This window comes from Phyllostomus discolor, chromosome 9 (assembly GCF_004126475.2).
Source record: "Phyllostomus discolor isolate MPI-MPIP mPhyDis1 chromosome 9, mPhyDis1.pri.v3, whole genome shotgun sequence".
Taxonomy (NCBI): domain Eukaryota; kingdom Metazoa; phylum Chordata; class Mammalia; order Chiroptera; family Phyllostomidae; genus Phyllostomus; species Phyllostomus discolor.
This window is the reverse complement of record NC_040911.2, coordinates 40,696,622-40,768,710: the sequence shown is the minus strand read 5'-3', so window position 1 is coordinate 40,768,710 and position 72,089 is coordinate 40,696,622. Positions and strand designations below refer to the sequence as shown.

Below are 72,089 nucleotides of genomic sequence, written 5' to 3'. Positions count from 1 at the left end.
AGACTATTACTGGTACCTCAGAATGTAATAGCTTTTTAAAGTAGAAACACATTGTTGGTCAAGATGGAAGAGTAGGAAATTGCAGTACTCACATCCTCCAACAACCACAACAAAATTTCAAATAAACTACAGAATAATCATTCAGAACCACAGGATATACAGAAGAAGACACATGGAGACTGATAGAAGGGGCAAAGAAGCAGAACTATCTGTCCCATTCCCATGTGTAGCAACGAAAAATTGAAGGTTCCCCTCTCAGAAGCAAGAGGTCTCAACCTCACACCAGGCCCCACAACTCAGGGTTCCAGTGCCAAAAAAAAAGACCCCATAACTTCTAGCTGTGAAAACCAGAAGAAATCATGGCTGAGTGAGATGGAGGACTTTTGGAATCACAGGCATTCCTCATAAAGGGTTTGCAAATGGACTTACTTGGACTCATTCATTCTAAGCTCCAGTGCTGGGGCAGCAGCTCAAAAAGCACCAGAAAAATAAGAAGAACTTAATTGTCTAGCTTCAGGGCAAGCACTTCAGGGGCAGCTTTCTCCCATACAGAACTGCTGGCAGAGGCCATTGTTCCTTTGCTGAACCCTAACCTCCACAGAGCCAGAGAGTTGGCACCATAGCTGTTTCCATAACCTGACTAACATGATACACCCTACCCTGGCAATTTCCTGATACATTGCTTCATCCAACTTTCAGACCCACTCAAACCAGTTCCAGTGGCTTTTCCATACAAAGGTCCTGTCTTGGCTCATGCTTTAGACTTCCCTAAAATCTCTCAAAGTTTCACAAGCTCAAGCAATCATCAGAACTACAGGACATACAGCAGAAGCCACATGGAGACAAGCACCTGGTCTTGGCATGCCCCATGACTCTCGTTAAATGGCCCCAGGCCTGGCACTAGCAGAAGTTAACCTTAGTTCAGAGTTTGGCCACTCCTGGGTACCTCAACCCAGCACAAGTGGAAGCTATATGTAGATCGCTTTACAGTTAATGCCAAGTACAATCAGGCAGGGCACAGGTAGAAAATTATCTTGATCTGGACCTCCCAGGAGGCCCCAAAGCCAGCACACCTGGTGTACAGCTTGAGACCATGCTAAAACACCACCCAACCACTTCCATAAGCAAGACACTCAAGGAGTGGGCTCATCTGGCCACAGAGCCCCATTGAAGCAAGTCCTGCTGTGTGCCATCAGCCACTCCACAGCATTTCCTCTGCTGTGGTCAAGGCCAGTCCTCACAGAAAATCAGCCTGGGAGTAAATCCTTCCCATTGACATGTCAATATCAATCAAAGCTCAAGGACAACAGGAGGGTATACATAGTGTACACACATGGTGAGGGGCTAGACCTGGATCACCTAGCTTGGGTGACCCAGGAAACTGCACCACAGGGCCCAATAGTACACCTACAATATAAGGCCACTTAGGCAGATATAGTAGATCTACTTAATACATAGAAACAAACACAGAAGCCTGCCAAAATGAGGAGAAAAAGAAACATGGCCCAAATAAAAGAATAAAACAATGCTCAAAAAAAGAACTAAACAAAATGGAGACAAGCAATCTACTAGATACAGAGTTAAAAACACTGGTTGTAAGGATGCTCAATGAAATTAGTGAAAATCTCAACAACATAAAAAGAACCAGTCAGCAATAAAGAATATACTAATTGAAATAAGAATAATTTACAGGGAATCAACAGTAAAATGGATGAAGCCAAGAATCAAATCAGCAATTTGGAATATAAGGAAGCAAAAACCACCCAATTAAAACTGGAAAACAAAATACGAATCTTAAAAAATGAGGATAGTATAAGAAGCCTCTGGGATAATTTCAAGTGAACCAACATTCACATCATGGAGGTGCTGGAAGGAAAAGAGAGAGGGCAAGAAATTGAAAACCTATTTGAAAAAGTAATTACAAGGGGGATCTAAGATGGCGTCGGAGTAGGAAGGAGCAGATTTGGCTTTCCTCTGCTCAGGGGAGAGAGTCCTGACCGATCTTTGGAGTGGAAAGGCAAGCAACCAACATATTTCAGCATTTTTGAGAACGGAGGACCAAGGATTGTGGCAGAACCGAAAGAACAAAGAACAGATCGCTGCATCAAGGTAGGCTCCAGGGACAGGCGTGTGGTCCCGGGGCTGCAGCCCCAGGCCCGGGGGCCGCGGCTGGGTTTGCCGTAGGGTTAGTGGGAGAGAGCCAGGTCGGCTGCTCCCTCCCCAGCCGAGCAAGGTCTGGGCGGCTCTGGGAGGAGTCCAGGTGCTGGCGGGCACACCGGGTGGCGAGCAGCTTTGGAGGCGGTGAACGCCAGAGCCGAGTCGCGCTGCGGAACGGGACTCCCAGGGTCACCGTTCTGGCTGGAGCTTTGGCGGTGAGAGAAACCGGGCCATTGGAGAGCGGCGGGCTCATTCGGGAGGAATTTCCCAAGAGGAAGGAGTGAATGGACACAGACACTGTTTGGGGAATTCTCCTGAAGTGATCAGTGGCTCTGGCCTGTTTGCTCCCCAGCTGTGAGCGCGCAGGCAGCAGACGGGCCGCGCCCACTCACCGGAGCGCGGGGAGCGAGGGTCGCGCGGGGAGCGAGGGTCGCGCCGGTCGCACCGGTCGCGCCGGGCGGAGGCCACGGAGCCAGTGCGAACCCCACGGGCCTAGGAAGAAAAGCCAAACAAGTCATCCTTCAGACTGCCTCAGCCAGCAAGAGCAGAAAAACCGGTTTGGCCACTTTGAAATCAAGAGACTTTTTAATTTGATTCTATTTTTTTAACAATTTTTAATTTTTTAAGTTTTATTGTTTTTATTCTCTTTTGATTTCTTTTTCCTCTCTTACCTGATTTCTTGTTTTATTCCTTCCTCCTTCCTGTCCTCCAATTTTATCTCTTCTTCCTGCCTACGTCTGCCTTTTCTATTTTTTTTCTTTTTTAAATTTTTTCCTAAATACCTACAAGTGAGACAAAATCCTGGAACGGTGAAAAGACCAAAGTTGAACCCAAAGAAGGGGCATCACAACAGCTGGGACAGTGAGATAAATGTCACTCTGCTATTACAGAGAACCTGCAAGTTATTGCAAATTTGTATTATTATTATTTTTCCAGTGTTCCTACATCTTTTTTTTTTTAACAATATTTTTATATCCCTCTTATTTTTGTATAGCCTGCTTTGCTAGGCTGGTTTTATTGTATGACCTGACAGCTTTCCCCTGATATCTCTTTCTATACCGTATTACTAATCTACTGTCCATTAACTCACCTGTGTCCTATAAGCATACTACTCAATGTTCGGTACTCCATATCCTTATTACCTAGATTTCATAGACTCTGCCATATGAATGTTGCCATAATATTATTGTAAATAACTGCTGTTCCATGCAAGTGTAATTACTTCACAACACCCCCCCCCCCCAGATCGTAGCCCATTTCAAAGTTTCCTGAACTCTATTACTGTAGTGGTTAACTCTATTCTCTCACACACTACACCTATTTACTACCCTTTACTCTCACCTTACCCCAGAATCTGACCGCCCACAACCTCTCTGCTTTATAGATCCAACTCACAATCCTTCCTCCCCCAACAAGAGTCTTATCTTCTTTCCATCCTTTCTAAAAATCAGCTAGCTGGGTGGAAGACCACGGTTAACACTATACATAGTGAAAGGATCTCCTATATCTTCCCTACTTGCTACTACTGTAAATAGCATAGAATTCTCGGTTGCTGTCTTAAACCATTTTGCCCTCCCCTCCATCTGATGACAAAAAAGAATAGGTGGAGGAGGTGAACACCAGGATACCCACTGGAAGAGGAAACCCAACAACTAAGGAACCACTAACAGATAACAGCAGAAGAAGGTGAAGGAGGGAGTAGTAACCACACAAACCTCAATCCAGGGCTTATCTGGAAATACAACTAAACAGTAGAGACAGTACCCAATACAAACAACTGAACAAGATTTCTTTAAACCTTGTACACACAGAAGAACCAGCCTCAACACAACCTGCCCTCACCAGCACAACAAAATATAGAAGGTGGTGGACAGAGTGACCCACATTTAACCAGCTGGCAGGAAGGAACGACCAAAGAAAGACTCAACAACAATCAGAACCCAAAGGCAAACACAAAGCCAACTTAAACAACAGCCCAAGACCAGCGAGCTTGGGGGGTCAAGGAAATAGTACCACTGAAACTCACTGCTACTCTACTAAAGAAGTTCACACCATAAACCGAGGGAGCCAGAACAGATCAATATAAGAAGCTGAGGTGAACAAGAAGAGTCTCACAAACAATGGGAAGACAAAGAAATACTCCCCAAATGAAAGGAAAGGAGGAAGCCTCAAAAAGAATGCTAAATGAAACAGAGGCAATTCAACTATCAGATATTGAATTCAAAGCAGTGATTGTCAGGAAGCTCAATGAGCTCACAATGAGCTACGAGAAACTACAGGGAAGCTACAATGAACTCAATGAAAACTACATCAGCATAAAAAAGGAAATAGAAACTCTCAACAAGGGCCAAGAGGAAATGAAGAATACAATCTCTGAAATGAAGAACACAGTAGAAGGAATGAAAAGCAGGATCGATGAAGCAGAAGATCGGATCAGCGAGCTAGAGGACAAAATAGAAGAAAACACCCAGAAAGAGCAAGAAAGGGAAAAGAGGCTCAGAAAGAATGAAGAGGGATTAAGAGAAATGCAAGACAATATGAAACGTAATAATATCCGTATAATAGGGATACCAGAAGGAGAAGAAGAAGAAGGGATAGAAAACCTAGTTGAACAAGTGATGATGGAAAACTTCCCTAATTTGATGAGACAAAAAGTCACACAAATACAGGAAACACAGAGAGTCCCAATCAAGAGGAACCCAAGGAGGCCCACCTCAAGACACATCATAATTAAAATGGCAAAATTTCAAGACAAAGAGAGAATCTTAAAGGCAGCAAGGGAGAAGAAGGAAGTAACATACAAGGGGGCCCCAATAAGGCTAACAGCTGACTTCTCAATGGAAACACTCCAAGCCAGAAGAGAATGGCAAGAAATAATCCAAGTAATGAGAACCAGAGGCCTGCAACCACGACTACTTTACCCAGCAAGGCTCTCAATTAAGATAGAAGGCCAAATAAGAAGCTTCTCAGACAAAAGAAGTCTAAAAGAATACACCTCCACTAAACCAACTCTGCAAGAGATGCTGAAGGGACTGCTTTAAGGAAAGAAAGGAAAAGAGAGAGTGAGAGAGGATCACACGTACATAAAAGGCAATGAATAAGTACCTATCAATAATAACCTTAAACGTAAATGGACTAAACGCTCCAATCAAAAGACATAGAATAGCTGATTGGATAAGAAAACATGACCCACACATATGCTATCTACAAGAGACCCACCTCAGGATAAAAGATCTGCACAGGTTGAAAGTGAAGGGCTGGAAACAAATTTTCCAAGCAAATGGACAGGAGAAAAAAGCCGGGGTAGCAATACTCATATCTGACAAAATAGACTTCCAAAGAAGATCCATAAAGAGAGACCCACAAGGTCATTTCATAATACTCAAGGGAAGAATTCACCAAGAAGACATAAACATAGTAAATATATATGCACCCAACATAGGAGCACCTAAATACATAAAGAAAATCTTAGAGGACTTCAAGAAAGATATGGACAGCAACACAATTATTGTGGGGGATTTTAACACCCCTCTATCAAAAATGGACAGATCTTCCAAACAAAACATCAACAAAGATATTGTGGCATTGAACAATACCCTAGACGAGCTGGGCTTTACTGATATTTACAGAACCCTCCATCCCAAAGAAGCTAAACACACATTTTTTTCAAATGTACATGGAACATTTTCAAAGATTGACCACATGATAGGACACAAAACAAGCCTCAACAATTTCAAAAAAATTGAAATCATACCAAGCAATTTCTCGGATCACAAGGGACTGAAACTAGAAACCAACCACAAGGAAAAAAACCCAAAACACTCAAATTCATGGAGATTAAACAGCATGCTATTAAACAATGAATGGGTCAAGAATGATATTAGGGAAGAAATCAAACGGTTTTTGGAAACAAATGAAAACGAACTCACAACAACCCAAAACTTATGGGACACAGCCAAGGCAGTCCTGAGAGGGAAGATCATAGCGATACAGGCCCACCTAAAAAAGTTAGAAACATTCCAAACAAACAACCTAACCCTACGTCTACAAGAACTCGAGGAACAACAACAAAGACAGCCCAGAGCAAGCAGAAGGAAGGAAATAACCAAGATCAGAGCAGAATTAAATGACACAGAGACTAAAAGCACAATTCTAAAGATCAATGAATCCAAGAGTTGGTTCTTTCAAAAGATAAACAAAATCGACAAGCCTTTAAGCAGACTCATCAAGAAAAAAAGAGAGAAAACCCAAATAAACACAATCAGAAATGAAAGAGGAGAGATTACAACAGATACCACAGAAATACAAAGGATTGTAACAAATTACTACAAAGAGCTGTATGCCAAGAAATTTGAAAACCTAGATGAAATGGACAAATTTCTAGAAAAATATAACCTTCCAAAACTCAATAAAATGGAAGCAGAAAGCCTCAACAAACCAATAACAGCAAAAGAAATCGAAGCAGTAATCCAAAAACTCCCAACACACAAAAGCCCTGGACCAGATGGTTTCACAGGAGAATTCTACAAAGCATTTAAGGAAGAACTAACACCTATCCTTCACAGACTATTTCAAAAAATCCAAAAAGATGGAAGACTACCAAACTCTTTTTATGAGGCCAACATCATCTTAATCCCAAAACCAGATAAAGACACAACAAAGAAAGAAAACTACAGGCCAATATCGCTGATGAACATTGACGCTAAAATCCTCAACAAGATACTGGCAAACCGCATCCAACAGTACATTAAGAAGATCATACACCATGACCAAGTTGGATTCATCCCAGGTATGCAAGGATGGTACAATATACGCAAATCAGTAAATGTAATACATCACATAAACAAAAGCAAAGACAAAAACCACATGATCATATCGATAGATGCAGAAAAAGCATTTGATAAGGTACAGCACCCATTTATGATAAAACACTCAGTAAAGTGGGAATAGAGGGAGCATTCCTCAACATAATAAAGGCCATATATGAGAAACCTACAGCCAACATTATACTCAATGGGCAAAAATTAAAATCTTTTCCACTAAGAACAGGAACAAGACAAGGATGTCCACTTTCACCACTTCTATTCAATATAGTACTGGAGGTTCTAGCCACAGCAATCAGACAAGAAAAAGAAATAAAAGGAATCCAAATCGGAAAGGAGGAAACAAAACTGTCACTGTTTGCAGATGACATGATAGTGTACATAGAAAATCCTATAGACTCCACCAAAAAACTGCTTGACCTAATAAATGAATTTGGTAAAACAGCGGGATACAAAGTCAATATCCAGAAATCAAAGGCATTTCTGTACACCAACAATGAAACAGCAGAAGCAGAAATCAAGAAAAAAATCCCATTTGAAATAGCAAAAAGGAAAATAAAATACCTAGGAATAAACCTAACCAAAGAGGTAAAAGACCTGTATTCAGAAAACTACATAACACTGAGGAGAGAAATCAAGGAGGACACAAACAAATGGAAACATATACCGTGTTCATGGATTGGAAGAATTAATATCATTAAAATGTCCATACTACCAAAAGCAATCTACACATTCAATGCAATACCGATTAAAGTACCAATGGCATATTTCACAGACATAGAACAAACACTTCAACAATTTATATGGAACCATAAACGACCCCGAATAGCTGCTGCAATTTTGAGAAAGAAGAGTAAAGTAGGAGGAATCACAATACCTGACATTAAACTATACTACAAGGCCACTGTAATCAAAACAGCCTGGTACTGGCATAAAAACAGGCACATGGACCAATGGAACAGAACAGAGAGCCCAGAAATAAACCCAAGCCTCTACGGTCAATTAATATTCGACAAAGGAAGCAGCAACATAAAATGGAATAAAAATAGCCTCTTCAACAAATGGTGTTAGGAGAACTGGACAGCTACGTGCAAAAAAATGAAACTCGAGCACCAACTTACACCTTATACAAAAATAGATTCAAGGTGGATAAAAGACTTAAATATAAAGCGTGACACCATTAAAGTCCTAGAAGAGAACGTAGGTAGGAAAATCTCAGATATTTCATGCAGAAACTTTTTTACTGACTTGTCTCCTAGAGCAAGGGACATAAAGGAAAGAATAAACAAATGGGACCTCATCAAAATTAAAAGCTTTTGCACAGCTAAGGAAAACAGTATCAAAATAAAAAGAGAACCAACTGTATGGGAAAACATATTTGCTAATGATACCTCAGACAAGGGTTTAATCTCCAAAATATATAAAGAACTTACGTGACTCCACTCTAAGAAGACAAGTAACCCAATTAAAAAATGGGCAAAGGACTTGAACAGACAATTCTCCAAGGAGGACATACAGAAAATCCAAAGACACATGAAGCGATGTTCAATATCGCTAGCCATCAGAGAGATGCAGATTAAAACCACAATGAGATACCACTTCACACCAGTCAGAATGGCCATCATAAACAAAGCAACAAACAACAAGTGTTGGAGAGGTTGTGGAGAAACGGGGTCCCTAGTGCACTGTTGGTGGGACTGCAGACTGGTACAACCATTATGGAAAGCAGTTTGGAACTTCCTCAGAAAACTAAAAATGGATCTGCCTTTTGACCCAGCAATTCCATTGCTGGGACTCTATCCTAAGAATACTAAAACACCAATCCAAAAGAACCTTTGCACCCCGATGTTCATAGCAGCACAATTTACAATAGCTAGGTGCTGGAAGCAACCTAGATGCCCATCAGTAAATGAATGGATCAAAAAACTATGGTACATTTACACAATGGAATTCTATACAGCAGAAAGAAAGAAGGAGCTCATACCCTTTGCAACAGCATGGATGGAGCTGGAAAGCATTATGCTAAGTGAAACAAGCCAGGCAGTGAAAGACAAATACCACATGATATCACCTTTAACAGGAATCTAAACAACAAAACAAAACAAAACAAAAAACTAGCAAAATATAACCAAAGACACTGAAATAGGGGATAGTCTGACAGTGGCCAGAGGGGAGAGAAGAGGGAATTTCAGGGGGGAATGGGTAGGGATTACAGGAACAAATTTGGAGGACACATGGACAAAAACTAAGGGTGGGGGGTAATGGGGGGAAGGGGGGAGGGTTGGGTGGAGGGGCTGGAACGGGAGTAGGGAGGAGAAAACTGTACTTGAACAATGATTGAAATAAAAAAAAAAGAAACAATATATATATATATACATACACACACACACACACACAAAAAGAAAAAGTAATTACAGCAAACATCCCTAAATTAGTTAAGGAAATACTCACACAAGTCCCGGAAGCAGAGAGAGTGCCAGTGACATGAACCCAAAAACGCACACACCAAGAAACACCATAATTAAAATGCCAAAGTTTAAAGACAAAGAGAGAATCTTAAAAGAAGCAAGAGAAAAGTAGTTAGTTACACACAAGAGAGCTCCCATAAGACTGTGGGCTGATTACTCAAAAGAAACATTAGAAGCCAGAGGGGATTGGTAGGAAATATTCAAAGATATGACAAGTATAGAACTACAACCAAGATTGCTCTTCCCAGCAAAGTTATCATTTAGAATCAGAGGACAAATAAAGAACTTCCCAGAGGACCTAAAATTCATCACTAAACCAGTATAATAAGAAATATTAAAGCATCTTCTTGAAGAAAAAGGAGAAAAAATACCAAAACTATGAACAATAAAATGACAATAAATACATATCTATAAATAATTGAATCTAAAAATGAAAACAAATGAACAAGCAGAATAGAAACAAAATCATAAAAAGAATGTTTTGACAGTTTCCAGATGGGCATAGGATTGAGAAGATGGGCAAAAAAAAGGTGAAGGGATGTGAAGTACAGCATAGGAAATATAGTCAATAACAGTTGTAACTATGTCTGGTATCAGATGGGTGCAATATTTATTGGGGTGATCAGTTATTAAGTTATGTAATGTCAAATCACTGAAGTGTACACCTGAAACTAATATAATAATGTATGTCAACTGTAAAATTGATGTAAAAAAGATAAAATAAATACATAGAAGCTAAAAATTGCTCAATAAACTTAGGGGAGGAGTAGAGGAACTTAGAATTTTAAAAAGAGATAGGAAACATAAATATGGAAACAGAAAAAAAAAGACTAATCAGAAACAAAGAACACAATAACTGAGATGCAGAATATATTATGAGAAATCAATAGTGCAGTAGATAAATCAGAGGATCAAATCCATTATTTGAAAAATAAGAAAGCAGAAAACCCCCGATCAGAGCAGCAAAAACTAAAAAGAATCCAAAAAAATAAGGATACTTTAAGGAGCCTCTGGAACAACTTCAAGTTTACCAACATTTGCATCATGAGGGTGCTGGATGAAGAGAAAACAAAGTATTGAAAATCTATTTTAAAAAATAATAGAAAACTCTTCCAGCCAAGATGGAGGCATAAGTAGACACATTGTGCCTCCTCACACAACCAAAAGAAAGACAACAACAAATTTTAAAACAAAAAACAACCAGAACTGACAGAAAATCTACATGTATAGAAATCTAACAACCAAGAAGTCAAAGAAGAAACATTCATCCAGACGTGTAAGATGGGTGGAGGCAGGCAGCTATGCAGAGAGGACTCGAGGCAAGGCAGTGGCTGGAGGACAGGGTGCCCAAGCCTGCAGCTGGCAGAGTGGAGAAACAACTGGGGAGCGACATAAACCACACAACCCAGGGTTCCAACGCAGGGAAATAAAGCCTCAAAGCCTCTGACTGAAAACACCTGTGGGGGTTGCAGCAGGGAGAGAAACTCTCAGCCTCACAGGAGAGTTTGTTGGAGAGACCCACAGGTTCCTAGAACATGCACAAACCCACCCAAGCAGGAATCAGCACTTGAAAGGCCCAATTTGATTGCGGGTAGCCAGGGAAGTGACTAAAACCCAGCAGGGAGTGGAGCAGGCAGCATTGTTCCCTCTCTGACCTCCCCCCCACCATTGCAGTGCAGTGATGTGGGATGCCCTGCCCTAGTGAACACCTAAGGCTCCACCCTTTACTACATAACAGGCATGCCGAGAAAAAAAAAAAGGTCCAAATGAAAGAACAGATGAAAGCTCCAGAAAAACTATAACTAAGTGATGAAGAGATAGCCAACCTATCAGATGCACAGTTCAAACCACTGGTAATCAGGATGCCCACAGAATTGGCTGAGTATGGTCTCAAATTAGAGGAAAAAAATGAAGGCTATGAAAAGTGAAATAAAGGAAAATGTAAAGGGAACCAACAGTGATGGGAAGGAAACTGGGACTCAAATCAATGGAGTGGACCAGAAGGAAGAAAGAAACGTTCAACCAGAACAGAATGAAGAAGCAAGAATCCAAACAAATGAGGAGAAGCTTAGGAACCTCCAGGACATCTTAAAATGTTCCAATACTCGAATTATAGGGATACCAGAAGAAGAAGGGGAAGAGCAACAAGTGGAAAACTTATTTGAACAAATAATAAAGGAGAACTTCCCCAATCTGGCAAAGGAAATAGACTTCCAGGAAGTCCAGGAAGCTCAGAGTCCCAAAGAAGTTGGACCCAAGGAGGAACACACCAAGACACATCATAATTACATTTCCCAAGATTAAAATGAAAGAGAGAATCCTAGAAGCAGCAAGAGATAAGGAGACAGTAACCTACAAAGGAGTTCCCATCAGACTGTCAGCTGATTTTTCAAAAGAGACCTTACAGGCAAGAAGGGGCTGGAAAGAAGTATTCTAAGTCATGAAAGGCAAGAACCTACCTCCAAGATTACTCCATCCAGCAAAGCTTTTATTTAGAATGGAAGAACAGAGAAAGTGCTTCTCAGATAAGGTCAAGTTAAAGGAGTTCATCATCACCAACCCTTATTATAGGAAATGTTAAAGGGACTTATCTAAGAAAAAGAAGATAAAAAACATGTACAGTAAAACTCACAATTATTAACATCCACACCCAAAACAAAAACAAGAACAAACTAAGCAAACAACTAAAACAGGAACAGAACCACAGAAATGAAGATCGCATGGAGGGTTAGCAACAGGGAAGTGGGAGGAGGAGAGAGGGAGAAAAGGCACTGAGTGTAAGTAGCATAGATGGTAGGTAGAAAATAGATGGGGGAGGGTAAGAATAGTATGGGAAATGTAGAATCTAAAGAACTTATAAGTATGACACATGGACATAAACTAAAGAGGGGAATGTGGGCTGGAGGCGGTGTACAGTGTGGTGGGGAGTGAAGAGGGAAAATGGGACAGCTGTAATAGCATAATCAATAAAAATACAGGTTTTTTTTTAAAAAAAAAGAAGATTCTTTTACAAATAAGACATCTTGATTAACCTAAACAAAATTGACTTGGTTTCTACAGCACCACTGGTGTTCCCATAAAAGGTGGGGCAAGGGCGCTCCTGGTTCAATCCCATGACTCTATTGGATCTTTACAGTAATTACTGTGGTGTATCTTGAAACTGACGGAAACAATATAAGGTAAATGAAAAGAGAATTATTAAGGTTTGTTGCAGTGTTAATTAGTAATGATTATGAACACTGTAGCCACTTTAGGGGGAAAAAATGGTTGGCTTTATTTAAAAGCGCTTCATTGCTTAATTCAACCAGTCTTACAAGTCATCTTAGGTAAACCCACTATGTCCATTATTCCCATAAAGCTGCTCAGAAAAGTCAAGTAGTTGGTGTTAATACAAGTTCATAATTTCCAGTCTAACCTTATGCATTACCTATTGTTATTTTTCTCATTTCTACTCAAATTACCATCAAAAATCTTACCATTCCACAAACTTCCCAGGCCTTCAGCCATGCCCACCTTAACGTTAAAGCATACCACCACATTCTGTTTGCATCATGTCTCCTAGTACATTAGGCTTCTCTTTCCCAGTATGAATTTGAATGTGTACAAAAGAAGAATTGGCCCCAATTTTCAATTCTGGATTTGCTGACTTAGTAGGTAGTTTAATTCCCAAATAAAATTGCTAGTGTCCTTGAATCATTTTTATCTTATTTTCTACAGAGGTCTTAAAAGGCTCAGTTAAAGGATTTCCAGAAAATGTGTAGCAGACTCATAACATATAAATTCCTTTCCACTCAAAAATCTTAAGCCATCTATTTTATGTATAGAGGTTGTTAAACTAAAAGAAGGAAGGAAGGAAGGAAGGAAGGAAGGAAGGAAGGAAGGAAGGAAGGAAGGAAGGAAGGAAGGAAGGAAGGAAGGGAGGGAAAAAAAGAGAAAAAAGAAGAAAAAATAAAGGAAAAGGAGGAAGTTCACCATGCTGACAAAAATGGAGTCCACCATTTTAAATCATTCAGTGAACATTAACATCAAACCATATCATAGTCAAAGACTTTAAGGAGAAAACCAAGCTTAACCAATTGACATAACCAGCTTTTACCACCTTGTTTATGAATAAGCATAGCTAAAATAAGCATGACTCTGAGCTACAGATCAAGAACAAATAGAACGATTTGAGAGGAAAGAGCAAAGAAGCTTCCAAATAAATGGAAAATGTATCAACATCATTCCAGCAAACAAACCAAATACTCACAGTAGGGCTCATAAAGCTAGGATGAGTAGATCTTTCTTGCTTACTGGTCCAGGCTCCAGGGGAAAACAAGAGAACTGGGTAATTATACTAGTACAGAGTGTACAGGTTTCAGGGGAACCACCCAAGGGAGAAGGCGGGCTCTGGACAAAAGAGATCTCCCCAAGCCTTCCATACACAGGACAAAGGTCAAACTGAAGTTATTGCAGTTGGGGTCTTCTCAGACTGGTAAAGAGAAAACTAGTCTGTACCTCTTTCTTAATCTGCATAGATATATTCTTTCTTTCAACAAATAGTTATTGAGCCCCTACTAAGTGCCAGGCACTGTGCTATCCCAAGGGTGTCAATGACAAGCATTAACACAGCCTCTGCCCTAAAGAGGCCATCACCTAAACTGTGATAGAGTGGTACATTTACCAGTGGGCTGAGGAAGCTGAAGTTTCAGACTGCGTTCCAAAGTCTGCCCCCTAATGTTTTTTGTATTCTTCCCTTTAAATGGGTCCCCCTAAAGAGGTACAAGCTCTGAGTTCCACAAAACCTGGCCCCACCTTTGTTGATGAGTTCTGTGAAGACCAGATTTCTATGGTGGTACCTCTCACACTTCATTACACACACATTTATTTTCACATCTGTCTTTCCCTAAAACCCTGAGACCCTTCACATTACAGGCATTTCTAATTTGCCTTTGTGTCTCTAATATTCTCAGCAAATGTGTTAAGTGAGTAAGTAAATGGACTTTAGTTAACTTTTAGTTATTGGTATCCTAAACAATCAATGGCTTTTATGCTTTAGAATATTATTTGTTCCTATTTTCGCTTTCCCCTTGTAAATGTCATTTTGAAATTTGCAGTCCAACCAGCATGGAACAAGTGGGGAATTATCCAGACCAGGAGAAAGAAGAGACTTTTCATGGCCAGGTAAGATAATGGTAGCAGCAGTCCCAGTTAGAAAACCAATGAAGTTTGGAATTACTGAGTCAATTAGGAAAGTGAAAATCCTGGAACAAATGGTCTCCTCAGACCAATGATTCTCAAATTTTATCATGCTCACCTAACAGATTGTGAAAACCCAGATGGTGGGTCTTCCTATCCAGAAGCTGTGATTCAGTAGGTCCTAGGTGGGAACCAGGAATTTGCATTTCTAACAAGTTGCAGATGATACAAATAGTGCTGGTCCAGGGACAACAATTAGCACTAGATGGTTGATACCCAGTCTTGGCTTACCTTGTAATCACCTGGAGAGCTTTAAAAATGCTGACGTCTGGGTTCTCCCCAACACTGGTATTTTGATCGATGGGCCTAGATCACAGTGTAGGCATTATGATTTATGAAAACTCAGTCAAGATTGCAACTCAATTGCCCTACACCATGGTGCATGAGGCATGTGTAAAGGCATGCAGGCGTCCCAGCTCTTTAACTTCTCAGTCCCTCCTACCAGTTCTTCACAGTAATGTTTTTAACTACATTTCTCCAGTTTTGTCTCTCTCCATGCATCACAGTTACTTGTTTGCATTTCCATCTTCCTCCCATAATAATGGAGCTCTTTGAAGATCATTTATCTCCCTTACCACCCTAGTACTTAGCTGTTATTAAATGAAAGGTTTTTGAATGAATGTTGAACAATGTATTATTCAGATCATTGACTCCTCCCTCTCAGGCAAAAGGACTTCTTACTCCTCCTGATTGTCTCTCCATTTCCACCTAATTGCTGAAGGCCTTTACCTTTACTATAATTTAAAGGTAAAAATCAACTTGGTAAAATCTCATATCATAAATTGCAAAACAACCAAACTATGACCAAACTATTTGAATGGCTTCCCAAAAGAGAACCTAAAACAGAGAGCTATATTAAGTGAATTGATTAAGTAAGAAAAAATGAGAATTTTGCTATTATATTACAAGCTCCTGGTTTTATCTAAATGAATGATGAATGATTTTTAAAAAACCTGTAGAAGAGCAAAATGACTTCATGGTAAAACCCTAAGCCCCAGAAGATCCTAGCATCCTTTCTATTCTAAACTTAGCTCAGCCACTGGCCCACCATGTGAATGAGTCACTGCTCTTCCTTGACTTAAATCATCCCTCTTATAAAACTTGTTAAAGAAAGACGTCACTGAAAATTAGATGTTGTAGCTAAGTTTAGCCATCCTTAGGACATAAATATTGTAACTTATGTGTTCAATCATTTTTGTTTCATGACTTATATTTGGGCAGGTGCTTGAATGTGTGCTTTTATATATACTGTAGCTAAAGATATATACATTCAGCATATATATGTATGTGTGTATATATGTATATACATATACATATGGTAATATCCACAGAAAGCACTTTGTACAGAAACATCCTTGAGCTATTTTAAGAGGCAGCATTATTTTACTGACAAATGTTCAGAATTTAGCTCTTCTACTTGCCCCAGCCTAATCTCTACGAATTGACTGTTCTCCTCAGAGAGGCTGCCTATGCGTATATAAGTGTGCATGCTGCAGGATAGACAAAAAGACCTGCCCTCCTCCATCCCTATCTTCTCCTCAGACAGTGACATTCACACTAAGCCACACAGGCAGATGCCACATGGGCTTCCATTTATCACCAGCACTACCTTTATTTATAAGGGCCTTCTTAAGGAGATCGTGCATTTTACCTGGATCAGGACTCTGTGTTATCTGCAAAGTTTGTCAATTTAAAATCTGCATGACAAGAAATCAGTTTATCTGATCAACCCACTACCACCCAATTATTGTCACTTCTTTGGGATTAAGATCCTGAGAGAATGAGCAAAAGGAAGGTTACATATAGAGAGACTTGAGAAGCCCTGAATCTTGCTTGGGAAGAGGAAATTAGAAACATGGACAGTCCAGCAGCCCCATAAGGGTCTAGGTACAAAGGAGCAAGTAGCAGAAGAGAGTACCAGGGACACTGGAAAAAATAAGGTAATTATGAGCAAAAGACTAACTCTGGCCAGTGACCAAGACTGACTTCTGCATGGAAATTTACAGTTTACAGAGAACTTTGTCAACTCATTTGAATCTCATAAAATCCCAGTGAATTAGGTAATATTTTCATCCTCATTTTATAAAGGAACAATGTGAGATTCAGAAAAACTGAGTGTTTCACCCAAGGTCACTCAGCTAGTAAATACAGAACTGGGCTGCAAACCATAACAATCAAAATCCAGCAAATCTTCTCATTATACCTTGCTGCCTAAAGTATCAGGCCAAGCAGTGGCTATGCCAAATTATCCTGTCCCTTCCAATACACCCAGATGTGGTTATACTCCACTACTGGGTTTCCATTTACTGTGGCCAGAACTGACCCATGCTCCCAACAATACTCAACAGGCTGCTCATATCAGGGAAACTAGTACATACACCCTAAAACATGGGGAAAACAACTAAAGAGGAAACTTAAGAGGGAGGTAAATATTAAGATACATAAGGAAGATATCCTGACCCCCCTCACCCAGGAGAGTATGTTGCTGACATCACCTTGTGGGTGAAAGGAAGATCTGAGACAACAGAATGAAGGTTTTGGGAGAGGCCTCAAGGGTGTAGACCCATACCTCAACTACCAAACCCATTTGGTCTTCAAGTCTGTCCATTAATAGTGAAAAAGAAACATTTTTCATTTCCTTCAGAGACCCATTCCCATGTCCAGTCATCTTTCCTATGAAAAAGGTTCACTTTTGTATCTAATTTAAATGTTTTCCATTCATTAGTTTTCTTAGGTCTGTTTAAGAAGAGATAATCAGTGCCACTTAAATAATATAAATATTTTAAAGCCTTCTAAGCATGCCTTCAGTATTTCTACCATAGTAAAACAGCCACATCTCCTTTGAGGTCACCTCATAAGTCCTATTTTTCATGCCTTTAATCAATTCCATTGCTCATCTGTGGTCTCTTTCCAATTTTACCACATGCTCCTTAAGATGTGAAGACCAAAACACAGTACCCTGGAGGCAATACTCTAAGGAACAGACCAATAAAAGGCTTGATACCTAGCTCCCAAAAAAAGATCACACAATAAAACTCAGGTCCATCCATGTTCATGCCAAATATCACTAATAAATCACAGCACCACCTTGCTGATTCATTGGACATGTGCTCCTTTCACTGCCACTCTCCTGGTGCCCTGCCCTCCCTCCTCAGCTGTATCCCTGTGGTCCATGTTGAATGCTCCTGCATATAACCCCATCCTGACCCTTCATGAGCAGCATCTCCAAAGAGGAAAGATCCACAGCAGCTCACACATTTAAAGTTTGACAAGAGGAGCCAGTTCTCATTATCACAGATTACCGGATAGTCACAAAATTTTAGAACAAAAGGAAAGTTTAATCTAGCACCACAATGGGAAAAAAAGGAATTCACAATATGTATAGGTGCTCAATGAAGCCTCTATAGGTACAAATAGCCTAAGAATATTTCTGGGTGATTTATACACTTATGTTTGTCTATATCAAGAGAATCATTATCCTTCCTTATTCACCAGTTCACATGTTTGATTAGTGAAACAAGCGAAACTGAGAAAACTGGAAATAGCTAGAGCTTGTTAGAAAACGTATTTTGGCAGGGCCAGCAATCACTTAACTGTTTTCTCTCATTTTCCCTTTCCACCTGCATATTAAACCAAGCTATTTGCTCCTCACAAAGGGAAACTGCTGCAACCTGAACTTTCCCATTCTTCTCCCTGAAGCAAAACAAGATTGTATAAGTAAAAGCCCCAGAAATGTTCTATTCAAAAATGGAAACTAAACTCCCAACAACTAAGACTTAGGCAAACAAGATAACAGCTTCCAGAATCAGCAGGGCCTGCTGATGTTGCTAACAGCATCACTAGCACATGTAACTCAATCATTAACTCTTAATAGAGATGTCCTCACAGCTGACTGCCTCAAGCCTCTGTGCCTGAAGGAGCAGAAGCCCCACTGGCAAATATTTACTCAGTCTCAGAGCAACCTTTCCAGAGTGGTATTTTTCTTTACTCTGCTGATATAATGCAGCCCTATGGAGACAGTGAAGTAGCAAGCAGTATGTACCACTAACCCTCCCATAGCATTCAACATGAAGCCTGAGCCACCTCACATTCTCCCAGAATTAGTTTAGTTCTCTGGAATATTAGCTTGTTGCCTTCATTGCCAGCTGGGTAACCTAAGGTGGTCATTTCAATAGAGAAAAGCCTATAAAATCATTTAAATTATTCTATTATATTCATTTAACAATTGAACCATGTCAATTTCCAAAAGAATATAGTTATTTATTAGTGATATTTAAACTAAAACACAACGAAGAGGCCCTAGCTGGTGTGGCTCAGTGGATTGAGTGCTGGCCTGTGAACCTAAGGATCGCCAGTTCGATTCCCAGTCAGGGCACATGCCTGGGTTGTGGGCCAGGTCACCAATTGGAGGCTCACAAGAGGCAACCACACGTTGATGTTTCTCTCCCTCTTTCTCCCTCGCTTCCCTTCTCTCTAAAAATGAATAAATAAAATCTTAAAAAAATAACAGAATGAAGAGATATTTGTGCTCCCATGTTCAATGCAGCATTTTTCAAAATAGCCAAGAGGTAGAAACAACCTAAAGGTACACTGACAGATAAACACATAAAGAAACTGTGTTATATACATGTAATGGACTGTCATTCAGTCATAAAAAAGGAAATCCTGTCATATGCTACAATGTTGATGAACCTGGAGGACACTGTACTAAGTTAATAATAGTCACAAAAGGACAAATATACTGTATGATTCCACTTATATGGGGTATCTGAAGTAGTCAAATTCATGAAAGCAGAGAGCAGAATGGTGGTTGCCAGGGGCTGGTAGAAGAAGGGCAAATGAAGAATCTCTATTCAGTGAGAATAAAGTCTCAGTCATATAACATGAAAAAGTTCTAGATATCTGCTATACAACCTTGTGTTTATAGTAACCTATCCTCTACTGTACACTTCAAAATCTGAGGGTAGCCCTGGCTGGTGTAGCTCAGTGAATTGAGTGCCAGCCGGTAAACCAAAAGGTTGCCAGTTCAATTCCCACTCAGGGCACATGCCTGGGTTGCAGGCCTAGTCCCCAGTAGGGGAGCACTGAAGAAGCCACCACACATTGATGTTTCTCTCCCTCTCTTTCTCCCTTCCCTCCCTTCTCTCTAAAAATAAATAAATAATTTTTTCAAAAAATTTGAGTGTAGGTCTTATATGATATCTTTTTCAACACAATAAAAAAATCTATTCTCCTATACTTGACTGTAAATGGCAAGCTGAATTGACAATAAAATTATGTTCATGTCAAAACTCATACAGTAAGAATAGAGCATTGAAGAATAAATAAAGATAGTGTCTAGGATAGGCTCTGGTCAACCCTGCTATATTCAGCATTCTTACATCTAGAATTAGGGCCAGCTTCATAACCATACAAGCTGTATAGTCACATTGAGCCCCAAACTCAAAAAAGGCCTGCATTTAATTTAATACTTTGTTGTTGTTGTCTAGAAATTCTTAATAATTTTTAATGGTCTTGCATTTTAATTTTGCATTGGGCTGCACAAATTATGTATCTAATTCTGTTTGTGTCTGTTCACATACTGGTCATCCTTACATAGTTCATTCTATGTGACTATAAATTGGTGGTGTCCAATCATTATTATATAATCTGTGCACAATGAGGCAAAGGTTATAAAATAAGAAAATAAATCAGCACACTGGACACAGACAGCCTGCTAAAGACAGTTATTTTAACTACATAAAGCAGTTAAATGGGGGGTTGGAACATTTTATATAAAAGAGATTTGGAAATCTCTTACTTTGGACTACCTCTCTCTACCTGATTGGACCTACCCCTGGGCAGAGAGATTAGCTTTGCTACTCTCCCAAGTATATCTTTGCCCAGGAACTGGTGAGACCTGGGAAGTCATGCTCATCAAACCTCCTTAAGCTTGATATCTTCTGATATCCTTTGCTGAAAAAAAGAAAGATCATTTGTGCTTATGACAATAAAGAAAATTTCCACAATATGTAGGTGTCCAAGTGTTCATTTTCACCAATCCTCCAGCTGGATTCTCTAAAGTATTTCTTTGGGGTCATCTAAAGGAACAAAAAAATAGCCCTGGCTAGTGTGGCTCAGTGGATTGAGTGCCAGCCTGTGAAACAAAGGGTCACTGGTTCAATTCCCAGTCAGGGCACATGCCTGGGTTGCAGGCCAGGTCCCCAGTAGGGGGAATGTGAGAGGCAACCACACACTGATGCTTCTCTCCCTCCCTTCCTCCCTCCCATTCCCTCTCTCTAAAAAAATAAATAAATAAAGGCTTTCAAAAAAATAAGGAACCCTGGCTGGCGTAGCTCAGTGGATGGAGCGCGGGCTGGGAACCAAAGTGTCCCAGGTTCGATTCCCAGCCAGGGTACATTCCTGGGTTGCAGGCCATAACCTCCAGCAACCGCACATTGATCTCTCTCTCTCTCTCTCTCTCCCTCCCTTCCCTCTCTAAAAATAAATAAATAAAATATTAAAAAAAAAAAAAATAAGGAACTAAAAAAGAAAAAGGGTACTTGCAGAGACTTGATTGTCCTTGCAGCAATCAAGTGATTAAGTTGCCTATAGTTTTTAGATAACAGGAATGAAAAAAATGAAACTAAGCCTAAAGTCTAAATTATTTTAGTCTACACAGGGATAATGTGTTAAAAATAACTAAAAATTAGTTATTTTAAAATCTAATCAGACAAACCCTTACTCCATAAATTTGTTGACATTTTTCCCTCCTCTGGGAGGATACTTTTCATAGTACTGTCAGGAATATAACTAATAATTAAAATACACTAATTGTTAACTTTAAACTGATAAAAAAAAAATAAACAAACAGGAGTTTCCTCTTACTACATCTCTAATAAATATACCAGTAAGAACAGAGGATCCTCTCTCCATTACCGATGATAATAGAGGAAAGCATGAACTGATTTTATTTATGGGAAATCTAGAGGCCTTGCTTTGGTAGTTTCAATATCCTTTTTCACCAGCCTCTCCACAAGAATGCCTAGCAATCAACAAATTAAACTAGCTCATATTTTTGTTTCTTCTTTCTACTCTCTAATTGAAGCACAATAAATAATCAGAAGACAGAGTCGGCAAATGGGATCATCAGCTCCTTACATAATTATGAAAGTTATGTGAGCAAGATGCGCCCCCCTGCAAAATCGCAATCCCAAGATAGCTTCCATCTAATTAATGCTAAGAGCATCATTTATTTCCCCAGTTCACTGAAGTACTGAGCATATGGTTTCCACAGGCAAGAGTATATAACAGTGAAGAAGTCAGACTTCCTTTCTCTGATCATCCCTATTTACACTCGAAATAGCCAGGAGAGATATTAGCTGAGGCTCATCTAAGAATATCTGCATCTACAAGTGGCATGGAAAGTTCCCAACCATTCAAGAGTTACATGTCAATTGTTCAAATAACTTTTTTTATCCATTCCTCATCAAAGTTTAAATTTTAAAAACACACATTGGAGATCCAATAGGGCGGAGGAGTAGGTAGAAGCTACACTAATCTCCTCCCAGGAACAAACTGGAATTACAACTAAATTATAGAAAAACCATCCTGAATAACCACTGAACACGAGCTGAAGAGAGGCCTTATAACCAAAGATTTATGGGAGAAATCACATCACCACAACAAGCCTGGTAGGTAGAGAGGAGGTGCAAAAGGGCTGGCTGGGCTCCCACAGGTGGCAGCTAAAGTTCCAGAGGGATATTTCAGTGGTCAGGGAGGTTCCCTCTGAGAAGTGTGGGGTCTAAACCCCAAGCTGGGCTCTCAGCCTAGGGCACCAGAACTGAAAAAAAAGAACACAAATAACATCCATGAGTGAAAAGCACAGGGTTTCTATCTACCAGGGATAGGCAGCTCAAAATGCAGAAAGCCTCTTAAAGAGCAAACACAGAACATTTTGTTTGCAGCCACTCACCCTGGACTTCAGCAAAGGGAGGGCAGAGCGGACTAGAGCCACTAGAGGAGACTTAGGGCTTGGTGGCTCTGGCGAGAGACCTGAAGGGCCAGCTGCCAGGATACCTGTGCTCAGTCATTCCTCATATTGCAGAAGCCATCTAAGACAAAGCATCCCTCTCCAAGCAGCATCCACCTGGGGGGAAATAATAGCCCCACCCACAGGAATTCCTTTTACCCCTATTGTGGAGCTTAAGCCAGGCTGCAGAGGAGTATAGCTGGAAGCAATTCAGCATTTAAGCTTAAAAAAAAAGACTGCCGGTGAATGTGGATCTCTGGGAGCTCTGAGACTTTAGCTGACTTGCCCTAAGGCCCAGTGCAGGTAAATGACAGCCTTGCTGTGCAGCCTGGTGCTTTCTGCACACACCCAGGTCCAGCAGAGGGAGCCACAAGTTGTGGATTGCTGATAGCTCCTAACAGGTTCCCCAGGGCGAGTCACAGGCAGTGTATAACATAGGTTTCAACCAGTCTTTGCAGATCTACCTAATACACAGAAACAAACACAAAGAGGCAGCCAAAATGGGAAGACAAAGAAACAGGCCCCAGATGAAAGAACAAGAGAATTCTCCAGAACTAAATAAAATGGAGGCAAGCAATTTACCAAAAATAGAGTTAATGACTAAAAGGATACTCAACAGCATGAAAAAAGACAACAATTTAAAAAGGACCAGTTGGAAATAAAGAATGTAACATCTGAAATAAATAATATACTGGAAAAAATAAATAGCAGGCTAGATGATGCAGAGAATCTAATCAGTGGTTTGGAAGACAAGGTAGAAAAAAAAAACAAGCAAAGCATTAAAAAGGAAAAAAGAATTTTAAAAAGTGAGGAGAGTTTAAGAAACCTTTCAGACAACGTGAAGCTTAACAACATCCACATCATGAGATACTAGAAGGAGGAGTGAACAAGGGATCAAGAACCTATTTGAAGAAATAGACTGACAGACTGGTGCAGCCACTGTGGAACACAGTATGGAATTTCCTCAGAAAACTAAAAATGAATCTGCCTTTTGACCCAGCAATTCCACTGCTGAAATTATACCCTAAGAACCCCAAAACACCAATCCAAAAGAACCTATGCACCCCAATGTTCATTGCAGCACAATTCACCATAGCCAAGGTTGGAAACAGCCTAAAGGCCCCATCAGTAAATGAGCGGATCAAAAAACAGTGGTACATTTACACAATAGAATACTATGCAGCAGAAAGAAAGAAGGAGCTCCTACCTTTTGTGACAGCATGGATGGAACTGGAAAGCATTATGCTAAATGAAATAAGCCAGATAGTGAGGGACAAATACCATATGATCTCACCTTTAACTGGAACATAATCAACAAAAGACAAGAGCAAACAAAATATAACCAGAGACATTGAAATTAAGAACAATCTAACAATAGCCAGAGGGGAGGGGGAGGGTACAGTGTGGGGAAGTGTTTTCAGGAACTACTATAAAGGACACATGGACAAAACCAAGGGGGAGAGTGGAAGCAAGGGAGGGAGGTGGTTTTGGCTGGGGTGTGGGGAAGCAGTGGGGAATAATGCAGACAACTGTAATTGAACAACAATAAAATAAATGAATAAATAAATAAATAAATAAATAAAGATCATTCTAGACAAGAAAAAGCTAAAGGAGCTTTTTAACACAAAACCAGTACTGTAACAATGTTAAAGGGCTTGCTTTAAGAAGAAGAAGGGAAAAAAAACAGAGGAAAATAGTTTAAAAATAAAATGGCAATAAATACATATCAATAATCACTTTAAATGTAAATGGCTTAAATACTCTAATTGAAAGACATAGGGTAGCTGAATGGATAAGCAAACAAAACCCATATGCTGTCTCCAAGAGATCCACCTCAGATCTAAAGTTACACACTGTCTAAAAGTAAAGGAGTAGAAAAAGATATTTCATGCAAATAGAAAGGGAAAATGAGCTGGGATGGCAGTGCTTATATTTGATCAAACAGACTTTAAAATCAAGGCTATAGTAAGTGACAAAGGACACTACATAATAATAAAAGGACAAATCCAATAAGAGGATATAACTCATACACATTTATGTACCCAACATGGGAGCACCTAATTATGTAAAGCAAACTTTGGTGGACATAAAGGGAAAGTTCAACAGAAATACAGTCATAGTAGGGGATTTTAACACCCCATTGACTTTAATGGATCAATCTGTCAGAGAGAAAATCAACAAGGAGACAGTAACCTTAAATGACACACTAGATCAAATGGATTTAATAGATGTCTACAGAGCATTTCATCCCAAAGCAGCAGAATATACATACTTTTCAAGTGAACGTGCAACATGTTCTAGGATAGACCACATGTTAGGAAACAAAACAAGTCTCAACAAATTTAAGAAGATTGAAATCATATCAAGCATCTTCACTGACCACAATGCTATGAAATAGAAATCAGTTACAAGAAGAAAACTAAAACATACACAAAGACATGGAAGATACCTTGAAAAGAGTGAAAATGAGAACACAACAATTCAAAATCTGTGGGATACAAGGAAAGCAATTATAAGAGGGAAATTCACATCAATACAGGCCTATCTCAAGAAATAAGAAAAAGCTCAAATAAACAATCTAATTTTACACTTAAAGGAAGTTGAAAAAGAACAACAAACAAAGCCCAAAGTGAGTAGAAGAAAGGAAATAATAAACATCAGAGTAGAAATTAATGAAATAGAGGCTAAAATAAAATACAACAGAGCAATGAATCCAAGAGCTACATCTTTGTAATGATAAACAAAATAGACAAACCTTTAACAGACGTATCAAGAAAAAAGCAAGATGACCCCCTCAAAAAAATCAGCAATAAAATAGCAGAAGTTACAACTGACACCAACAAAATACAAAGGATTGTAAGAAAATATTAAAAACAACAATATGCCAACAAATGAGACAACCGGGAAGAAATGGATATTTAGAAACATACCACCTTTCATAATTAAATTAGAAAGAATCAGATAATCTGAATATACAAATTACACCTACTGAAATTGAAGCAGTAATCAAAAAACTCCCAACAGATTTTCAGTAAACATGGCAGCCTAGGTAAACATGGCTTACCCCATCTCACAGCCACATAAAATTACAACTAAAATATAGAACAACCATCACTCAGAACCATCAGAAATTGAGTTGAATGGAAGTCTGACAACTATGGAATTACAGAAACCACATCCATCCAGTCTGGTAGGAGGGACTGATAGGAATGGGCTGGTCCCACATCCACGTGTGGTAGATAAAAATTCAGGAGGGATAATTCATGAGCAAAAAGTCCAAGCCCCACACCAGTCCCTCCAGTTCAGGATCCCCGTGACAGGAAGATTACTCCCCATAACTCCTGCATGCAAAAACCACAGGGGATTGAGTGAATGGAAGAAACTTTTGGAGTCCCAAGCAAGTCCTCTGAAATAACCCACAACAAATTTACTCAGACTCAATCACTCTGAGCTCCAGCACCAGAGTAGCAGCTTGAACACCACCAGTGGCATACAGGGAGAAACTAAAGTGTCTGGAATCAAGGAGAGAGCTGGCGTACAAAGGGGAAGGCAGAGGCCATTGCCCCTGTTCTGAGCCTTCCCCTGACAGAGCCACAGAACCAACAGGCTGGTGTCATATCTGAGATTCCATCAACCCGACAAACACTGCCCCACCCTGGAGATACCCAGTTACTCCATCCCACCAAACTTATAGGCCCAACCAAGCTGCCTTTCTATATGAATGGCTGGTCTTGGCTCATACTTCACAACTTCCTAAATCTTCTCAAACAAGCAACAGCTGGCCCCAGTGAGCCCCCATCCCCTAATACTGTGGCCCAGCACTAGCCACAGCCAGTGTAGATTCACACCTTGGCTTCACCTGGGAATCTCCAAGGCCAGCACAAGTACCAGCCATCTCAGATTGCTTTATAGCTCAGACAGGGTGGCCCTGGCAAAGCCCTGGTGGGGGCTGACCTTGGCCTTCATCACCTGGGAAACCCCAGAGCCTGTATACCCAGTGGACAGCTACAGACCATGTCAGAGAAACACTACCCTGCCCCCTACACAGTGTCCTCCATGGACGGTGGAAGTGGGTGGTCAGTGGGCACAGCCAGTCCTTGCAGCTGACTGGACTGGGTAAATACCTCCCATTGACATGTCAACAGCAATTACATCCACATGGCTCAATTACAAGAGGAGGGTATATTCAGCCCACACAAAGGGCCCACATCAAGTACCCAGCTTGGGAAATAGGGAAGGCTGTGCCACTAGACCCTACAGGACACATACTACATTAGGCCATGCTACCAAGACAGAGAGCCATAGCAGCTCTACGTAATAAATAGAAACAAACACAGGGAGGCTTCCAAAATGAGCAAAGAAATATGACCCAAATGAAAGAACTGATCAAAACTCCAAAAAAAGAACCAAACAAAATAGAGACCTATCAGATGCAAAGTTCAAAACGCTAGTTTTAAGTATGCTCAAGGAATTCAGTGAGAACCTAAATGGCATAAAAAAGATCCAGTCAGAAATGAAAGATACACTAATTGAAATAAGAATAATTTACAGGGAAACAACAGTAGAGCAGATGAAGCTGAAAATCAAATCAATAATTTGAAACATTAGGAAGCAAAAGCCACCAATCAGAAAAACAAGAAAAAAAAAGAATCAAAAACAATGAGGATAGTGTAAGCAGTCTGTGGGACAACTTCAAGCATTCCAACATTCACATTATAATGGTGCCAGAAGGAGTACAGAAAGAGCAAGAAATTGGAAATCTATTTGAAAAAAATTGTGAAATAAAATTCCCCTGACTTGGTGAAGGAAATAGATATGCAAGTCTGGGAAGCACAGAGAGTCTCAAACAAGATGGTTGCAAAGAGGCCCATTCCAAGACACATCATAATTAAAATGCCGAAGGTTAAAAGTTAAAGGGAGAATCTTAAAGGCAGCAAGACAAAAGAAGTTAGTTCCCTACAGAGGCATTCCCATAAGACTTTCAGCTGATTTTTCAAAAGAAACTTTGCAAGCTAGAAGGGATTGGCAAATATATATATAATCAAAGTCATGAAAAGCAGACACCTACAACCAAGATTGCTCTACCCTGTAAAGCTATCATTTAGAATCAAAGGGCAGATTAACAGCTTCCCAGACAAGAAAAAAACTAAAGGAGTTCATCATCACCAAACCATTATTATATGAAATGTTAAAGGGACTTATTTAAGAAAAAGAAGATCAAAACCATGAATAATAAAATGGCAATAAATACATATCTCTCAGCAATTGAATCTAAAAAAAAGAAACTAAGCAAACAATACAGACAGAGACAGAAACATGAATACAAAGAGGATTTTGATGGTTGCCTGATGGGAGGGCGTGTGGGGAAATGAGTGAAGAGATGAGGGAAAGAAGTACAAATAGGTAGTTACAGAATAGCTGTGTGAATATAAAGTGCAGTATAGGAAATGGAGTAGCCAAAAAACCTACTCATGACCCAAAGATATGAACAATGGCATGAGGGAGTGGGGTTGCTGGGTAGAGGGAGGCCAAGGGAGAATAACTGGACAACAGTAATAGCATAATCAATAGAATATAATAATAAAAAATAAAAATCTTTCCAAAACTGATTAAAAAAAAAAAACTCCCAACAAACAAAAGCCCAGAACTGGATGGCTTCATACATAAATTTTACAAAAATTCTGAGAACTAACACCTCTCCTTCTCAAAGTATTTCAAAAATTCCATCAAGGAACATGTATGAAGGATATATGGACAAAGCCAGAAAGGATAGGTTGAAGGGTGGGAAGCAGGGATGGGTGGGGTTGGGGCACATGGTGGGGTGAAAATAGAGAGAACTGTACTTGAACAACAATTTAAAAAATTTTATCACCAAAAAAATGTTTCTAACATCTTTAAAAAAATCAAGAAGCAAGAAAACACCAAAGTTTATTTAAAAAGGCCAGCATTATCCTAATTCTAAAACCAGAGAAAGATACTACAAAGAAATAAAATTATAGGCCAATATCCCTGGTGAACACAGATGCTAAAATCCTCAACAAAATATTAGCAAACCAATACTGCAAAACACAGAAAATATCATACACCATGACCAAGGGAGAATTATTCGAGAAATGCAACATTGGTACAATGTTCACAAATCAATAAACGTGATACACCATATAAACAAAATGAAGGATAAAAACCACATAATCATATTAAAAAATACAAAAAAGTATTTGATAAAATCCAATATTTATTTATGATAAAAACTCTCAGCAAAGTGAGAATAGAGAGAACATACGTAAACATTAAAAGCCATATAAGACAATCCCACTGCCAGGATCATAGTAAACAGGCACAAGTGTTCCCCTTAAAGTCAGGAACAAGTAGAACGTCCTCTTTCACCTCTATTATTCAACATAGTACTGGAAGCCCAGGCCACAGCAACCAGACAAGAAGAAATAAAAGGCATCCAAATTAGAAAGGAAGAAGTAAAACTGTCTTTATTTGCAGATGACATGATATTGTACATAAAAACTCTAGAGATTCCATCCTTGCTGCTCAGTGCATTGAGTGCCAGCCTGCAAACTAAAGGGTCACTGGTTCAATTCCTAGTCAGAACACATGCTTGTGTTGCAGGCCAGGTTCCCAGTAGGGGACATGCGAGACGTATTGATGTTCCCAGTAGGGGGTGAAACACATTGATGTTTCTTTCCCTCTTTTTCTCCCTCCCTTCCCCTCCCTCTAAAAATAAATAAATAAAATCTTTTTTAAAAAAAGAAGCCCTAAAGATTCCCCCAAGAAACTACCAGAACAGATCAATGAACTCAGTAAAGTAGCAGTATACAAAATTAATATCCAGAAATCAGTTGTATTTTTATATGCCAATAATGGACTATCAGAAAGGGAAGTGAAGAAAACAATCCCATTCACAATTGCTTCAAAAAGCATAAAATACCTAGGAATCACTCTAACCATGGATGTAAAAGACTTCTACTTAGAATATTATAAAATACTAAAGAAAGAAATTGAAGAAGACACAAATAAGTGAAAGCACATGCCATGTTGAAGAATAGGAAGAATTAACATCATTAAAATGTCCATGCTACCCAAAGCAATCTATAGACTCAGTGCAATTCTTATCAAGATTCCAATGATGCATTTTACAGAACTAGAAGAAATATGTCCAAAATTTATGTGGAGCCACAACAGGCCTGCATACCAACAGCAATCCTGAGAAAGAAGAAGAAAGTTAGAGGAATCCTACTATGTAGTATTAAACTATACTATTAGGTCATAGTGATCAAAACGGTATGGTACTGACATAAAAACAGACACAGAAATCAATGGAATGGAATAAAGAGTCCAGAAATAAACCCACCCCTTTATAGTCAATTAATACTTGATAGAGGAAGCAAGCACATACAATGGGATAAAAGTAATTTATTCAATAAATGGTGTTGGGAAAATTGGACTGATATGTGCAGAAAAATGAAACAAGACCACCTTCTTAAGACACAAACAAGAATAAATTCAAAATGAATTAAAGACTTAAATGATAGACCAAAACCATTAAAAATCCTAGAAGAAAACATAGGCAGCAAAATCTCAGACATTGCTTGTAGCAATATTTTATCTGATATATCTCCTCAGGGAAGGAAAATAAAAGAAGAAATAATTAAATGGGACTACCTCAAACTAAAAAGTGTTTGCATAGCAAAGAAAAACATCCACAAAATAAAAAGACAACCCACACAATGGGAGAATATATTGTCAATACATGTGATAAGAGGTTAATATCCAAAATTTATGAAGAACTTATAAGACTCAACACCAAAAAACAAACAATCCAATTTAAAAATGGACAAAGGACCTGAATAGACATTTCTCCAAAGAGGACATACAGATGGCCAATAGACATATGAAAAGATACTCAACAGCACTAATCATCATTGAAATGCAAATTAAAATCACAATGAGATATCACTTCACACTGGTCAGAATGGCATCATCAATAAATTAACAAACAAGTACTGGCAAGGATGTGGAGAAAGTGGAACCCTTTTGTATTGTTGGTGGGAATGTGGATTGGCGCAGCCACTGTGGAAAGTAGTATGGAGAATCCTCAAAAAATTAAAAAATGGAACTGCCTTTTGACCCAACATTGTCACTTCTGGGAATATATCTAAAGGAACTCAAAACACTAATTTGAAAGAACATAAGCACCCCTATGTTTCTTGCAGTGTTATTTACAATCACCAATATATGGAAGAAGTCCAAGTATCCATCAGTAGATGGGTGGATAAACCAATTGCAGGACATTTACACAGTGGAATACCAGTCAGCCATAAAAAAGAAGAAAATTGTACCCTTTGTGACATCATGGGTGGACCTGAAAAACATTATGCTAAGTGAAATAAGAGAGTCAGAGAAAGCCAAATACCATATGATTTCATTCATATGTGGAATCTAATGAACAAACTGAACTGACAAGCAAAATAAAAGCAGACTCAGATAGAGAGCAGGTTGATAGCTATGCAGGGTTGGGTGGGTGCAGTTAGAGGGTAGAGGGATGAAGTAAAAGGAAAAAGGACTCATGAACATGGACAACAATGTGGTAATTACAGGGGGTGCAGGATATAAGGGGGATAAATGGTAAAGGAAAAAAAACACAGTAAACCAAAAAAATAAAAAATAAAAAGCATTCCATTTTAGCTGAGAGCCATATCTTCATAGGGAGTATTAATTTCGGAAAGGGAATGCTTGTCAACATTTTCAGCTGTTGTATCATAAGCTTTTGAGAAATTAGATTGTTAAGCTGTAGCTCTTCAAATCACTGAAGACTGTAGGATTTGGAGAGCAGACACTTGTGAAGAATGGAGGTAGGATATTATTTTTTTTATTATACTCTTTGTTCTTTGAATTATGTCAGCCAAGCCAGACCTTTGGAACCTGTAATGGATAATGGAATGCTCTTTTTTCTATTGATAAACAGTTATTTCTTGGTGAATATGTGTATGTACAGTAGTCCTCCCTTAACTGCAGTTTTGCTTTCCATGGTTTATTTAAGTGTAGTCAATTGTGCTCCACAGATATTAAATGGAAAATTCCAGAAATAAACAATTAACAAGTTTAAATGTCTGAAACAAAAAAAAAAATGCAAGTCAATGTACCAGGTCAAATATATTTCAGCAACTCCAAGGAATTTGGGCTCCAAATTGGTGGGCTATGTTTTCTTAGAAATTTGTGCTTAGAAACTTAGAAACTTAGAAATTCTCAGAAAACATATTCATTTAGTTGATCTACAAGTTTTAGGGAATACCCACTATATGCAAGTTCTATGTTACTGTTCAGATCTCTTACCTGCATAAGATTTATCACCTGCTTAGGTCAGAAGAGAATAAGAAAACCAAGAGGCAAATAGTCCAGCAGCACTCACACAACCTCAGCACACAGACACTTTAGGTACTCAAAGCAGTAAGTTTGATTCAGTCATTCAAAAGATACTTTTTGCTGCCCAGATCCTGCCTACTATCTAAACAAAATCCTTCATGTAGTACCTTAAATTACTTTTTCTAATATATATGTGGAGAATGATTATTCACCAACTTGTATGGAATTAATTTCAATTCAACAAATGGTGATTTGACTGCCCAATATATACTAGAAACTACAAGCCCTAAGGATTGGAAGCTGAATAATTATGGTCCTTATGTTCTCAATCTATTAGCAAAAAAACATATATGTAACTAAGTACTATACTAATAGCGTGAAGAAATGCATCAGGAAAACAAAGAAAGGAGCTGATTCTTCCTTGAAAGATTAGTGGCAATTTTTGAAAGGATAGAAGAGCATTCTAGAAAAAGGGAGCCAAAAATAGAAGGTGATAGATGAAGAGAGAAAGGTAGATTGAAGGAAAACTAGTAAAGGCACGCTAAAGACTTGAGACTCCACCCAATGGGCTACAGGAAATCATAAAAATTTTTCAAGCCACCACAAGGAGATAATATGACCACAGTGTTATTTTAGATCAATCATTCTGGAGGCAGAGGACAATGAGTAGCAGGGAATAGCTAGAGCCCAAGTTTTAGGAAGCTATTGTGAAAACATCACAAGATTTCATAAATGTAGAGTTCTGAGGAAAATAGGATTGAAAACACCTTAAGACTTAGTAGCCAATTAAATAATAAAGAAAAAAAAGGGAAGACTACTCTAAAGCATTTAGATTGGGTAGCATGGTGGATAGCAACACCAAAAACAGAAAGAAGGAATAAATATAAATAATGATTTCACTTGGCAACATATTGAGCTTAGGTGCTCAAGAGTCTTGGACATCCAAATAAATATGTCAGTTGGACACTTGAACTCTGTCACAAGGACTGTAGATTGGGAGCCATCAGACCTTCATAGACGTAATCATCCAAGATAAAAGTATAGCCTTAGGAGCAAGTCAGAAGGACAAAACTTGAGGCCATTCACATTTGTAAAGGAAAAGGGGGCAATGTAAAAGATTGGGGGAAAAGCAGACAAATATGAGGAAAAAAGGAAAACAGCAGAGTTGAGTCCCTAGAACCAAGTGAAAGAAAGTTTTAGGAATGAAGGAGATGCCTTAAAGAAATACCATAGGCTGGAGACTATTAAAGATACTCGTTTTAGAAAATATGAAACAGTTGAATATGAAGAAGTTTCAATCAAGTTTTAGGGGAAATACAGATAGCAAGGAATTTATAGGAATTTGAAGTGAAAAAAGAACATGTAAAGGTAGAAAGAAAGAAACTGGGGAAGTTTTATTCTGGTTTTTTGTTTGTTTTCATTTTTGGTTTTTGTGGTTTTTTATTGTTGATTTTGGGGTTTTTTGTTTTGTTTGTTTTTTGTTTGTTGTTGTTGTTGTTTGAGAAAATGGAAAGCCAGGCCAACAATGAAGTAAAAAGGCCAGGTGGGCTGAGGATCTTGAAGAGTGAAGGGAACAAGAAATGGAAAAGAGAACTAATTAGAAGTGCATTATTAAAAGTTAATGCATTATAAACCAGACATAAGTAATCACAAATTTATACTCTAGCTGGATCAAAACAAATCCAAGATTTTTCCAATGGCTCTCAGCAACCAGGAAAAAACACGTGGTTGGCTTGATTCAAGTTTAAGAAGTGTCAAAAACAGCCATGAACTGAAAGTATTCAGGGGCCTAGGGAGCATCATTAAAATGACCCAGAGAAATAATAAAGGGATAAAAAGGTGGGTAGCCTGGGAAAATTGAGGATAGAACATCATAAGACTGCAGTGAGTCTCCATTGAATTTTGTCTTTTTAAAGATTTTGTTTGAACAGTTCTAGGTTTACAACACTATTGAGAGGAAGGTACCAAGATTTCCCATAATCTCCTACCATCTTCCATGCATAGCCTCCCTCATTATCAACATCACTTATCAGAATAGTTTACCTTAGGGTTCACTCTTGGTGTTGTACAAGTTGGCCTTTGAAAAAATGCAGTTGTCGGATTGTTAGTGGTATCAACACTATATAGACAAAAGTCCCATATAACTTTTGACTCTACAGTCAGCCCTTCACATTCACAGATTCAACCAACCACAAATCAAAAACAGTATTTTCATTCCTCAGTTGGCAATTCATGGTTGTGGTTGGGAATGCAAAAATACCATTTTTGATAAGAGGTTAGTTGACTCATGAATGTGATTCCCAACTATACAAATTGCTGACTATATTTATTGAAAAAAAAAAGTGTCACAGGTTCGATTCCTGGTCAGGGTACATGCCTGGGTTGCAGGCCATGACCCCCAGCAACCGCACATTGATGTTTCTCTCTCTCTCTTTCTCCCTCCCTTCCCTCTCTAAAAATAAATAAATAAAATCTTTAAAAATAATTATTATTTTTTAAAAAGAAAAAAGAAAAAAAAAGTACATACACAGTTCAGACCTGTGTTATTCAAGAGTCAACTGTACATGTGTTTGGACAAAAGTGTAATAATATATCCATTATTATAATATGCAGAGTATTTTCATTGCCCTAAAAATCCCCTCCACTCTGCCTGTTAACTATCCCTTTTTCCCTCCCCACCTGATAACCACTGATCCCCTTACTATCTCCACAGTTTTGCCTTTTCCAAAATATTATATAATTGGTATCATACCATATATATATAATTGGTAATGTGGTATGATACCAATTATATAATATTTTGGCTCCTTTCACTTAGTAATATGCATTTAAGTGTCCTCTATGGCTTTTCATAGTTTGATAGTTTATTTCTTTTTAATTTTGCATAATTTCCATTGTTTGGATGTATCAGTTTATTTATCTATTTGTGCACTGAAGGATGTCTTGGCTGCTCTCAAGTTTTCAAATTATGAGTAAAACATCGGCGTGCAGGATTTGCATGAACATAAGTTTTCAACTCCTTTGGATAAATTCCAAAGAGCCTGATTGCTTGATCTTGTGGTAAGAGTATGTTTACTTTTGCAAGAAATAACTAAACTGTCTTCCAGAGTGGATCTTTATTGAGTTTTATTACAAGTTTCTTCAGTGTAGAAAATAGCAAAAAAAAAAATTTAAATGAGAGCAGAGCAGTTTTAAGCCACTAGTGGTTCAAAGAAGTAGTATAGTTGATTGCAAAGACAGTCAAGGCTCCTCAAAAGATATTTCTTATATAGTAAAAGCAGTTAGTAGGGTTCACTTATAAATGTTTTATAATATTTAAATATTAAAATGTTAAGTAAAGGATATGTTTTAGTCAAGGATATGAAGTCTTTGGAACACTGACTGGGGCAATGGAAATTTTAACACTTCCTGTTCCTTGTAATCTCTACAAACTAGTGTTAACACTCTCTTCCGTTTCTTAAGAAAAGATACTAGACCAGTTTGAGTTTGGTTTTCTATTACTTGAAACACAGGTCCTGACTGATATTACAAACAACAAACACAAAAATTGGCTCAAGCAATGAAGGGGATTTATTGGCTTATTTAATGGGGAAAGTTCAGCTGTACTTCAAGCTTCAGGGCTGGTTTGATTCAAGGGCTCAGTAATATTGTCAAGGACATGTTTCTTCCTGTGCATCCTGTCTGTCTCTTGTGTTATCAGTTCCACTACAAGGCTGGCATCTTATGCAGTGTGTTGCATTAAACATTCAGAAGGAAAGAAGAACTTATTTTCCAGAAGCTTCCAGAAAAAAATTTTCTTTCTCTAATCCTTCTATACTAAAAGGGACCACATGCCAACTCCTGAACTATGGTTAGGGAGTACAATTATCCTGATTAGTTATAGCTAGTAATTGAGTTAGTGTCTCATAAAAGCCATGTCCTGCATGAGGGACATGTGGTCAAGAGAGCAAAAATCAGGATAGTTCATAAAAGAAGGGGAAATGTGCACAGATACACATCATACTATTTCCTTTTAGGGTTATAGGTAATATTCCTCCCTGAATTAGAATTCTGTAATATTTATCAAAGATATATAGCAAAAAAAAAAAATAGACCAGATGACATCACCTATATATAATGTTCCACTGTTGTTAAAAATATTGCTCATTATGCCCTTTTTCCTGTCTATGAACTCATGTTTCAAATTACATTTCTGTTGATGGAAGAAGTTTCTTTGGCAGCTGCAGATAGATAACTGTTCTGTAAATTATCACTTTGAGGGCAGTTCATTCCCAGTCTGCACCTCAAGAAAACCCTTTTCCTTTATTCTAGAAAAAGGTATTACTGTCTCAAGGCATAAGGTGAATTCTCTTTAGTTTGAAAATACAAGCCTTCCTTACCAGATTGAAAAAATAAAGGCCAAGTGGCTTGAGTCTATTGCAGCATTTTGCCTACATGTGAATTTAAAGTTCATTTTCTCTTATGATAGAAACACACCTAAATAATTTGGTATTCTTTTCTGTGTAGCTTTTCTTGGAGGGAGAGCTAGTTTGATTCATGATGAACATCTAATTAATATGTTAATTTCACTTCCTGTGTATGCTTTGTAGCTGTCCTATTAGAATAAGGGGAAAATGTCATAGTGAATTCTGCAGGTCCTCTGGTTATTTCAATCACTCAAAACGTTCTTAGAAGTGTGTTGGGCATTAAAGTGCAATGTATCATCTATGCCTTTCAGGAGGTCATCTAGCTAGGGAAATGAGCCATGCACTTTCAAAATAGTTAAGGAAAAGGACAGAGCACTGCGGAACTAAAGATCACAAGTAATGCTACAGGAAAAGAGTGTGAGGATGGTGGCTGGGAATGAAGATATGGTCACTCTGGGAGGCTGAGGAGGATCTCTGGAAAAGGAGGACTTGAGTTGTACCTTACAGAATGTTTAGGTGGATAGAGAAAGGACATTCTGAGCATGCTCAGAATTGTTGACAGACCAAAGATGAAAAGAAGCATTTGAGCTTCAAAGACTAATAAGAACCTCTCCTGAAGAAGTGGGATCCATGTTGGGGAACAGTGGAAGGTAAGACAGGCTACAAAGTGGGGCCAGAGTATGAAGAAATTTGAACTCTGTGACAATGGAAGTTCCCCTGGAACATCTGATGAGAGAGAGATGATAAGGAGGAGCTAACACAGCCTGGTTGAAGGGAGAATAACCCTGGGCAGGCTGACCAGTTACAAACCAATGTTGGGAGCCAGTGGTGAGACCATGAGCAGCAGCAAGAGGAACAAGCATTTCCCTTCTTCAAAAAAGGGTGATAATAAAAGAGAAGAACTCAAACTTGATCTTGGTTCCCAATCTTGTAAAAGTGTGAGCAGGGCTGAGTTTGAGGTCACAGTTGGGCACCAAGTGAAATCATCTTGTTAACAGCTGGGGGGATACACTCAAGCCAAGTTTGGATGTAATGTAATTGGAAGTGGACTTCTGGTTCTGCAGAATTACTGCCAGCTAGCTACACGATTTTTCTCTATTATTTTTGTAGTCTCTCAGTCATGTGACTAAATTTTCTAGATGCTCCTTATAGGATCACTCTCATTCCAGAAGCTTCTTTGACATTTCCAACCAGAACATGTAAGGAAAATGGTGCTAACTATGGCCTTAGTGACCTAAAGGAAATATTGCAATTTTCAAGAAAACCTAATATCCATTCCAGAAAAACATGGCTCATTGGTGTGTTTATTACTGTGTATAGGTAGCATGACCTGTGGCTTATTCAACATGGGAGAAAAAACACCCAGTGCCAGCACACCTCTGTGTGCCTACATAGATCCCCAAATTCTAAATCTATGCAGTCTCAGACTTCATTACCTGTTAATCTAGGGTTTGTATTTAAAATGAAGATTCACTGGTTCTATTAGAGCCCTAAAATATGCATTATTAACAAGCCCCCTAGGTGATTCTGTTGCAGAAAAATATTCTTTGGAAAAGTACTACTTTAAATCCCAGGTGTTAGTTAAATTCTCTCAACCAGCATTCCTCACCCATTTTAGGTGTCCAATAAATTGTGTCATATTGATCAATGTATTCCCAGCCCTTACAGCCTTAAGACACATATTATAACCTCTTGGATACCTAAATATTTCAAATCTTCCAAGGAAAAACCATCATTTTAGTTATCCCAGATAAAAGAACAGTTAGTTGCTGCAGACATGAACTTGACTTGAAGTCAGCCAAGCCTGGGACTTATCTCTGCTTTCTGGACAAGTCATTAGCCCCAACCAAAGAAAAACATCTTTCTTCATTTTTTCCATTTAACCGCATGAGCACACTACATGCAGAGGTGGGCAAAAGGAGGTTTACAGTTGTGAATATGCAAAAACAGTTTATTTTTGTATTATTACTTAATTATTGTATTATTTTCCATATGAACAACTATAAACCTACTTTTGCTCCACATTGTACGTATCCTTGGGAGGGGGAATTAAAGATGAAGAAAAACTCCTTATCTCATAAAACACCAATGTAAATATGAATTGTACTGTATCCATTTAATTTAATTTCTACAAATGGGATCATAAGCTCCTCCCTATATGATTCTGGGCCTTAAATATTGAGCTAAGTTCTGAAGATAGTTTTTGAATCCTGCTGATCTTTTGATCCTTGCTGGTCCTTTAATACTATTGTGACATATTTATTCATTTATTAATTGACTGCATTAATTTTAAGATGAAAATCTGGCCATTTAAATTAAATGATACATGACTTATTATAAATGACATTCAATACAAAAATTTTTAATACAGAAATCATCAAAGACTTCAAAAATAAATATCACTGAGAAATTTATAAAAATTTCACATGAAGGCTTTGCCTTAAAGTTTGTTAATATGAATAAAACAATTCTTCCTGGAGTGGAGTCATGTGAGTTCTTTATATATTTTGGAGATCAAACCTTATGATTTCACCTATAAGTGGAACCTAATCAACACAACAAATAATCAAGCAAAATATAACCAGAGACATTGAAATTAAGAACAAACTGACAGTAACCAGAGGGGAGGTGGGAGGGGACAATGAGGATAAAGGGGAGGGGGAGTTCAGGAACACATATAAAGGACACATGGACAAAACCAAAGCGGGGTAGGATCAAGGGTGGGAAGTGGGGATGGCTGGGATGGGAGAGGAGTGGTGGGGGGAAAATGGAGACAACTGTACTTGAACAACAATAAAAATATGAAAAATAAATAAATAAATAAATAAATTCACAAATGACTTTTCACATTTTGTCCTAGGCTTCAAAGAATACTTTCTTTTAAATGTATTTAATTAACTCTTTGCTTGCTCATGTTCTTTTTCCCTTTTCTCTACCCAAAGCATTTTAAATAGAAATAGTTCTCTGTAGGTCTCTAAACATATTTTAAACCTCCAAAACTGATTGTTTAAATCATTTTATACAGGATTTTATTGAGTCCAATTTAGTCTGAAGAGTAACTAACAAAAAAACAATGTTAGATTGGTCTTTTAGAAATGTAACTAATACCCAGGTACTCTCTTACACCACTGGATAGTAACTTTTTAAAATACCGAACAATGTATATAAATACTAGGGGACAGAAATTCATCTAAATTGTGCATCCTATAAATGTCCCAACATTCATGCCCATTCATAAGCTTAATATCTTCTTAGGCATCTTCTCTGAGTAGCTGCTTTATCTTTTTAGTTGAATCCAATAACCCATCAAGCAGATATTAAAGCACATTTATGAAAATACATGGATGCTTAGATAGATATAAACTCCAGACATGAAAATCCTTATGGTTGATAAAGAAAATATAATACTTTAAGAGATTTAAAGTAGTTATTTCCTGATCTCTTTTTTCTCCAAACATTAGACGAAGTTGCATTGTTTACAAAAATTTATTCATACAAATTTTACACACTTTATATAACAGTTATCAAAGTCCTAGTTATAGATATCATGTGTGTAATAATACTTGGTTAAGATGTTTTTTATAATCATTTGCACACAAAATAAGAGCTTCAAGACTAACATCTACCTAAATTATCACTATATATCATAAATCTGCTCCAGGTTAGTAAGGCTCTTGGCATTTCTAAAAAGTATACAAAAGATTAAACTGGATGATCACTGTGAATGCTTGCAACTAGCCACAAAAACACTAAAGTAGACTTCATAAATAAAAGGTTAACTAGAGCCCTATTTCACCACTAACAGCTGACACAAATACAGAAAACTCTGCCCAATATCCAAGAAACAAATAATTAAGACTAAAATGCAAGCCGATGTGTTGCAGCATTGTAGGGCCACTAAATAGCCATCTGTGATTCGTGGCGATTTAAAAGGCGAAGAAAGGCACTACAGCTGCAAACTGCGTCCCCACATCACATTGCCTGAGGAGACTGCAGAATTAAAGAAAGATTGATCCCGTACACAGGACTCAGGCATAGATCGAATGCCTCTGTGCTTTCACTGTTTGCAATGTGATCTCCTGGCAGCATCCATCCCACCTGGGAATGCAAATCCAATTCTGTTTTCTTTGATTTATGACTTCATACTGATAAAATCCGTAAAGAAAAAGGAAAGGTCCTTTAAACTTTACAAGCTAATGTTTAATCTTTTCTTGTTCTTCTTTTTTTTGTCCCCAAAAGAATTTATGTCTGAAATTTGGGAGTTTGGCTGGTTTGCGTGTTGTTGCTTGATCTTGTTGGGTGCCGGTTCTTTTATTTGTAGAGATTACTCAATATGTTCAAGAAATTGATAGGAAACAGATAAACATGCTTTCTGTAGCCAAGAAGGGATACAAAGGGAAGTTCCCAGAGTCTGTTGGAGCTTGCTTACCTTACACTTGACCACAAATATAAGATAGTACTCATACATAAGATGAAGTTTAAATGATTTATCAATCAGTAAAACTGAGCAACATGTGAACACTACACATTCTGATATGACAAAGATTGGTTTTATGAAATAGATTTTACTAAGCAATAAGCCATAATGTAGAAAAATACATTTTACCTACAAACTCAATAAACAAGAAACAAAGGATTCATATTTAGTGCATAATTACTTAGTGATAACTACATAGGGTTTCCTAAACTTTACAATAAGTGCTTGCATCAAACAACAAAAAAGTAAGACACATTCACAAGTTTAAGAGAAGTGACTGGAACATGGTAAATGAACTTAAACAGGGCAAGAGGGTAGGAAGAAGGAGTCTTCAGAAAAATCACAAAAAAAAGGGTGGCTCCTACAGAGCAGGGTTCAAAGGGGAGGGTCCTGGCCATTTCACAAGATGAGAAGCATGGACAGCACTGGAGAAAAACACATTGTACTTTGCATCCATTTCCAACACCCAGCACCCAGTCCGTCAGGCTGGAGACCTAAGGTGGGGACTCAGCTTAACCCCAGCATCCCAGAGCTGGGAGAGCCCCAAAACAGTCCCTCTCCAGGATCATCCTCCTATTGCATATGATCTGCCTCTTCCAGTGTACCTGCATTTCTTTCACTTTGTTCCAATTGTCCTAGCCTTGGGATATTGGGTTTCCTGGAAGTACAGAAAAGGGAGCTTCCTACCCAAGTCTCCCTTCTCTATACAATCTCCCAACTCTTGCCCCAGAGAATGATATGAACTCTGGGGAGAAGCATAATTTAGATAGAGCTGTTGTTTTATCGGGAGAATTTCCTTCTGGGCTAAGATTCTGAAGAGAGACATACATATAAAAGTAGAATCAAAGAAAGCAGAAGTATTGGAATTGTCACCCAGCGAGGGGGACAGTGCCTAGTTGAGTTGGGGTGGGATTGAAGCAGCCTGCCCCAGAGACTCACTGCGAAAAGAATGTCCTATAGCAATTCTTCCAAATCATTACCTCAAAATCTCCCTGGAGCAGGGCATCATTGTTTATATACAGTAGCAAATGGTTAGTATTAATATCTTTAGGCCTGTCATGGATAAAAATACTATCCTTTTAATTCCAGTTTACAAAAATAGGAGTAATATTCAAAACAATGATTGTCTATTTTTCTATCTATTTTATATAAATACATAAACAGCTCAGGTAAATTTTCAATCCTGGTGCACACTTTGTATGAACTGCTCTCTATTATACGTATATATATTCTTAAATATATATATTTATAATATATATCAATAATTGGTCCACAAAGTATATCTGTGCATTCTCTAGTGCTTTGTAAAAAGAAAAACAATATTATTATCAAAATATTCATTTAATGGCTTCACTTCATACATAAATACATGTTTGGATAGAACACATGAGCAGTGACTGTTCAGTTTGTTGGGAAAAAATGACTTTTCATTGTGTCAGGGTTGTATACACAGGGTAGCTGGTAACTCATCGCTACAAATATGCTATTCGGCGTCCTTTGTTTTTAACCCTTTGTTTATACCTTTTCCCTAGGACTGCAGCCAAGTATTTCTTGACAGCCATTTGTTTCCGGTAGCGGCTGTAGCTGTCCGTGAAGATTCCGTCCGAGTGGCGCTTAGAGAGCGGATCTGAGTCGTCCTTGGTGTCGCCGCCTCGAATCCCACTGCAAGGATAGGGGTCGGGAGGAGGGTGGCAGGGCGGGAGACACAGGTTCAATAGCTGCGGGAAGCAGGCGGGCCCCCATCCCACGCAGGAGCCTGCAGAAAGGGCAAGGGCTCTCACTCACTGCCCTCCGCATTGCCTTCCCTGCCGGTAAGAGCCGCAGGGAGAGCTGCGATGGAAACCTTTCATTCCTCCCTCCCCACCGAGGATTTCCTGGCACCAATCCTTACAGGAGGCGCCCAGTATGAGGTCTTAGCAAAATGCCCACAATTGAAGCCTAACTTCTGTCCATGAGATATGATCATCCCGTCCGTCCGTTCGCGCTGAATTGTCCTAACAGAAAATAACGAAAAACCCCTAAATGCCACGTCGGCTGCTGCCATGGAGTTTACATGGATCCCGCAATTCCTACCTAGTCAGACACAAGCACTCTTCTTTCGCGTGCTAAGTTGAAAAACGTGATAATAATACAAGTCGACAGACTGTAGGCAATATCTTTCAACACATGAATTATTCATTACAGAAAAATGTAATCTGTTTCCCCGTGGGCTTTATTAAAATGCTGCCTTCTGCTGAGAGATGCTACAAACCAGCCCTTTGCTCTGGGTATGTCTGGCACGAGCAAAAACTGTTTGTTTTCCTAAATGTACAAATCTGAGGGTTTGTTGGTTTCAAATTCAATTTACAATAAAAGAAAACAAATTTTAAGTCAAGCTTAGAGAAAATTACAGCAAATCGCCCCGAAGGTTTTGAATGACTGCGGGGCTACTTCGTTTCTTTTTATTTTCTTTCTTTCTTTCTTTCTTTTCTTTTTACTTTCAAAACAGATCAAACTACCCGGTTTTCCTGCCCTCTCCTTTTCTCTCCCGAATCCGAGCTCTCTCGCCAAATTTCAAGTATCACCTCGGCATCTTCGAGTGTGGCCCGGGACTCGCCCCGCACACGCTGCAGACCCTGGGATGCAGACTCACCCTTGGTTGGCCCCACGTGCACACAGAATGTAGGACCGCACCGCCCACCCGCACGCGCTCCCAACAATGGCCCACCCCGGCGCACGCGCGCCAACGCGCCGGTTAACTCTTTCGCAAACTCTTACCCCACTCCCTTGGCCACGAGCTTCTGCAGTAATTTCTTGCGGGACAGCTGGTCCAACACTTTGCGGTAGGCCTTGTTAAGGATCACGTGAGCGACATCTCTAACGGGGAGGCAAAGTGCACGCCCAGGATCACTGCTTCTGTCACCTAGTGGCTACCCAAGTCCCCCGCTGCGCACGCCCCTCACCCCCTACCTTGGCTCCCTGGGAGGCTGACAGGATACCCCCAGAGGCCTAGAGCTCTCGAATAACTCTTTGGGGATGTTCCCGTGAGTGACTGTCAGGAACCGAAGTTCCTTCTGCCCTCTGGGTGGTAGGTGTGAAGTCTGGGCTGCCCCCTGGCTCTGGGCGCGCGTTCACTGCCCTCCCTTGACCACAGACCTTTCGGTCACCCGGCGGCCCTCCTGTTCACACAGACTGGTCCGCTGCTAATTTTCTGTCGCTGGTGTGGGAACCAGGAAGAAGAGAGCCTTGAAGGCTTTTATGAAAAAGAACTTAAGGGGTGGACCAAAACACTGTCCCTCCCACCCTCAGTCCCGAGGCGCGGTTAGTACCTTATCTCGCCCGGGTGGTTGAGCACTTCGGCTTCCCGGGACGCGGAGGCTGGGCTTTCTAAGCCCATCAGCTCCAAGTTAAAGAAGTTCTGCAGCTGGTTTCCGTCCTCGTCGTACGCTTCGTCATACGCGTCCTTCCCCGACCTGCCGGGGTATCGGGGGCGGAAGTAGTGGTCAGCGCAAGTGCGTCCTGGGCTATGCGATGTCCCCCCCCCCCAAATGGGCTAGTTCCGATTTGCCTTCCTCCCAAAGTTCTCCCACGGAGAACTGCCTCTTCTCCCCTGATGGGGTAGGGGGTGGGGTAAGGAGGCGGAAACTGCATCTGAATGAAATTCCCACCCCACGAGGCGGCTCTCCCGGGCCTCCTTTTGCGAATGAAGGGTATCCAGCAGTGCCGCGGCCTCAGCGGACACTGGGAGACCGAGGCGTCTCCGCTGGACACCTGGCCTCCGAGAAGGACCGCCCCGCTGGTGCCCTACAAGCAGCAGCAGGCAGGGACGAGAAAGGCCCTAGGAGAGGAGGCTCTGGCCAACGCGAAGACCCAAAGGGGGAGGCCAGGAGTGAAACGGAAAGGGTGGATGGATGGGGTGCACAGCTGCCAACTCCGACAACCACCCCCACCTAGCTTCTGAGCCCAGGGGAGCCCTTCCCCGCGCAGATGTAGGTCACGGAGAACCTCCAGCTTCTATTTTAAGCTGGAGAGGATCTGGCAGGAACACATATAATAACAAATGCCTCTAAACTTAGTAAGTTTCGCGGCGGCTCATTTTGTTGTGTGTCGGTGCCCGCCGTTGGCTCTCGCCAGGGGAAAGGGCCTTTGAAAATAGCTGGAGGTGAAATGGGGCTTTTAAGTACACTAAATAAATAGTTCTCGATAATCTGTTAGCTATGGCGGGCGACGGGACCCCATCTCAAACTTGGGTATCAAAAAAATGGTCAACAGGGACCGAGAGCCATCAGGAGCGCAGCGGCCTCACAGTCGCCCTTGCCTACCGCCTCTAGCCTAGATATAGATCGGAGAGAGGCGGGTTAAAACAAAAACTGCTTGCTTTGGGCCGCGGAAGAGACTCGCAAAGCGGCAGGGGCAAGTCACGCTCTCTAGGAGGGATCAGAGTCACAATTCGTTACTCTGCTCGCCTCTCCTTCGTCCCTGTAGAGGTAAGGGCAAGGCAAGCCCATCCCTCCGCCGCCTCGCACCCAGCCTTTCCTAGGCGGCGCGGCTCTGCCCTTACCCGGCGGCCAGAGCTCCCGGGTCTTGCCGGCCATCTCCACCTTCCCAGTACCCCGATGCTGGCGTCCTGATACTGAAACTAGAACCTATCTCTTGGGACAAATCAATGATCGGCAGCCCCTATGGCGCGTTTTGGGTCACGGCTCGGAGAAGCAGTTTTGCAGGCGTAACTCTCTGCCTGGAGCCCGGTGCACCGCGAGACGCGAACGCACCTCTGCAAAGCGAGCTTACACTATCTGGCTGACCCATGGAGTACTCAGGCGCTGAGGCTGGGAACCCGACTGATTAGAAACCAGCATTAGGAAACAGGCCTGGATTGCTCCCCCTGGGCGGTCAGGGCTCCCCTGATCCTGCCTGCCTACTTGCTTTCCCTTACTCTTTCCTTGCATCCGTTGCTCTGGTTTTCTCCCCCTCCCTCGCAGACTCATTCTTGCTTTTCCTTCTCTGGAATCGCTTTTCCTCAACCGTACCCAGCCAACACTCCTCCTCCCCAAGACAACCTGAGACTCAAAATGCAGTTGGAGAACGTGTCACTTGAGAGAAAAAGCTCTTCCAGGGAAAAGAATTTGAATTGAGGTGAGGGAGACCCCTCCAAGATAGTGCGGAACAAGCTGCAACAAAGCAAAGCCCCTGGGAGCTTCACGCTCAACCTTGCAACCCTGGCTCCCGGAGATTCTCCTAACTCTAGCTGAGAATAGGAAAAAGAAGTCAAGCTCTGGGCCATGCCCGGCCCTCCTCCGGCGGGCGGGGCTGGATGTGGATAGGTTTCTCCAGCCCGAAGAATCGCTTGTTCCACCCGGGACCTTTGGCTGCCTTGGGCTGGGGGAGGGGCGCCAAGCCGAAGTGGAGTGGAGTCTGCGGGGCCCTAGGGCTGAGCCGGGGCCAGGGACCCGCCGCCGCCGGACCTAAGCTGGCGGCGGAGGCGCTCTGGAGCGCGAGGGTATACGGTAATAACCGGGAGAGAGGAACCTCAGGAGGATGATCATGAGGAGGTGTCGGGGGAAGAGAAGCTCAGCCTCAATACATCCGGACAGCCAGCACCTACCTGATCCCAGGGAACTGGAGTCCGGTGGTGTCAGGTGAGCAGTGCACGCTGCTGTGCAATATTATCCCATAGACCAGCAGGGCCAGTCTTGCTCCGCTACACATGGTCATTCTGTGCAGAACGGGAAAGAGGGCACACAGCCGTCAGAATCTCCCTGGCCTTCCACCTTCCAGCCCCAAGAACTCCCGGAGCTGGGGGAGGGACTGAGTGGGAGGCTCCCGGTGCTGAATACCCCTTAGTGACAGCCCGAGCTCGCCCAGCCACTTCCTTGCTGCTATATGTAGTTGGAAATTATATATATATATATATATATATATATATATATATATATATTCGCCAGACCTGGTGCGAAGGAAAGCTAACTAGTACCCTCAGCAGTCAAGTGAGCCGTTTGGTTTGGTGAGACTCCCCCACCCCCTTATTCAACTCTTACCGCCGCTAGCTGAGGGTTTGCTGCCAAGTAGGACGGTGATCAAAGGATTCCTCCAAGTTTCTGCGCTGGAATCACAACCCAAAAGGAATCGCCGTCTGGCGTTAGTGTCTGAGAAGAAGCCGCAGGAACGAACAAGAGCAGCAGGAGGAGCTGGAGGACTTGTTTGCTGAGGCCAGTATTCTGTTCAAAAGTTTGCAGACGCACAGAACTAGAAGGGAGCGTGATACTGAGAGAACGGGGCGAGGAGAGAGATGTAGAAGGAAGAAAGAGGAGGCGACAAGCTAAAGTGGGGGTGGAGGACAAAGTGGCCTAAGTCCACCAGGAGACAGAAGTTAAGTGATTAAGGAAAAGAGAAAGTCAAAGAAGGAGAGGAAGGAAAGAGAGGACCAAGGTGAAAGACGGCGTCTGAGGGAGCCGCCGGGTCAGGCAGCAGCGCGAGTCGGCAGCGCCTTCTCTGCTCTGAAGTCCCTCTGGCTGCGTCTGAAGCTGCGGCTTCTTCTGCTGCTGCCAGTGGGTACAGAGGTGACCGGCCTTCTGCTCCTATTTATATATGCAGTGGGCAGAAAGCTATCTGAACATGGTTTTAGAAGAGACTTCTTTGTCAACATCTGTCTGCCTATGGCCTTTAAGTACAGAATATTTTGTTGCACTGTTGCGCTCATGAAATGACTTCCTTTTTTTTTTTTTTTCAGTCACGCAATGATCGGGTATCAGAAAAAGACGTCAGCATCCTAGTCCCTCAAGGAACATATTAACTATTCTGTGCTGGCCTCTTGGATGATAAGATCCGGAGTCATCCACTTCTCATAAACACCTTTCACTCATACAATCCAATTTTTAAGAAGTCCAATTATTTTGATGGCTTTCAATATTTCCCATTTCTCAAAGATGAGTAAAGAATTCATAGAACTTCGGGCATGGTAAAAGTCATTTTTTAATGACATTCCTACTATTTCTATTTACTTTTCATCAAACCCTAACAATCAGAGCTCTGGTCTCTGGAATTAAGCACCATCAAGCTCTCCTATTAATAAATTTAATTTAGATCTAGTTTCTTGCATATGTTCTTTCAGACAGACAATTATGTGGAAGTCGTTTTGTTTTTAAAGGGAAGTCTTGCAGGATTTTCAGTAAATTGCTAATGAGTCTGCTGTCTTGACAGTCTGGCTGGCTGTGAGTAGATTGATTAAAGCTGCATCCAGAGTGTGGCTCTGAGTGCTGAACCTGTCTGGTCACAGATGCTATGAACATTGAAAATTACCTCTGATTCAATTTTTCATCACAGCCTCTAAATCTCAGGGTTTGGCAGTCATACCATTAATGTGGCAATTCATTGCCCAAGTACCCCACTGTTCAGATATGCTCCCCTCTTGCAGTATCCATAAATCCTTAAAGCTCAGAATGGTCCAACCCTTTTAGATTCTATGTCTATGTCTCCTCTTACTCCTGGCTTTTGGAGCTCTAGATGACCTATTTGGACACTTTCACACTTTCTGTGGCTCTTACTGATTTGAAGAATTGAAACTGTGAGATTGTGCTTTCTATAAAAATTCAAGTCTTAAGGATTTTAGAGTGACAAATATTTTTCCCCTTTATTTACAACTGAAGTTTGTTTAGAGAAATGCCTACATACTGGTAAAGCATGAAGATTCCCAGTACAAATCCACTTGCTGAGGGTTTCTAACAGGAATCCCTCTATTGGGAACTGTAAATTATTTTTTAACTGAAAATGACGTGGGAAGAGGAAAGCAATAAGGAAAGACCACATCCACCAAGAGGCCCTTGGAGGCTTCCAAGTCCCTGGGTAATTTAAGAAGATTTGTAAATTTCTGCTCCAGTAAAAGAACTCAGATCTATTTTTTCAAAAAGGAAATAGAACCATCAATAACCATTAGTGTGTGCATGTTAATTATTTGGACCTTAAAAATTCGAGGAAATGGCAATTTAGTGGGAGTGTTTCCTGTTACTATGATTTGGATCTAACATTTAAATAAGCTGTATTAGTTCTGCATGCTTTTCCTAAGACAAAAAAACGATAATGCTTCTTGTTTCAATGCCTGTCTGGCTCTCTTATTTGAGATTTAATTCTGCCTCCAGGAAGACAAAGTTTTGCTTATTCTTCACCATTATTGGCCAGACACTGCCTGCTTCCTTTTAGTTTATTCCTGGGGATGTCCCAGATTGCTTACCTGCAATAATGCTTCCAACCACATCTACAAGGTAATGTATCTCTTTGTTTCTACTGCATATGTTCACTGATTTATGCTGCAGTGTTTACGTGTGTGTTCCATGTTCAGCTCCGCCTCTAGAGTAAGCTCACACACAAAGAGCCTGAGGTGAATATCCCCCAATAATCAAGCAGACAAGATAATTTTTTTACTAAAGCACCCAAAGCTATTACCAACTTTGGCTTTTCTCCCTTCGGCCTTGCTTCACGTTAAAGATGAACTCCATTAAAATCCTTACTCCCACGCGAATTCTGAAATGAGTTCAATCTGTAGAAATACTTCAAAATTTCCAAGACTCCGTGTACAAATTCACTACTCAACTTTAGTAAAGGGAGCCACCATGTGGGGAAGTTTGTTGACTTCACGGCCTATTAAAGGGGGAAAACCACAAACGCCATTAAGTTAGTAGGGAAGATGGAACAGCTTGACGCCACACGCCCTCAAGAATGAACTGATCCTCTGGCTTATGAAGTCTGTGCCACTTCCCCTCTTCCCAGCGAAAGCACACTCAGTGCGGAACTTAGAGCACCCGCACTCCAAAATTACCGGCCTCGAGGACTGAACCCTTTCTGTGAAGTGAGAGACTAAGTAGAGAATTTAATTTGAGATTTTTAGCCACTGAACTCCAGAAAATCTGGCTTTGGAGACCGACCCACTCATTTCTCAGCACACTCTAAAGACCCATCCAGCCCTGACACACAACTGCTTAGGGGACTCCAACCAGGCAGAATCCTGCTGCAGGTGTTTCCTGCCGTTGATGGCTTATGATTAGACGACTTTGGTGTCGGTGGGCAAGAAAACTTGCGTATTCTGGAAATTCTGGCCCTGGTCCCCTGGGCTGGGGAAGGTCGGGAAGGCTGACGGAAGGAACTAGAAGCTAAGGACCGGGCCTAGGGGTGGAAGCTGCGGGAGTCCGGAGCTGCAATATTACCTCACCAAAACCCTCAGGAAAGAGAGCAGACCCTCTTTGCTTTCTATTCAGTGGAGGAAAATACCGGGCAATCGAAGTCTCAATGACCAAAACCACCTCCAACTCGGGGGCCCCGGGCCCCACGCTAGGGTGGGAATATGCTTCTAAACTGGGGACCTTTTAAATCTATCTAACGTTCACGCTGCTTACCAGGGGCCTTGGTATCTGGGAGCTTTGGGAAGCGACGGGGAGGAGGGCACAACAGACGGAACTGCCAGGCTGCAAAGGCCGGAAGCACTGAAAAGGGTGTCTGGGGCCGGCAGATAATGACTTGTTCATTACAAACGCAGGCGCCAACCTGGCTTAATGTGAGGGGTAGGTCCTGGGCTGGGGAACCGGAGGACCTCAAGTAAGGCGCCCTGTGTGGGTGGAGAAGGGAGGAGGGAGAGTGAGGGGATAATTTGGGAGGGGCAGGAAAAGGGACTACAGCCGAACAATTTTTTCCTGTTTTTACCTGACTTCTCTCCCAAAGGGATTTTTACATCCTCCTAAAGTGAATGAGGTTAAGAGCAAAAGAGAAGCCTTCAGATAAATCTCCTATATGTGATTGAAAATGGCATGGGGAAAGGAGGGAGAAGATGAAGAAGGCACCAATGAGTTAGAACTTTCTATTTGTAGATAACGCAAAGGAACTATCCGACAGCCCCACCCCTTCCCCCAACGTTCCCCGGAGAAGAGGAATTCCCAGGGAGCAAAGTTTCTTTCCAGGCTGTGGAAGCAGAGAATGGCATTCAACTGGAATCATGTTCATTTAGAAAGTTAGGGAAACCACAGAAATCTTCAGACTGGAATGTTAATCCATGTCCTCTGTAAGGTAAAGGGGCCTGAAGGAAAGCGTCAGTCTCCTGCTAAGGAGTGACCTACCCAAAAGAAGCTGTTCGGAAGTATTTGTTGGAAATCATAAAGACCCTGAATTCCAAGCTTCAAGCTCCTAATGTATCAACTCCTTTTTATTCTTTTTGTCTTGAAGATATGAAAACATAACATTTGGTCTGAAATGGTGAATGCTAACTAAAACACTAGTGTGATTTTGTTTTTCCTGATCACTGACACATCTGTCTTCCTTGAGGTTCCAAGCCTTTCAGTCAACATTTGGCTTAAAGAACTCTTTAGCCCTTGAAAAAGTGGATTTTTGTACTCAAACAGAAGAATATGTATAGCATATTCACTGGGTGTTTGAACTTGCAGATGGCCTCACAACATTAGCAAACACCTGGCATAGACAAGAATCAGTTTCCTACTAAGGAGAGTTCTACTACTTTCCTTCTGGCCTAGCTACACATTCTACACATAGCTTCCATGTGTTCACTTTTCCCCCCAATACCTGTACAGCCACCAACCCCTTCCCCAACCTCCATATGAAAGAACATCCTATATGAATAGGCTGTATACACATAGTATAAATAATACTAATCAGATTGGGAAAGTCTTCTATTCTTTGTCTATTAATTTCTAGTTAGTGCATAGCATAAGAATCAGGTTATACTAAATTTTTTCAAGCTTGATGCAAAACATCATCCTCTCACATGAGTGACAAAAGTAAATTACAGCATTGTTTTCAATTTCACTCTAAACTTTTTCTCTTCTGACTCTTCCAGAAAATGCAATGACTAATGACTCACTTCATACTGATTACACCTGTAGGGAAACCCAAATGTTCTGCCTCAGAACATCATGACCATCACTTACTTCACTGCCTGTATCACGCCCTTCTGAACTCACTATGAAGTAAAGAGCTGATGAGCTTACCCATAATGTGTCATGACTTACCTCTCTGACCTTCAGAATTTAGTGCTTCACATGCTCTAAACACAACCAGCAAAGGATGCCTTTCCAAACCACATCAGCAAAAGCATTTCCCTCCAATTCAAGCACTGAATTTCAGGTTCACATGGTCAAGAGATTTTTGCCAGTTGTTTTAAGACAAGCAGACACTCAAGAAGCAAAAACTAGGATCTAACCTTCGCTGCAGGTTTGGGTGACTTCTACTATATTACAAATATGGCTCTTTGAAGGCTGTGTTCTCTGAAATATTTCGGATACCAAAAGTATATACCCTAGACTTCACTCTGCAGCATCTGTCAGATTCTCCAGAGATTTCCAGAACATGTCTTCTTAAAAACCAAAGGGGAGAAAGCCTTGTCTCTAATTCATTCTAAATCCTCTGCTCATATACGTCTTAAACACAGGAAGAAAAGATTGGAGAGGATCCAGGAAACTCATATCGTAAATGAGTTTTTGTGATAGCTTCTGAAAATGTTGGAAGAAAGATCTGTGTGCACAATAAAACAAGGTTTTAATGCGTAAATAGAAAAAGTATATTGCTCTACATAGTATTCCAAACCTCTGTCCTCTGGGTTCAGAACTCAGCCTTATTATCTTTGAACATAGGTATATATCTTTCTAATAATTTTGGAGCATTTGTATTTTATTATCCGTATTACTAGCCCTTTGTGGTAATGATAATAACTGCAAGTATACAGGCATGATTTTGAAAAAAGCTACCATCTGGTTGGAATACAATTGTATTTGCCATGAGTTTACTATTTGAAAACTTCAATTATTATTTATTTAAATTATCTTAAATTCTCCTTTCCAATGGGACCCCAGTTAGTAACAACAATAACAGCAGCAATAATAACTATTTACTAAGCCCGTAATTGCTAAATGCTTGACTAGAGTTATTTCCTTTACTCTTAAGCTAACCTCTTTCTGGACACTATTAATATTACATTTTACAGATGAGAAACTGAGGCTCACAATGGTTAGGCATCTTACCCAAAATCACACATCTGATTCAAATTCAAGTCCCAATGACTTCAGGCAGTCTTAATGATCATACTATATTATACTGGTTTATATATTTATTTTCTTTATAGTGGCTATAAATACAAACTACTAATTTAATATGAGCTCTAATCTATGACTTGACTCAACTGAGAAGAAAATAAGGGTTTTTTCTTACTCATTTTCAAATTAAAAATGATGTTTAATGTAATAGTAACCAAATGCTATTAATACAGTACAAACAGCTTGAGTTAGACTTTAAACACATCACATACTTATGGGTTTTGTTTGATAAATAGATATGCTTCTAAAAATATGTGCACTTATAATGCACATATTATTATTGACATGTATCAGGTTGTTGAAAAGTTAAAAAAGAAATGCCACCCCAAGTTGTTTTTTAAATGATTTCATACCTAAGAATGTAGCAAAAGTTTCAGTGATGCATTTAAGTTAAAAAATATCATTATTTTCTCAGATCACCATTAACAGTCATTATAATATCATCATGTCTTATTAACTCATCATGTAATTCAATACCATAGAAACCATATGATTGCCAGTAAGTCAAGACTTTTGTGAGTCAAAGAGATGACGTATATAAAACTGTTTTATAAACAGTAGTTTCTAGACCAGTATAAGAGAAAGGAAATTAATATTTACTCAACTCCTTCTTTGATAGCAATGGCATGCTGTGTTAGCAAACAATGCCCCGTTTAATACTCTTATTGCTCTGGGAGATAGGTATAGTACCATTATTCCTATTTCTCCTGATGAATAAACTGGGACTCTTCAAGATGAATTAACTTGCCCAAGACACACAGCTAACAAATGATAAAGTCAGTTTTCAAACCTAGGACTGGCTATTTCCAAAGTTACTGAGCTTTCTCCTACCATTCGACCTCCTTGTTATTGCTATATAATTGCCATTGTTATTAAAGGTGAAAGAAACACCAGATTTCATAAAAAATATGAGTATTTAATAAAACATGAGGGGTTTTCCCCAGGTTTATTGAGATTATTGACATACAGTATCATAAATTTAAGGTGTGAAGCATAATGATTTGACTTATATGGATATTTTCAAATGATTATCACAAGTTTACTTAATACCCATCATCTCATATATACACAAACAAAGGAAAAAATTTTCCTTTGTGATGAGAACTCTTAGCATCTACTCTCTTAACAACTTTCATACACATCATACAGCAGTGTTAACGATAGTCATGTTATGTATTACATCCCTAATGTTTATTTATCTTATAATTGGAAGTTTGTATGTTTTTACCACTTTTTTCCAATTTTCCCTCTTCTCACCCCACCACCAGTAACCAAAATTCCAATTGCTTTTTCTATGAGTTTGAAAACATGAGTTTAAGACAGTAATAACAGTTCTTGCTCTTTCTTGCATTTAAAAATAAGTGAAGGGGTTATGTGTTATGTGTTATATGTTATGTGTTAGTAACATTTTAAAGAACACTTTAAAAGAGGTAAGTAATGAATAAAGTTGCACTCACAGGTATTAAAAATGTGATCAAGTTGCAGTAATTAGAACTGATATTGATGAAATAGTAAATCAAAGGAATAAATATCAAGTATATAAATATAAAGAAATAAACACTATCATGTAATTTACAATGGACAGAGTAGAATAGTGGGACAACTGACTATCCATTTGGGGGAAAAAAATTAGATCCTTACTTCATACCCCACAACAACATTAAACATATTCTAGTGAATTAAAAATTTTAATGTAAAAGTAAATCACAAAATATAAAGAATTTTAAGGTTGGAAAGGAAATTTTAAGACTGATGATTTAAGAGAAACCAAAAAATTAAATTGATAAATTGACTAAAGTCATTTTTAATTTCTCAGTATTAAAGTGAAATTCACAAATAAAGTTAAATAACACATGAAAACTTGGGGGAAATGTTGCCATTGTTAATGGAAAATAAAAATTTACATTTTCAAAATATAAAAAGCACAAATCCATACAGAGCAGAAAATTATACCTAAATACAAAATTAATAAAGGAAAAACAGGCAATTCACAAAATTAGAAATATAAATGGCCAATAAATTTGCACAAAGTTTTTCTTTTTCCAAATGGATGGTCAGTCATCCCAGGATCCTATTCTTTCCATTGGAAATTACATAATAGTATTTATTTCCTCATATTCTTGTCTTTGACATTTATTTAGTTGATCTATACGATGTAGCATAGATGGTCATACAAATGCAAATTAAAATGTTGCTTTTTTAATTTACCAAACTGGAATAGTTATTTATATTCTACAATGTCGTATTGTCAAATATGCCAAGAAATGTGTGCTCTCAAGCACAACTGACAGGAGTGCAAATCATAGTTTTTCAGAAAGCAGTTTGTCAATTATACATTAATTTGACCCACTGATTCTACTCCTATGATTTGTGCTAAGAAAATAAGCATGAATCTATCCAAAAATTAACTACAATCCCTATTCATAGCACCGCTGATTATTATAAAAGACATTTGAAAACAATCATAAAATGCCCCATACTAAGGGGCTGATTAAATTTCTTTTAATACACCCCTACAATGGAACATTATTTCTATTGCAGACTGATGAAATGAGATGATGCTGTAAAAAATATTTAGTAATATGAAAAGATGCTTACAATGCATTGTTAAAGAGAGAGAAAACAGCCCTAGAAAGGTGGCTATTTTTGTTGGAGCATCATCTCATGCACTGAAAAGTAACAGGTTCAGTTGCTGTTCAGGGCATACACCTGGGCTGTGGGCTTGATCCCTGGTCAGTTGGGGCATGTGCAGGAGGCAACCACCGCTGTTGTCCATGTTTCCCTTTCACACTGATCTCTCTCTCTCCTCCCACCCCCACCTTTCTCTCTCTCTAACATCAATAAAAATATCCTCAGATGAAGATTAAAAAGAAAGAGAGAGAGAGAAACCAGATTATAAACCCTCACATACAATACAATACCAGTTTTGTAAAACCAAAACATTTACAAATATGCATCTGGAAGAACATATACCAAAATGTTAAGAATGTTCATTGCTAGTGTTGGAATTATGGAGGAGATATGGATTCCTTATATTTTCTTTTTATGCTTAGTCATTTTCCCTCAAGTTTTTAAAATGAATATATATTTTTATAATAAAATAAGAATGAGATTTATTATTAATATAATGAATGACTTTCTTTTGCCGTATACTGAGCTAAGTAAGCATTTATTTAATTGTCCTCATCATGCTGATCTATGACCTTCACTTGGAAAGAAAACTAAAGGTAAACCAGGGCAGGAGAAAGAATAGAACCAAGGCAACACATCCAGGAAGCAAGTTTAGCAAAGGCAGGGGTGAGAAGAAATGTAACAGAGGGAGAGCCAAATGACACAGCCATCAATAGTGGCCATTTCCAAAGTATATATTGAATCCTCGTGTGTGAGTCATTACCGATAAGATTAATTAAATGTATTAGATCAAGTTTATGCTGAATGAGGTTGTACTATATCTTGGAAATATACTTTATCCTGCATTATCTAGAGGTGGATCATCTAACTCGTAGTTTACACCGTACTTGGCTCCTTTATGATCCAAGTCTGTTGTCACATTTTGTGGGACCAAGAAGGTGAAGACATGATCAGTGTCTCCTGACCCCACCTCTCTTCTATGAAGTACCTCCTTTCCATGTCAGGCTTTGGGGATAGTTATGAGGGCTAAACAACATCTAGCAAGCAGGGTTGGTCATATACTATGTCTGAGGCCATTAGACAGAATTTTCAGGAGGTGGTGTTAAGGGTTGAATTGTGTTCTCCAAAAGACAGGTGTTGAAGTCCTAACTCCCACTACCTCAGAATCTGATTTAATTTGAAAATAAAGTCTTTGTAAATATATTCAAGTTAAGATGAGATCATTAAGGTGGCACCTAATGGAATCTAACTGGGGTCCTTATAATGCAATGAAATTTAAGCACAGACATGGATAAGCACAAAGGGAAGATTATGTGAAGAAACAGGGGAGAACACCATATGAACACTGGAGTGATACTGTCACAAGCCAGGAATTGTCTGGGGTTACCAGAGCTGGTAGAAATGAGGAGGGCTCCTTCCTCTACAGGTTTCAGTAAGAATATGACCCTGCCAACACCTTGACTTCAGCTTCTAAGCTCTAGAATTGTGAGACAATAAATTTCTGTTGTTCTGAGCCACCCAATTTATCATACTTGATTACAGCAGCCCTAGAAAACTAATAAGGTGGTATAATCACCCTCTTCAAAAAGAAAGTGCAGATAATTCCCAAAGGATGCTGGGAAATACTGAAAAGCCCTGCTGTAAAGCTAATTATAAAAAACTGAGGATCTGCTTCTACCTGAATGTGCAAGCAAAACCTCTGCCTGTTTTATGTACATTCCCTCACATCAACTGTTCATTTTGCCATCACTTTTCATCTTTAAATTGAGATCAAAGTCTGGTCTCCCTCACAGGATCACTGCACAGCACTAATATCTCAGAGCGTATTGGGAAGCACTTTGAAAAGGAAGGGAGTACATAAGTACAGCAAAACGTGGTAAAGCTGCAGCTTAATAAACATGCTGAACAGAAGTGGCTATGGGCCTAATAGATTAAGGCAATTTTTAATTTCACCTAATGCTTTTTAAATGGCTTGAAATTTTACAATGCTTCGCTAATGTGTTACAGTAACACACTGCACCAGCTGATTGCATGATGTGCAGATGGAGAGATCTGTGTAGAGCTGTCTGCATGGTTTACACACACTAGGACAACAGCATGTGACGGCCAGTCTCTAAAGGTTCACACAGCAGATAACTCATAAATAAGGCTGTCCCAGGAAGGCAAATGTTTTGCTAAATAAAATCTCTTTAGGAAAACTGCATGACTCAAGAGTAACAAGCAGAAAACTAATGAAGGAGGCTGTAGGACCTTTCAGATGGAGTACTAGAGTACCTTGAGACACACAAGTTCTGGATTCACTGTCAGCATACTCTTTTATCCCTAATGTCTCTACTATAGGGAAAAACACATGTTTTAGAGTGGGAATAAATTTTTTTACTCGTTCTTTTGTACTGTAGTAAAGCTGAGCAAACTTTTACATTTAGAAGCAAGCTTCCCACCCTGATATGTAAAGCAAATATCCTAACTCTTGAGCTAAAGGAAGCCAGAATTATATTAAAAAGCTAAATATAGTAATACTACGTATAGCTGCACATAAAGAATTGAGGTCCACTGATTAGCATTATATGACTGATACAGATTTTGGTACCAAGAGTGGTCCTAGAGATTCTAATTAGAGACAGAGGCAGAGAGATTTCAAAAAATGGGTTTACAAGAATGTGGGGGCTGCAAATCATAGTGAGCCTGGTAGGTGGGGAACTCTCAGGCAAGAACTAATACTACTGTCTTGAGTCAGAGTCTCTTCTTTCTCAGGGAAACCTGCTTCATTCCTCAGGCCTATCAACTTATTGAATGAGGCCCACCCATATTACCAAAATTATCTCCTTGACTTAAAGTCAACTAATTGTAAATGTTAACCACATTTATAGAATAACTTCACAGCAAGATAGTGTTTGAATAACTAGGTATCATGGCCTAGCAGAGATGGCACATAAAACTAACCATTGCAATCTCCAATAGTGATTTCTTTTCTTCTCTTTTTTTTTTAAGATTTTATTTATTTATTTGTAGGGAGGGAAGGAAGGGAGAGAGAGAGAGAGAGAGAGAGACATCAATGTGCGGTTGCTGGGGGTTATGGCCTGCAACCCAGGAATGTACCCTGGCTGGGAATCGAACCTGGGACACTTTGGTTCCCAGCCCACGCTCAATCCACTGAGCTATGGCAGCCAGGGCTTGATTTCTTTTCCATTATAATTAACAAGGTGAGGTAACTCATTTGGTTGTAGTGTAGTCCTAATATACCAAGATTGCAGGTTCAATCCCAGGTCAGAGCTCATGCAAGAAGCAACCAGTGAATGCATGAATAAGTGGAACAAAATCTCCCTCTCTCTCTCTCTCTCTCTCTGACTCTATCTCTGACTCGCTCATCAGTAAATTTAAAAAATAATAACATAATCCATTTGGTCATCCAATCACAAGACATAAAAAGTTTTGTCTAAATTGTATTCTTTGTTCTGTCCTCCTAAAATCATTAGGAAACTATTATTTAAATTTAATTAATACTAGTAGTATTTTTTCATGGTTAAATACTACTTACAGAAGCAACAATTTCATATATAATAGCTCTACCACTAGGAGAAAAATCGTTAGTGGTTTGTAGATAGTGTTTTGAAAACATTTATTTATAGCCATGAATTGCCAGAAATAATAGCCAAATTAATAATTAAATAGAAAGCTTTTATTGAAAAATGAATAAAGCTAAAATAAATAGAAACTATCTGAAAATTTTCAGTATACAAATTCATAGAGCTTTTATTTAACTGAATAGTTATTACAATAAAAACTAACAACCTGACATCTTCCAAGTCCCCTGGAGCTCCTGGCCCCTAAATCTGAGAAGGCTGACAGGTATAGCCTAGCAATTCAGCCCGCAGTGAAGGAAATAAGAAAGAAAGCAATGAACAAACACAGGGGCAGGTGGGAAATACCCAGATTTGTTCTGTATTATTACATACAGGGGAATGGATTTTTACAGTCATAAACTGAAATATGCAAATTGTATATTATTTTCCTATAACTGAATTTAATTTCCACTCTGATCTTCTATTACTGCCTGATAGCAGAAAGTTTAATCTAATAATTTTCAGGTAAATTCAGTCAAGTATCTGACTACTCAGTCACTCCATGTTTTTAGTGAATTTAGGAATCTTTTTACCAGTAAAATCCACAGACCTCCTCTTCCATTTTTACCCAGGGGTAAGTACCACAAAACAAATAGAAGTGCCTGTGCTTAAGCTGGTGAGGTGTCTAGCAATGGTTGTTTGTCTTCCACAGGTATCCACAATAATGTAACTCATCTTTCTCAACTTTTAGTGGTGTTCATCTTTTCCAGCTGTGGTTTCTCATTCAAATGGTTCATGCAGCACCTGTTGACACCTTCCTTTCATCATGAATTCCCTTCATTCATGACAGGAGGCCACTTCTAACCCATAAGACTTCTACCAGCCAATCCCATCCCTCTAATGAGAGCACAAAGACTTCCTAATGCCTTTTGCAGTCTTCTGGGTCCACATGTGACTCGTGGGGTGGCCCCAGGCACTCTTTACTCAGACTTGCCCTGTGTGCATTTGCCTCTGCCAAACCATACTTTGTGGGGGAGCTTCTTGGCAAAACTTGGATTTCTATCCAGGCCTAACTTGGGAAGGGAAGCACTCACACACCTCTAGCCTACCTGGCATATAATTACATTATGCACTAATTCTCAGACATAAACAAAGCCCAAGGAGGGGAGGCAGAACACTGGGACCATTTTCACCAGAGGTTAACTCTGTTCTCAGCTGTCACTGAAAAACTTATTTTTCCTACTAGCTTGTTCTCTTGGATACAGGATTAGTATGTGCACAGACCCTCGCCTCAGTATTCAGAGACTTTCCTTGCCAACTCATTTTCTCTATAAGGGAAACCACAAGTATATTTTTCATAAAGAGTATTTTTACTTTATTTTAGCTACATCAACTTTTGCCAAAAGTAGCAAAGTTCCACTGATATAAAAGAGGGATAATGGGGGAAATAAGGAAAGGTACATCAAGGAACATGTATAAAAGACACATAGACAAAGCCAAGGGGGAGAAGTTCAAGGGTGGGAGGCAGGGATGGGTTAGATGGGGGGCCAAGGTGGGGTGAAAATTGAGACAACTGAATTAAAAAATTGTAAAAAGTGGAGAATTTTGGCAAAAAGTGAAAGTGGAGGCAAAATTGATTTCGCCTTTCATGCCACTGTAGTTACAATGTTCTAACAGAGAAACTATTACTCTTCTAGCTTGACCATAGTACATAAGTACTGAAGCTTCTTTGTTTAGGTCTGATGAGTTTATATTTGAATAATCAAGTCCATTAAATTCTCTCTAATTGGCCTTGGACAAGTTATTTAGCCTTTCTGAAACTCATTTCCTCATTTCCCGGTACCTGTCTCATGGAGTTATTGTGAGAGTGAAATGGGATAATGCACATGCCCTATTCCAATCAGGCAAAATTTGAAAGTCCCAGTTGGCACAATTGAAACATAAACTATTATATGAAAGTTAAATTTCTTTGTAGATTAGATAGTGGTAAGACTGTCATGATAAAAAATAATCACCTATCCAAAATGATTTTGAAGATATTTTAATATCTAAGTATTCAGACCAATCACTCATTACTCCCTGTCCCTTCCCACACAAACATGTGTCCTTTATATCTGCTCTGTAATTCTACTTTAAGTCCAATAGAGCAAAATCTGCCCAGGGTGGTTAGTTTCTACATAGCAGCAGCTTTTAAATGTTGGCTTGGCCATGCCCTGGAAAAAACAAGTACTGGGTCTTGTTACCTCTGGTATTATATAAGAAGTGTTTTCTGAGGTTTAAAGATTCCTTGATCTATGAATATTGCACTTGCGTCTGGTTTGGTACTTGCCCTTCTCCTCTAAGGAGTTTATCGATCTATTCTCAAGCTAAGCCTGACTCACCTCTGCTATTTTAGTCTTGCTTTCAACTTTGTTTCCAGGATCCACTGCTGTCCACAGTCTCCCTAAGACCAAAGACCCATGGAAGCTTTACTCCTAAATTTAAAACCAAAAACAAGAGGAATTTCAAAGGTTTATGAAAAAAAAGGTTATCATCAAAGCAGCAGAGAAAGATGATATACATTAAGTATGATGATCCTTGAAGAAGATGTGGTTAAGAACAGAAGGCAGAGTTATGGGTTTTTTTTGGAGCTCAAAACCTAGGTATCATATCATATCATATCATATTGTTCTTTCTTCCCACAACAGAATGAGTCACATTCGATATTGAAGATTATCAGAAAGTGGAGTTCTAGATGAGAATGTTAGAGCCAAAAGATGCTTTAGAAATCAGTCATACATTCTGACTTCCTTATGTTATCCATGATTTTGATCAACAAAGATTAAATGACTGGGCCAAATTCAAATAGCTGCCTGATAGCAAAGGTGAGGCTAGAACCAGCCTAGTCTTTTCCTACTGTGTCTCGTGGTCTCCTGAATCATACACTGACTTGACTGCCATTTCTAGAACTTTGACTAAGCCTTTCTTCCTCTAGGTGGATGAAGCAGTCACACAGTTATATGCATATTTTTCTCCAGATCTTCTTCATATGGCTATGCCTAAGCCCTGAAGATTATAGTTTTATAAATTAATTCTATCTGACAAGGCAGCTTTCCACGTCTTCTACCAGAGCTTTTCTGAGACCTTACAGCCAAATAGAAACCCACTTTCTGATAATCATCCCACCCCCCAACCTCCAGCCGTTATCCCCCACTCTATTTCTACCCCTTCAATGAGCTGACTTTGGCTGATAGGATTTTAAAGTATATTTTAATAGGGGTCAATTAAAGATAAAAAAAAAAACCCTCCAAAATCCCAGGAACTAGATTAAATGTGGGAATGAGGAAATACTTCCTGAAGCACTCTAATGGAGGAATAATAATATTTTATGCTTAGTGATTAACAGTGAGAAAGTTTATCAGAACTTCTCAATGTGATAACTGAGAACACTCTTGAAGAAGGGGAGGAGAGTGTCTGGAGTTGGGAAGACAGTTTGAATGGAGACTGTTTGCTTTGTGGCAAATTATGTTCAGAGACTGAGATCCTCTTCACAGATCCAATAGTTTAACACAGGCTCATTGCAAGAGTTATAGTAATATCACAAGGCAACAGCATACGAGATGTCTCTGAATAAGACAATAAAGAAACAATATACTTTAAGCCAATGAAAGATTAATCACACTATTCTTCCACACAAGGGGAGATGAAAGGAATAAAGTATAAACTTAGTTGAGGTTTAACTGTTATATGAGTTGGTTCTCTGGAGAGAGAGAGCTTAGCCATTGAGAACTGATGTCCAGCTACCTGCACAAAAGTAAAAGTCTCTTGTTGCTAGGGCACATTGTTAGGCAATGATGACACCGGTGTTGACAGGAAAGATGTTCTCCATCACAGGGCTGTTGCACAGTAAAATTGTCACCTTTACCAGTCAAGAACTAATGCCCAAAGGTCTTCAGAAAGCTGTTTAAGTCAGCAGAGAGCAGCCTTTCCCAAACAAAACACTCTCAGTTAGTCCTCACAAACTTTCAGTGCTTATAGTCTAAATGCCCTCTCACCACAGTTGCCTCTCTACATGTTTTATTAACCTGTAGAGAGTTCCCCATTTTATCCCCTCAGCAGCTGAGTTTATCAATGAAAATTGATGAGATGATGACATCCTGACACAGCTTACCTCACCCTTACATCAAAACAACTTTCCTTTTAAAAACAACTTTTGCATAAATAAATGGATTTGAAATCATATCAAATCAATACCCAACAGAGGCTCTACAGAATAATAACATTGGGATACTGAAAAGAGGTAGAAAGGTGCTTTGAGGGAAGACCAAATCCTGGAAAAGCACTGAAGACAAATTTCACTTACTTCATGTATCTATCTGAAACTGGCTTAGCACTCATGGAAATCTCTAGAAATTCTATTTGCTTCATGGTTTCTGTGGCTTTTTAGTGCTTTGTACTTACCCATTACCTAAAAAAACTAAACAAATACTCCATGTTGGAACTTTTGTGAGGATTGGTAGCATAGCATTAAGTGTTCAAGAATTGTGAAATATCTCTGGAAATACCCTTATTCCTACTTGGTATGTAGGGAAAATATTACCTACAGATGAATTTAACACAACTGTTCTTTAGTTCTTTCTTTTGGGTCTAAAATAACAGAACATGTGTGTTTGTTTTTCCATTTGAATGCCCAAATACTCAAATCATAAGATTTCTTTGAACTTTTTTCAAAGAGGGTGTAAATGTCTAAAGGGCAATTTTTCCACTATAAGAACTACTGGAAAATGTCAAGGAAATGGTAAGTAAATAGTAGTAAATCTGTGACAACTTTGTCATATTTAAGATTAGGAACCATATCTCTACTCTACCACATAGTATTTTTAAATAAGTGTTCCACCAGCCTTACTGTTTCTTTCTACTGTAGAAACTTTCAAGTTTTAAAAAATTTAAATTGTTGCCATGGCTGGTGTAGCTCAGTGGATTGAGCGTGGGCTGCGAACCAGGTATTGCAGGTTCGGTTCCCAGTCAGGGCACATACCTGGGTTGCAGGCCATGGCCCCCAGCAATTGCACATTGATCTCTCTCTCTCTCTTTCTCTCTCTCTCTCTCTCCCCCTTCCCTCTCTAAAAATAAATAAATAAATATATCTTTAAAAAATTTTAAATTGCAAAAATTTATTGCCAATTGTAGATATTGAATCTTCATTAAAAATTTTTAATTAACAATAAAAATACTAAATCCTTAACTGTGTTAGCCAAAAATAAAAGACCTCAGTACCGAACAGTTGAGTAAAGTTTTATTATAGTCTATTTAGTCCATATCTCTTAGGTCTAGCCAAGACAACACTTTGAACAAGACAGATGATCACCTACTTAGTGTATAGCCAGTTCCTATGTCTAACTACCTAACCAAAAGAAGTTCTACTTATGTCTACCTGAACTCCTGCAATGTAATTTAGATGTTAACTACCCAACTACCCACAGTTAGCAGACTTCACAGGTTGACAGGGCAGTACTCCACAAGACTCTCCTCACTTCATACACCAACTGCAAGCTTTCACGTTCCCAGCCCACCCACACTTTTCTTCAGTTGGATAAAACTCTGGAGGTTCTCACTACTCCCTTCAGGTTTGATAATTTGACAGACTTGTAGCACTCAGGAAAGTGCTGTATTTATAAATATGGTCTTATTATAAAGGATGCAAATCAAGACCAGAGAAAAGAAAAAATCTGTAGGGTGAGATCTAGGAAACTCAGAAACTTGGAACTTCCATGTCATCTCCATGTGGAATCAGGGCATGTCACCAACTGGGAAGTTCTCCTGACTTTGGTGTTCAGGGTTCTTAATAGGATTTCGCTAAGTAAACATAATTGTTTGAATCATTGGACAGGTGATTAAATTCAATCTCCACCTACTCTACCCTCCCCAGAGCTTGATCTGATATTACCTGGCTCAAAGTTGCAACCATCTAGTCATGTGGTTGGTCTTTCTAGGGTGGCCAGCCTGCTGGGAACCACCCTGCCTAGTTTCAGAAGCTGTAAACCCCCATGACTAAGGCTAAGTAAAGAGACCTTAGGACCATAAGCCACTAAGGAGACAAAGCTTATCTCCCTGTCAGAGACACTGCCTCTGCCCTCTTTCACTTCACCCTTCTTGGCCCCAAGTGGATGACTGGTTAGCCAATGATGGGTAAGATTCCTCAAGGGAGGGATGACCTAATTCAGGCATGGTCATGAAGGGGCCCTCAGGGAAGGACTTGGGGGGACTATAGAAAAAGAAGGTGATGGACCCTCGCCCCTCAGCTTTGACACAGCCTGAATCCTCATTCTGTTTATGGGAAGTTTCCTAATCTCTTAGCTGCCTTACTTCCCCTGCCCGACTTAAGCTTGAAACAATGCCAGAGGTAGGTGCAGCCCTGTGCTGGAAAGGGCAGGTTCCCCAGGGCAATGAGGCCTAAGAAAGAATGCACAAAATTCTGTGAAACCTGCTTTGCTAAAAATACCCTCAATTTAAATGATAAGGGTCCAAGCATACAATGAGTTTGTTTCCCCCAAAGTTTTTTTACAGCCCTTTAGCTATCTGACCCTGACTCAAAATAAGCCCTCAGAGTTCTTTGAATGTTATCTATTGTTTGATCATTACTGCCTGACAATGATTGGTGAGCTTTATGTATATGGCCTGTGTTCCTATGCAAATTAAACCCAATAAAATGCCATTAAGGAACAGGCTCCTGGCCCTTCTCCTTTGAGAGATCAGCCACCTTTCCTCCCCAAGCAGATCATGTCTCGGTAGACTTATTCTCATCCACAGTGGGCAAGGGGTCTCTGCAGGCAAAACTCCCTCACACCAGCCCCCATCCTAGAATTAAGGGTAGCCCAATGATCACCTCATTAGCATAAACTTAGGTGTGGTCTGAAGGGCCCTTCATAAATAATAGTCACTTCTATCACGGTGAAAATATCAAGGGATTAAAATCTCCACCCCAGGAAGGATATAGACCAAATAAATTCCTTAAAAAAAAAAAAAAAAAACAAAGGCATTCTATGGTAATTTTCAAACATGCACCAAAGCAGAGAAAACAATATGATGTCTGCACATGAACCCATCACCCAGCCTCTTCATTATACAATACCTCTTCACTGCAACTTAAGATAAGTAGATAGATACTCTTATGGAATAACTTTCAATTCATGGTCCCAATACAGATACTAGCCAGCAGTAAGTTATCATATTACCTCTTAAAATTTTAAGAAAAATTTCAGTATTTTATTATGTGATTTTTATTTCTCCCTTGAGCTATTCAGAAAACTTTTCAATAACTTGAAAGTAAAATCTCTTTTGGTAATCATATTTTTTCACTTCTACTTAGAAACTTAAAGAACTAGATTTTTCTGATGTGATCCACATTCTCAGAAACAAATGAAAGAATAGTTCTTAACTTCACTAGTTGTACAGAGAAATTATTAGTCTAAATAATAAGTATTAGAAAACCATATTGGTATTTATGATAAAAGTCCTACCTGTATCATTCTAAACCCACTTTATTTTTACAATACATAGATAAGATCCCTACCAGTAAAGCTGACTAAAGAAAAAGTAGTTCTCTCACTTAGTTTGTGTGGTTATAAAAGACACATAATTGAACCAAGTGTGTTGTGACCAATTTAAGGAGAACACATGGTGTTCATTTCTTTTACTATGACTTCCAAGGCAGAGATATCTTGTGCAGAGTTGATGGACAGCATCTATAGATGAGCTCCAGGGTTTCTATTCTATTAAGCTCCTGAATCTTTTATATATACATGCATGTATGCATGCATGCATACATATACACAAATGCATGCATGCACATGTGTATATGTGTGTGTGCATGTATGTGTGCATGTATACACGCATACATGTGTATATCTGTATACATGTGCGTATGTGTATGTACACACACACATATTTTTTCTTTTTTCTTTTTTAATTTTATTTTAATTATTGTTCAAGTACAATTTTCTATCTTTTACTCCCATCCCAGCCCACCCACCCAGCTCTCCCCACCTCCCTCCCATTTTCACCCACCCCTAGTTTTTGTCCATGTGTCCTTTATACTTGTTCCTGTAAAACCTTTCCCTTTTCCCATGAAATTCCCTCCCCTCTCCCTTCTGAACACTGTCAGCCTGTTCTCTATTTCAATGTCTTTGGTTATATTTTGCTTGTTTCTTTGTTTTGTTGATTAGCTTCCTGTTAAAGGTGAGATCAAACAGTATTTCTCTTTCACCGCCTGGCTTATTTCACTCAGCATAATGCTTTCCAGTTCCATCCATGCTGTCGCAAAGGGTAGGAGCTCCTTCTTTCCTTCTGCTGCATAAAATTTCATTGTGTAAATGTACCATAGTTTTTTTATCTATTCATTTACTGGTGGGCATAGGTTGCTTCCAACACTTGGCCATTGTAAATTGTGCTGCTATGGACATTGGAGTGCAAAGGTTCTTTTGGATTGGTGTTTCAGGGTTCCTAGGATATAATCCTAGCAGTGAAATTGCTGGGTCAAAAGGCAGATTCATTTTTAGTTATCTTTGAAAATTCCATATTGTTTACCATAGTGGTTATACCAGTCTGCACTAGGGGTCCCTTTTCTCCACAACCTCTCCAATACTTGTTGTTTGTTGCTTTGTTTCTGATGGCTATTCTGACTGGTGTGAAGTGGTATCTCATTGTGGTTTTAATTTGTATCTCTCTGATAGTTAGCGATATTGAGCATCTTTTCATGTGTCTCTGGATCCTCTGTGTGTCCTCCTTGGAGAAGTGTCTGTTCAAGTCCTTTGCCCATTTTTAATTAGGTTGCTTGTCTTCTTAGAGTTGTGTGAGTTCTTTGTATATTTTGGAGATTAAACCCTTGTCTGAGGTATCATTGGCAAATATGTTTTCCCATACAGTTGGTTCTCTTTTTATTTTAATACTGTTTTCTTTAGCCATGCAGAAGCTTTTTTATTTTTTTGAGATCCCATCTGTTTATTCCTTCCTTTATGTCCCTTGCTCTGGGGGACATATCAGCAAAAATATTGCTGTGTAAAATATCTGAGATTTTCCTGCCTATGTTCCCTTCTAGGGCTTTAATGGTGTCATGGCTTATATTTATCCACCTTGAATTTATTTTTTTCCACCTTGAATTTATTTTTGTGTATGGTGTAAGTTGGTGCTCAAGTTTCATTTTTTTGCATGTAGCTGTCCAGTTCTACTTCAACACCATTTGTTGAAGAGGCTATTTTTACTCCATTTTATGTTGCTGCTCCCTTTGTCAAATATTAATTGACCATAGAGACTTGGGTTTATTTCTGGGTTCTCCGTTCTGTTCCATTGGTCCATGTGCCTGTTTTTATGCCAGTACCATGCTGTGTTGATTACAATGGCCTTCAAATAGAGTTTGGTATCAGGTATTGTGATCCCTCCTACTTTGCTCTTCTTTCTCAAAATTGCAGCAGCTATTCAGTCATTTATGGTTCCATATAAATTTTTGAAGTGTTTGTTCTATGTCTGTGAAATATGCCATTGGTACTTTAATAGGTATTGCATTGAATGTGTAAATTGCTTTGGGTAGTATGGACATTTTGATGATGTTAATTCTTCCGATCCATGAACACAGTGTATGTTTTCATTTATTTGTGTCTTCCTTGATTTCTTTCTTCAGTGTTGTGTAGTCTTCTGTATACAGGTCTTTTACCTCTTTGGTTAGGCTTATTCCTAGGTATTTTATTTTTCTTTTTGCTATATCGAATGGGATTTTTTTTCTTCATTTCTACTTCTGCTGTTTCATTGTTGGTATACAAAAATGCCTTTGATTTCTGAATACTGACTTTGTATCCTGCTGTTTTGCCAAATTCACTTATTAGGTAGAGCAGTTTTTTGGTGGAGTCTATAGGATTTTCTATCTACACTATCATGTTATCTGCAAACAATGACATTTTTGTTTCCTCCTTTCCAATTTATTTCTTTTTCTTGTCTGATCACTGTGGCTAAAACTTCCAATACTATATTGAATAGAAGTGGTGAACGTGGACAATCTTGTCTTCTTCCTGATCTTAGTGGAAAAGATTTTAGTTTTTGCCCATTGAGTATGATGTTGGCTGTAGGTCTCTCATATATGGCCTTTATTATATTGAGGAATGCTCCCTTTATTTGCTGAGTGTTTTTATCATAAATGGGTGTTGTACCTTATCAAATGCTTTTTCCACATCTATTGATATGATCATGTGATTTTTGTCTTTGCTTTTGTTTATGTGATGTATTATACTTACTGATTTGTGAATATGGAACCATCCTTGTATCCCTGGGATAAATCCCGCTTGGTCATGGTGTATGATCTTTTTAATGTATTGTTGGATGCGGTGTGCCTATATTTTGTTGAGCATTTTAGTGTCTATGTTTATCAGTGATACTGGTATGAAGTTTTCTGTCTTTGTTGTGTCTTTATCTGGTTTTGGGATTAGGATGATGTTGGCTTCATAAAAAGAGTTTGGGAGTCTTCCATCATTTTGGATTTTTTGTAATAGTCTGTGAAGCATAGGGGTTAGCTCTTCCTTAAATGCTTTGTAGAATTCTCCTGTGAAACCATCTGGTCCAGAACTTTTGTGTATCAGGAGTTTGTTGATTACTGCTTCAATTTCTTTTGTTGTTATAGGTCTGTTCAGGCTTTCTGCTTCTTTTTCATTTGAGTTTTGGAAGATTATATTTTTCTAGAAATATGTCCATTTCATCTAGGTTTTCAAATTTCTTGGCATACAGTTCTTCGTAGTAATTTCTTAACAATCCTTTGTATTTCTGTGGTGTCAGTTGTAATCTTTCCTCTTTCATTTCTGATTGTGTTTATTTGGAGCCTTTCTCTTTTTTTCTTGATGAGTGTGCTTAAAGGTTTGTCGATTTTGTTTATCTTTTCAAAGAACCAGTTCCTGGATTCATTGATCCTTATAATTGTGCTTTTAGTCTCTGTGTCATTTAATTCTGCTCTGATCTTGGTTATTCCATTCCTTCTACTTGCTCTGGGCTGTCTTTGTTGTTGTTCCTTGAGTTCTTATGGGTGTGGGGTTAGGTTGTTTGTTTGAAATGTTTCTGTCTTTTTTAAGTATGCCTGTATCGCTATGAACTTCCCTCTCAGGACTGCCTTAGCTGTGTCCCATAAGTTTTGGGTTGTTGTGAGTTCATTTTCATTTGTTTCCAGAAACCTTTTGATTTCTTACATAATTTCATTCTTGACCCATTCATTGTTTAATAGCATGCTATTTAATCTCCATGATTCTGAGTGTTTTAGTTTTCTCCCTTGGGGTTGGTTTCTAGTTTCAGTCCTTTGTGGTGGGAGAAAATGCTTGGTATGATTTCAATTTTCTTGAATTTGTTGAGGCTTGTTTGTGTCCTATCATGTGGTCTAACTTGAAAATGTTCCATGTGCTTTTGAGAAGAATGTGTATTTAGCTTCTTTGAGATGGAGGGCTCTCTATATATCAGTTAAGTTCATTTCATCTAGGGCATTGTTCAATGCCACAATATCTTTGTTGATATTTTGTTTGGAAGATCTGTCCATTTTTGGCAGTGGGGTGTTATCATCCCCTACTAAAATTGTGTTGATGTCAATATCTTTCTTGAAGTCCTCTAAGATTTTCTTTATGTATTTGGGTGTTCCTATGTTGGGTGCATATATATTTACCATGTTTATGTCTTCTTGGTGGATTCTTCCCTTGAGTATTATGAAGTTACCTTCTGGGTCTCTTTTTATGGTTCTTTTTTGGAAATCTTTTTTGTCTGATATGAGTATTGTTACCCTGGCTCATTATTTCTGTCTATTTGCTTGGAATATTTGTTTCCAGCCCTTCACTTTTAGTCTGTGTAGGCCTTTTGTCTTGAGTTGGGTCTCTTGTAGGCAGCATATATGTGGGTCATATTTTCTTATCCATTCAGCTATTCTATGTCTTTTGATTGGCACACTTAATCCATTCATATTTCAGGTTATTATTGATAGGTATTTATTCATTGCCATTTTCATACCTGTGTGCTTCTCTGTCTCTCTCTTTTCCTTCCTTTCCTTAGATCAGTCCCTTTAGAATCTCTTGCAGAGCTGGTTTGGTAGAGGTGTATTCTTTTAGATTTCTTTTGTCTTGGAAGCTCCTTATTTGGCCTTCTATCATGATTGAGAGCCTTGCTGGGTAAAGTGGTCTTGGTTGCAGGCCTCTGGTTCTCATTACTTGGAATATTTCTTGCTGTTCTCTTCTGGCTTGGAGTGTTTCCATTGAGAAGTCAGCTGCTAACCTTATCAGGGCTCCCTTGTATGTTACTTCCTGTTTCTCCCTTGCTGCCTTTAAGATTTTCTCTTTATCTTGAAATTTTGCCATTTTAATTATGATGTGTCTTGAGGCGGGCCTCTTTGGGTTCTTCTTGATTGGGACTCTCTGTGTTTCCTGGATTTGTGTGACTTTTTCTCTCATCAAATTAGGGAAGTTTTCCACTATTACTTTTTCAAATAGGTTTTCTATCCTTTGCTCTTCTTCTTCTCCTTCTGGTATTCCTATTATACGGATATTATTATGTTTCATATTGTCTTGCATTTCTCTTAATCCCTCTTCATTCTTTCTGAGTCTCTTTTCCTTTTCTTGCTCTTTCTGTGTGTTTTTTTCTACTTTGTCCTCCAGCTCGTTGATCCGATCTTCTGCTTCATCAATCCTCTTGGACTTTGTTGAGAGTTTCTATTTCCTTTTTCATGTTGATATAGTTTGCAGTGATTTCATTGTAGTTTCCCTCTAGTTTCTGGTAGCTCATTGTGAGTTCATTGAGCTTCCTGATAACCATTGCTCTGAACTCAATACCTGATAGTTGACTTGCCTCTATTTTATTTAGCATTCTTTCTGAGGCTTCCTTCTTTC

General features: G+C 39.3%; 1 protein-coding gene and 1 long non-coding RNA gene across 2 annotated transcripts in view; both read right to left on the bottom strand.

Annotated features, from left to right (window-relative positions):
- LOC118496890 overlaps window positions 1-12,838 on the bottom strand; it is a 13,777-nt gene extending 939 nt beyond the window's left edge. Inside the window, exons 1-2 of the long non-coding RNA XR_004899452.1 lie at window positions 12,754-12,838; window positions 2,351-2,354 (exon numbers count right to left, since the gene is read on the bottom strand). This is a non-coding gene — a long non-coding RNA (uncharacterized LOC118496890). The remainder of the gene's footprint in view (window positions 1-2,350; window positions 2,355-12,753) is intronic.
- A 28,171-nt stretch (window positions 12,839-41,009) lies between these two features.
- Window positions 41,010-47,576, bottom strand: ADCYAP1 (adenylate cyclase activating polypeptide 1). Its single transcript, XM_028525020.2, has 5 exons — window positions 46,973-47,576; window positions 46,540-46,650; window positions 44,264-44,407; window positions 43,713-43,811; window positions 41,010-42,617 (listed from the first exon to the last, which is right to left on the bottom strand). The coding sequence occupies exons 2-5, from the start codon at window positions 46,647-46,649 to the stop codon at window positions 42,428-42,430; spliced, it is 543 nt and encodes a 180-aa protein (XP_028380821.1). The 5' UTR covers window position 46,650; window positions 46,973-47,576; the 3' UTR covers window positions 41,010-42,427.
- Window positions 47,577-72,089: the final 24,513 nt, after the last annotated feature.

What these genes read in the sequence shown, in the direction of transcription:
- ADCYAP1 (XM_028525020.2), bottom strand. Translation starts at nt 46,649, where the DNA reads ATGACCATGTGTAGCGGAGCAAGACTGGCCCTGCTGGTCTATGGGATA. An exon ending in AACCACCCGGGCGAGATAAG is followed by an intron (nt 43,812 to 44,263) that starts GTACTAACCGCG and finishes CCTCCCCGTTAG; the next exon opens with AGATGTCGCTCACGTGATCC. An exon ending in CTCGTGGCCAAGGGAGTGGG is followed by an intron (nt 42,618 to 43,712) that starts GTAAGAGTTTGC and finishes CTATCCTTGCAG; the next exon opens with TGGGATTCGAGGCGGCGACA.